This window comes from Carcharhinus amblyrhynchos, chromosome 15, assembly GCF_965287045.1.
Source record: "Carcharhinus amblyrhynchos chromosome 15, sCarAmb.v2.hapA, whole genome shotgun sequence".
NCBI classification, from domain to species: domain Eukaryota; kingdom Metazoa; phylum Chordata; class Chondrichthyes; order Carcharhiniformes; family Carcharhinidae; genus Carcharhinus; species Carcharhinus amblyrhynchos.
In genome coordinates, this window is record NC_137338.1 from 33,044,360 (window position 1) to 33,116,448 (window position 72,089).

Here is a 72,089-nt window from a genome sequence, read left to right on the forward strand (position 1 = left end):
AGGTGCGGCGCCCAAAACTGCACACAGTACTCCAGCTGCGGCCTCACCAATGCCCTATACAGCTGCAGCAAGACCTCCCTACTTTTATATTCAATCCCCCTCGCTATGAAGGCCAGCATCCCATTCGCCTTCCTGACCACCTGCAAGCTGGGTTTTTGCAACTCATGCACAAGGACCCCGAGGTCCCTCTGCACCGTCGCCTGCTGCAGTTTTTCGCCCCGTAAGTAATAGTCCTTCCTACCATTCTTCCTACCAAAGTGGACCACCTCACACTTGCCAACATTAAATTCCATTTGCCATTTCCTGGCCCATTCGCCCAGCATATCTAGATCCTTCTGCAGACTCTCCACACCCTCCGCACAATTTGCCGTTCCCCCAATCTTGGTGTCATCAGCAAATTTCGACACCCTACACTCAGTTCCCTCCTCCAGATCATCTATATAAATGGTAAAAAGCTGAGGCCCCAGCACCGACCCCTGGGGCACTCCACTAGTCACCATCCGCCAATCCGAATAGCACCCGTTGACCCCCACTCTCTGCCTCCTATTTGACAACCAATCCTCTATCCACGCTAACACCCTACCCCCAACTCCATGTCCCTCGACCTTCTGCAATAACCTCTTGTGAGGTACTTTGTCAAACGCCTTCTGAAAATCTAGAAAGACCACATCCACCGGCTCTCCTCTATCCACCGCCCTAGATACATCCTCATAGAACTCCAGTAAATTTGTCAGACACGACTTCCCTTTAATGAAACCGTGCTGCGACTGCTCTATCAAGCAATTCCCTTCAAGATGCCTCGCAATTTCCTCCTTAATGACAGATTCTAACATTTTACCTACCACAGACGTTAAACTAACCGGCCTATAATTCCCCGCCTTTTGCCTGGCACCCTTCTTAAACAACGGCGTAACATTAGCTGTTTTCCAATCATCCGGCACTTCTCCGGAATCCAGCGACGTCTGGAAAATAACCACCAAGGCATCCACTATCACCTCCGCCATTTCTTTCAGAACCCTCGGATGCATTCCATCCGGTCCTGTGGACTTGTCCACAATCAGCCCCTCCAGTCTGTCGAGCACCGCCTCTCTAGTAACAGTAATGTCATTAAGACCCTCCAGTCCTACCACCTTTCCATCGCTAACACCTGGCAAATTATTCACGTCCTCCTCCGTGAAGACAGAAACAAAAAAGTTATTCAATACCTTAGCCATATCCTCATCCCCTACCACTAGGTCCCCTTTCTCATCCTCTAAAGGACCAACATTCATCCTAGCCAGCCTCTTCCTTTTTATATATTTATAAAAACTCTTGCTATCCTTTTTTATATTAAGCGCTAGCCCAGCTTCATAGTTTCTCCTACCCTTCTTTATCAACTTCTTTGTCAATCTTTGTTGACATTTAAACCTCTCCCAATCCTCTTCTCGCCCACTACTCTTAGCTACTCTAAATTCCTCCGCTTTTAATTGAACACTTTCCTTCACCTCCTTCGTTATCCACGGCTTATTACCTCTCCTCCTACTATCCTTTTTGACCATTGGAATAAATTTCCGCTGAGCACCAAGAAAGATCTCCTTAAAGATCCACTGCTCCTCAACAGACCCTCCCTCCAACGCGCTCCCCCAGTCCACATTCGCCAATTCTTCTCTCATCCTACCGTACTCCCCTCTATTCAAACAGAGGACGCGTGTCCGGGAACCCACTTTCTCCTCCTCCATCTGCACCAGAAACTCCACCATACAATGATCATTCTCCCCAAGAGGATCCTTCACCACAAGGTCCCTAATTCTACCCGCCTCATTACATAGCACCAGATCCAAGATAGCTCGCTCCCTCATCGGCTCCAACACACACTGTTCGAGGAAACTATCCCGGCAGCATTCCAAGAACTCTTCCTCGAGCCCCCCACGTCCAACATGGGTCGACCAATCAATATGCAGATTGAAATCCCCCATAACTATGGCCGTCCCATTCCTGCACGCCGCACTTATTTGCACGTTAACAGACCGCCCCACCTCCAGATCATTATTCGGAGGCCTATAGACCACACCCACCAGCGTCTTCCTCCCTTTGCTGTTCCTAATCTCCACCCACAACGATTCCACCCTCTGCTCCTTGGCTCCAATATCATCCCTTGCTACCACCGTGATGCTATCCTTAATCAGCAGAGCTACGCTCCCCCCTTTTCCCTCCTGCCTATCCTTCCTAAACACTTGATAGCCCTGTACATTCAGCTCCCAGTCCCTGTCACCCTGCAGCCACGTCTCTGTAATGGCCACCAGATCGTATCCATTTGTGTCGATCTGCGCCACCAGCTCATCCACTTTATTCCGAATGCTTCGTGCATTCAGATATAGCCACAGTATTTGTAATAACCAGTCCAAATAGGATTCCGTTCAATGGTAACTGCTGGTCAATAGGGAATTCAGCGATGGTAATGCCATTAATTAGATTCTTGCTTGTTGGTGATGGTCATTACTTGGTATTTGTGTGTTGCAAATGTTACTTGCCACATATTATCTCAAGCCAGAATGTTGTTTAGGGCTTGCTGTTTATGTGGAGGCTGCTTCAACATTTGAGGAGTTATGACTAGTAATGAACACTGTGCTATCACTGAGGAACTCCAGCAACAATGGCCTGGAAATTGAGCTAACTGGACTCCAACAACCACCACCATCTTCCTTTGTGCTAACGGATGACTTCAAACAGTGGAAAGCTTACCCCCAATTCCCACTGATCAATTTTACACTGACTCCTTGATGCCACACCTGGTCAAATGCTGCTTTGACACAGAGGGCAGTCTCTAGAGTTCAGCTCTTTTATCTACATTTGGATCAAAGCTGTCATGAAGTGGAGACACTTTGGCAAAACCCAAATTAGGCACCAGTGAGCAGATCATTACTGAGTAAGTACTGCCACATTACATAGTTGATGACACCTTCCACTGCTTTGCTGATGATTGTGAGTAGACTGATGGAGTGGCAATTGTATGGTTTGGGTTTGTGTTGTTTTTTGTGGATGAGACATAATGGGACAATTTTCCACATGGCAGTGTTGTAGTTGTACAGGAACAACCTGACTGGGGATGTGGCAAGTTCTGGTGCACAAATCTGGAGTATTATTGGCAGAAAATTGGGCAGTATTGTCAGAAAATTTGCAGTATCCAGCACCTTCTGCCATTTATTGACCAGGTCAGGTCAGCCCAGCCACCAACAAGTCCAGGCAGCGGGCAATCGAGGGGGTCGTCCATCCTGTCTGCCTCTCTACCGCAACTATATTCGTGGCCAGGTGTCCTTAGAAAGGGAGCATGCTGTGTCCACGGGCACAGTTGACAACTTCCGTGCCCACTGGGCACCACAGGGGCTGGGATGTATTATTGATCCCTGATAATCACGTTTTAGTTTGAGGTTTTAAGTTTCCTTTCTACTTTACTTTTTGGTTTGGGCAGGTCCCCCCTTTTTGGGGAGCTGTCCCTTTTAATTTGAGTTAGTTTATTTGATTAGTATTTGAAAAGAAATACCTTCAGTCATTTCTTAACATCATGTGGACCAAATCGAATTAGCTGAAGACTAGCATCTGTAATGGTAAGGACCTCTGGTGGAGGCCGAGGTGAAACATATATTTGCAAATACTTCAGTCTTACCTTTTATACTGGATGTGCTGGGCTTCCCATTCATTAGGATGTGACAGGACTGCAAGGCTTTGATCTGATTTGTGGCTGTGGGATCACAGAGCTCCGTCTTCGAGGTCCCTCTGAAATGGCTCAGCAAGCCACTCTGTTGACTGGGACTGAACCAGGTTGTGACTGAACCAACAAATGGGAAAAATATTGATCTAGGGGATTTTCACAGGAACTTCATTGCACTGTTACTGTAAGCCTACTTGTGACACCAATAAATAAACTTTAAAACTTTTTATCTTCACTAATCTGCCTGCTGCAGATGCATTTGCCCATGACAGTATTGGTAGAGGTAACCACTGCACAGTCTTCGAGGAGAAGAGGTTCTGTCTTCACATTGAGGAACACTCTCCATTCCACTGTGTGGCAATTCCACTGCACTAAATGGGATAAACTTTAAACAAATCTCGCAACTCAAGAGGTGAACTTACTGAAGAAGGAGACTCCACAAATATTTCCATTCTCAATTATGATGGAACCCAGCATATTGGTGCAAAAGATATGGCTGAATTATTTGCCACAATCTTCACCCAGAAGTGCCAATTGGATGATCCACCTCGACTTTCTCCTGAGGTTCCCAGTATCACAGATGCCAACCTTCAGTCAATTTCATTTACTTCACGTGATATCAAGAAACAACTGAAGGTACTGGATACTGCAAATATTCCTGACAATATTCCAGCAATAGTACTCAAGACTTGTGCTCCAGAAATTGCCATGCCCCTTGATGCTGTTTCAGTGCAGCTATAACGCTGGCATTACCTGATAATGTGGAAAATTGCCCAGGTACATACTATATACAATAGGCGGAACAAATAGAACCCAGCCAATTACTGCTTCATCAGTCCACTTAACTGAGGATCAAGAGAAATGGTTGATGGAAGAGGCCATCAACAGTGCTATCAAGCAGCACTTACTTAAGAATAACCTGCTCACAATAGTGCATTTGGGTTCTGCCAGGGTCACTGAACTCCTGACCTCATTATAGTCTTGATTTAAACATGGACAAAAGAAATGAGAGCAACCATCTTTGACATCAAGGCAGCTTTTGACTGAGTGTGGCCTCAAGAAGCACTAGCAAGCTGAAGTCAATAAGAAAAAGGGGGAAAACTCTCCATTGTTTGGAGTCATACCTGCCAAAAAGGAAGATGTTTGTGGTTGGAGGTTAATCATCTCAGTTCCAAGACATCACCGCAGGAGTACCTCAGGGTAGTGCCCTAGGCCCAACATCTTTCACTGCTTCACAATGACCTTGATTCCAACATAAGGTTAGAAATGGAATGGTCCCTGATCATTGCACAATACTTTGCACGATTTGCAATTCCTCAGAGACTGAAGCAGCCTATGTCCAAATTCAGAAAGACCTGGACAAAATCCAGGCTTAGGCTGACAAGTGGCAAGTAACATTCACATCATACAACTGCCAGGCTATCAACATCTCCAACAAGCGAGAGTTTAACCATCGCCCCATAACATTTAATGGCATTACTATCACTGAATCCCCACTATCAGCATCTTGGTGGTTACCATTAACTGGAAACTGAACTGGACTAACCATATAAATACTGTTTTTACAAGAGTGGGTTAGAGGCTAGGACTTCTGCAGCAAGTAACTCAGTTCCTGACTCCCCAAAGCCTGCCCACCATCTACAAGGCGCAAGTCAGTAGTGTAATGGAATATTCTCCCCTTGCCTGGATGAGTGTAGCTCCAACAACAGTCAAGAAACTTGACACCATCCAGGACAAAGCAGCTCAGTTGATTGGCATCCCATCCCCAAACATTAACTCCCTCCACTATCAAACCAATGGCAGCAGTGTGTGCACGGTGGCACAGTTGTTAGCACTGCTGCCTCACAGCGACAGGGACCCAAGCTCGATTCCCAGCTTGGGCCACTGTCTGTGTGGAGTTTGCACATTCTCCCCATGTCAGCGTGGAGTTTGCACATTCTCCCCATGTCTGCGTAGGTTTCCTCTGGGTGCTCTGGTTTCCTCCCACAGTCCAAACATGAGCAGGTTAAGTGAATTGGTTATGCCAAATTCTCCCTCAGTGTACCTGAACAGGCACCGGAGTGTGGCGACTAGGGGATTTTCACAGTAACTTCATTACAGAAGGGGGGAGGTGGTTCCAGACTTGAAAGGTTGGCTCTCTTCTCTCTCCACAGATGCTGTCAGATCTGCTGAGTTTCTCCAGTATTTTCTGTATTTGTTTGATTCTAGTATCCACCATCATTTTTGTCTTTATTTAACATAACAATGGGAAAAGGGTCTGCTGCAACACAAAAAAAGTTCTTAATTGCACTTTGCAGCTTTTTAAAAAATATTTGTTCATGGGATGTAGGTGTCACTGGGTTGGCCAGCATTATTGCCCTCCCTGAGGGTATTTAAGAGTTAATCACATTGCTATGCGTCTGGAGTCACATGCAGGCCAGACTGGGTAAGGGCGATGGATTTCCATCCCTAAAGGACATTAGTGAACCAGATGGGTTTTTACGACAATCAACAATTGTTTCATGGTCATCATTGGACTTTTAATTCTACATTTTTATTGAACTCAAATTTCACCATCTGCCATGTTGGGATTCAAATCCCGGTCCCCAGAGCATTACCCTGGGTGCCGGAGTGTGGCGACTGGGCGATTTTCACAGTAACTTAATTGCGGTGTGAATGTAAGCCTACTTCTGACTAATGGATAACCTTCACTGGATTACTAGTCCAGCATCTCCCCACCTACACCTCCCCCCCCCACCCAACTCCCACCACCAATTTTATCAAGAATGTTGTTGGATTCGCCGTAAATTTTCTCAGAAGTCTGCTGGAAGTGACTTCAACTGGAAGAGGAGGTAATTCCAATGGAGTTGGGGTGAGGGGAGAAAGAGGAAGCCGAGGGGTTGAGTACAATGTTACAGCCAGTGCATTGGACACAATGGTTCGTTCCCGTTCTTGCAGTGAAGTATTAGGTGTGGAATTGCTGCTGTTTGCTTGTAGCGACAGCAGAGGGGGCTTTGCCACCAGCTTCAGACCCACAAGGTTTGGCTGCCAGCCCGCGGGTCTGACGATTCCGTCTCCATGGAAATAAAATTTACGTACGGATCACGGAGAGGGTTTGGGAGCCGTGATCCCATTTATACAGACTGACTCGGAGAGACGGATCATATTTATTAGCTGGAGCGAGAGACGCGAGGAAGAGGCTGACACCAGATCCTGACGAAGTGACCCAAGAAGGGATCTCACGGGGAACTGAATCCAGGACAATTTTTTTTGTTAAATTGAGACGAACATCATGTTTTATTTCACTTGCAAAGCTTTGGCCGCGACTTTCTAAAACAGCCAAGAAGTTTTGGTCAACAATTCCATTGCACTATTTGTAGGGGTGAGTAACACTGGAAAAGCTAGTTGCATCTCCGTGAGTGAGATGTCACATTTCACTGCAGGCAGCGCTACTCTTAACCTGCTGATTCAGCGAATACTATTTTTAAACAGTGACAGATAAGGGCAATAGTACCTAATTTATGCATGGGGAGCCCGTATCTATATATATATATGATGAATATGCTTAAATAAGGTAAGGTACATTAACAACATCCAGTTAGAATTACTAACTATACTGTTTTATTGCGTTGCGGTTTTGGAAAGCACGTGTGTGTCTTTTAAAAGGAGTTTGCAGCTATTATAGCTCGATACAATCACCAGATGTCTCGAAGCTAAAATATAAGTTATGGCATTGGGAGGAAACGAAAAGATAAAGACAGATTCAGTTGCAGCGCCTGTCATTTTACTTGGATACATTATGTGAAAGGTATATATTATTAACATTATCATCTACTGGTAAGGAAAGCGGCTTTAATCCGAAGCGAAAGTTTTGTGCTTATTAAACTGAATTATGTAAAGCTGATATCAAATTGTAGGGAGTGTTTTGAAAGCGTGTTTTACAAAGATGTGAAGTAGTGCGCTCTTAACAAGATACTAAGCCGATTAGACAGTGTGTACAGATATCAGGGTTATCAGTGTATGGAGACATACAGCACTGGACCTGAGGGCGAACGCAGTTCGTTAAAACTTAAACGCCGCTTTCAAGCATTTATGATGTGCCAACTGGCCTCTGGTGACAGATTTACTTCAAAGAACACATCGTTCCGCAAAATATTGACAACGAAATCAAAATGAAAGAACAAGTCGGAGCTCTGTTCCTGCTTTTGTACCTTGAGCTGTCTCCGTTTAAAATAGTACATGACGCGTGTGTGATATGGGAATGTAACAGTAATCTCATGCAGCAATCCTGGAGTTAGTTTGGTTCTTGTACGAAGGTGATAAGGGAACTTGGACTCGTGTGTGCACAAAGCGCGTCGGGAGGACTGAAGAGCAAATAATAATAAATTATAAACTCACTGTGCAAAGGGAGTGGGGACTGGTTAGACTCTATATTTCGGTTCAGCGCTCATTGTGAATGATGTACGGGTGTGTGTGTGCTTATATCTTCGAGGAATTGTCACCCAATAATTATGGTGCCTCGCCTGCTCCTTTAAAAACTACCTCCCTCTGTGCAAAAAAATCCAGAAATCGGCGTACAATTACGTCAAATAGTAAAATCGAGGAAAATGTAAATCTTCAATCCCTATCAAAGGGGCTCTGTAGTCTTGATAATTCTCTTGAGACACACGAAGACTGAATGTACTTTTGTGGGATCTGTGTGTACAGTATTAAATGTAAAAAAGATATTTGAAAAAGGCAAGGTTCTTTACAAATCTGATTAGCGAGGCGAGAACATTCTGTAACGGTAGATGGTGTTGGGACGGCTAAAAAAAACTTTTTAAAAAATCTTGAGATAGAGGAGGGTGAGCGCAGCCTGGTGGGGACAGAGAGTACTACAAAGAATAGGAAATATTTTCTCGACCAGGAAGCAGGTACAGCCTGTGTTCAACACAGACCGTGGCCAACTTTACACCATCAGCTAGTCCCTCATCTACATCGACCAGTCATTTTAAAAAAACAGACACGGTGGGAAAATACATGGAGAGTCGCTGAGCTGTTTTACAATAGTGAAGACCCAACTGTCTTGGGACACTGAAGGCATGTGCATATTTGAAAAGGTAGCCTACTGTACCGGAGGAAACAATCCTTTGTTTTATAACGTTCCCCGCAAAGCACCTAGAGACGTTTCAGCACTTTGAAGGCGCTATATAAATGTAAGTTGTTTCTGACAAAAGTCCACCTGGTCTTTCATAATTCATCCAGAGAGACGATTATAGCGTATCTTAGATTCCTATTTCACTGGTGATTTGATTAACTGCGTCCAATACACTTTTCTGGAGTTAGATTAATAATAACAAATTCAATCTCTGTACGAAGAATAATTTCCTGATTTCACACCTAAAATTGCATTTGATGGGCCTGTACCTGTTTACTCCCACATGCAAATGTGAAGTGATTTTCGGATCAGCGTTTTTATAATAAGCATTACAATTTTATAATTCAATGCGATCGCATTTAAGGCCTCGATTTTAGGTGGAAAAGCCTCGATTTCTTCTCGAACTCACATCCCCGCATTGTGGCTCAGGCTGGTAGTTCAGCCCTGCACTGTCTCAGGGTCGGATTATCTTCATTGTGGGTCAGATCTGGTTACAGCACTAAAGCTGGGGTTTAAGATACTGTTGGACCTATTCTGATCCCCGCATTGTCCTAGATTATGTTGATTGCTGTTGACTTGTTTAACGTGGAGCCTATTAACACTCGAAAGCTCTTTCAGCTTCACCCTTGGATACCTGGACACCTTTCCAGGCACGAATCATGCGTGCCAGCTATCCTCCCCGCCTGTCCTTCTTTGCACAATCTCTACATCACTTTTCAATCGGTCATTAGATGCTACCCACCTCGGTATGTTGGCCGTAAAAACATATGCAGTAGGAGAAGGAGCAGGCCATTCGGCCCTTCGCGCCAGTTCCACCATTCTATATGATCATGGCCAATCCTCTATTTCAACGCCATACTCCCTTTCTCCCATGCTCCTTCATGCCTTTCTCGTCTGGAAATACATCTATTTCTTAGATAAATTCAGCTTATCTCTAAACAGCCTCTGCGAATCCTTTTTTAGCCTGCTTCCGCTTTTTTTAATTTCTTAAATGCAGGTTCCTTGTGCAAATGAGATAATAATTGTGGTTTCCACTAGCATTGTAACGTTCTGGCCAGTCAGCTAAGCAGCAACGACGAGGCCAGTTGATTTACAGACGGATCTGGATGAAGCTGGCTGCTTCAGTCATCTCTCGCTCTGAAGCGCACTACCTGGCATTTCCTTCAAAGAGGTGGACTAACATCTCCACACTCAGTAGCTCGTTGTCTTCCATTCCAGCCAATTTCTTGTCCATTCCAAGGGGGTTACCCCCGCTCAGTCCCAGTTTGTTTTACCTTTCTGCATGGAAGTTTAGTTTGGAAATCAAGGGGTCATCGTCCGTGTGGGCAGTATTGGACAATGACAGGCTCTTCCCCCTCCCAAACTCATCTCGATTGGAGACAAGAGTCACTCAGTTCCATCATTCCAAATTTTCAACTAACTTCCCAGAATCCAATCTAACATTGGCAGTGTAAATTGAGAGCTGGAGCCGGAAAGGGCATTTCCCTTCAATAAATAAACGGGTGGGCATTGCAACTGGCTGGATTTGGACAGTGGGGCTGACCCATTGAAATGCTTGAATTTATGTCCTGGTCCAGGTTTGTGGAGGGCGGGACTGGGGTTTTCCATTCCTACTGTGTCCTTGGAGGATAACATTAACCGCAATTCTGAATAAATCTCCCGTTTTTCCTTTTTCCCCCTTTCGCACAAATGTGGACAAGTCCGGCTCTCTCCTAGCTCTGGTTGGTCATTTCCCGTCATAAACTTTGGTCTGATTTATTTTCAGTTCAGGTACAGCACTGTCCTTCGAATGAGGTCTGGAAGTTATTTTGGAACTAAACCGTGTCGAAAACACACTTTAAAAACGCTCTATTGGGTGTTGAAACAAATCAATCCTTCAATTTCACTAACTACGCGTGGGTAATTCCGATCAAGGGGAGAAAAAGTTAGTCCCATGTTTTCCCTTCCCTTTCCCCCTCCCCATTTCTTTCTTCTTTCCCTCTCCCCTTCATGGCTTATACACATATACATCCAGGTCCCTCTGCTCCGCCTTATAAGAGTGGCACAGTGGTTAACACTGCTGCCTCACAGTGCTTGAGATCCGGTTCAATTCCGGCCTTGGGTCAATGTCTGCACACTCTCCCCGTGCCTGCAAGGGTTTCCTCCAGGTGCTCCGGTTTCCTCCCATAGTCAAAGAGACATACGGGTTAGGTGCATTGGCCATGCTAAATTCTCCTTTAGTGTACCCAAACAGGTGCCAGAATGGCGACTGGGGGATTTTCACAGTAACTTCATTGTACGTAAGAACATAAGAAATAGGAGCAGGAGTAGGCCATCTAGCCTGCCCCGCCATTCAATAGGATCATGGCTGATCTGTCGTGGCTCAGTTCCACTTTCCCGCCTTCTCCCCATAACCCTTAATCCCCTTGCCTATCAAAAACCTATCTACCCACGTCTTAAATATATTTAGCGAGGCAGCCTCCACCACTTCAACGGGCAGAGAATTCCAGAGATTCACCACCCTTTGCGTGAAGAAGTTCCTCCTCAACTCCGTTCTAAACTGCTCCCCCCCCGCTTATCTTGAGGCTGTGCCCTCTAGTCCTACTGTCCTTTCTGAGCGGGAAGAGCCTCTCCACCTCTATCCTATCCATCCCATTCATCATCTTATATGTCTCAATGAGATCTCCCCTCATTCTTCTAAACTCTAACGAGTACAAGCCTAGTTTATTCAGCCTCTCCTCATAGTTCAACCCCCTCAACTCCGGTATCAGCCTAGTAAACCTCCTCTGCACTCCCTCCAAGGCCAAAATATCCTTGCATAAGTGCGGCGACCAAAACTGCACACAGTACTCCAGCTGTGGCCTCACCAGTGCCCTGTACAGTTGCAGCAAGACCTCCCTACTTTTATATTCAATCCCCCTCGCTACGAAGGCCAGCATCCCATTCGCCTTCCTGACCACCTGCTGCACCTGCAGGCTGGGTTTTTGCGACTCATGCACAAGGACCCCGAGGTCCCTCTGCACCGTAGCATGCTGCAGTTTTTCGCCATGCAAGTCATAGTCCTTCCTACCAAAGTGGACAACTTCACACTTGCCAACATTAAATTCCATTTGCCATTTCCTGGCCCATTCGCCCAGCCTATCTAGATCCCTCTGCAGACTTTCCATACCCTCCGCACAATTTGTCATTCCACCAATCTTGGTGTCATCAGCAAATTTCGACACCATACACACGGTTCCCTCCTCCAGATCATCTATATAAATGGTAAATAGCTGAGGCCCCAGCACCGACCCCTGGGGCACTCCACTAGTCACCAACCGCCAATCCGAATAGCACCCATTGACCCCCACTCTCTGCCTCCTATTTGACAGCCAATCCTCTATCCACGCTAACACCCTACCCCCAACTTCATGCCCCCTAACCTTCTGTAACAGCCTCTTGTGCGGAACCTTATCAAACGCCTTCTGAAAATCAAGAAACACATCTTCTCTATCCACCGCCCTAGACACATCCTCATAGAATTCCAATAAATTCGTCAGACACGACTTCCCCTTAACGAAACCGTGCTGCGTCTGCTCTATCAAACAATTCTCCTCAAGATGCCTCGCTACTTTCTCCTTGATTACGGATTCAAGCATTTTACCTACAACAGACGTTAAACTAACCGGCCTATAATTTCCTGCCTTTTGCCTGCTACCCTTCTTAAACAACGGCGTAACATTAGCCGTTTTCCAATCTTCTGGCACTTCCCCAGAATCCAGCGAGGTTTGGAAAATAATCATCAAGACATCCACTATCACCTCCGCCATTTCTTTCAGAACCCTTGGATGCATTCCATCTGGTCCTGGGGACTTGTCCACAATCAGTCCCTCCAGTCTGTCGAGCACTGCCTCTCTAGTAACAATAATGTCATTCAGGGCCTCCACTCCTACCATCTTTCCATCGCTAACACCTGGCAAAGTATTCACGTCCTCCTCCGTGAAGACCAAAACAAAAAAGTTATTCAAGGCCTCAGCCATTTCCCCATCCCCTACCACTAAGTCCCCCCTCTCATCCTCTAAGGGTCCAACGTTCACCCTAGTCAGCCTCTTCCTTTTTATATATTTATAAAAACTCTTACTATCCTTCTTTATATTTAGCGCTAGCCCAGCTTCATAGTTTATCCTACCCTTCTTTATCAACTTCTTCATCATTCTTTGTTGATATTTAAACCTCTCCCAATCCTCTTGTCGCCCACTACCCTTAGCTACTCTAAACGCATCCGCTTTTAATTTAATACTCTCCTTTAGTGTTAATATAAGCCTACTTGAGAGGCTAACAAATAAACTTTATGTTGTCTGCCTATGTTCTTCCTACCAAAATGCATCACCTCACACTTCTCCACACTGAACTTCATCTGCCACCTATCTGCCTACTTTACCAAATTGTTTATGCCCTTTTGAAGGGTTATATATCATCCTCCTCACAGTTTACAGTACTTCCAAGTTTTCTGTCATCTGTAAATTTTGAATTTGTTCCCTGCACACCAAGGTCTTAAGGTGAGCTAATTTTGTGTTTTCTGGATGAGAACCAAAGTTTCATTTTAAACGCAATGAGCTATCTGGCTGAATCTCCCCCAATATGTTATAGAGTCATACAGCATGGAAACAAGTCCTTTGGCCCAACTGGTTCTAAATATTATCTGAGCAAGTTATTCAAAAAGACAGGCATATTGGTACATTAAATTGATCAATAAAATATAAAAACAAAACACTGGGGAAATTCACCAGGTCTGACAGCATTTGAGCTCTGACGAAGGACCATCTTGACTCAAAACATTGGCTCTATTCTCTCTCCACAGATGCTGTCAGACCTCCAGTATTTTCTGTTTTTGTTTTGGATTCCAACATCTGCAGCATTTTGCCTTGATCAATAAAATCTATTTATATTGTATGTTAAACCTCTTTGTGATCAACGCATTCTCATGTCATTAATGTTTTAATGAAGTAAGTTGTGTAATTATGAATTCTAACTGATCATAGGGTAGTATTGACCTGTTCTCATATAAAGAGTTGCCAAAACGGCAGAATGGCCCTGGAATCAAATAAAAGCAAAATCCTGTGGATGCCGGGAATCTGGAATAATTCCTGGAGTATCCAGGATTTAAAGATCATTATCCTGGGCATCGCAGGAGAAGAACATTAGGAGAGATTTAAAGATGTATTTTCATTTCCTTGGACTACTGTGTTCATCGTAAATGTTTGAGCTTGAAAAGGATGGTTCAATAATCAACTTATTTAGTGATACTTTCCAAGTGATTTGGGAAGATGGACATGTCAGCCATCAGTGGTATAGTAGGAGGCAAGAGGCTATGTGATTAAAACGTCCTGGGATACATTAAAAGTTGGCAACCCTACCACTTCACACAAAGATACACAACAGTGCACACACAGAATTAGAAGCATTCCTGCACCCATGTAAATGGAATTATAGTTTGTATTGTCATTGCAATATCTTTGTTAACAAGTCTTCAGCAGTATATCAGGGTTGAGTCAGAGCAGGGAGACTGATAGCTCTGACATCCCTCAGAGACACAGAGGGATCTGAAGCTGATAGTTTTTAAATAGAGTTGGTCAGAGGCCTCGGTGAAATTGATTTGTTTGCTTTCCACAAGTGAGCAGCTTGACAATGACTTGCTTCTAAATCCTTATTTAATCAATTTGCTTTTTATAAAAAGGTACATTTATGTTTCCTACTTAGCTGAAATAATCAGCAAATACATCATCCTTCTCTTCCCCTACCAGCATTCCAAAGGGACTGCTCAGCAGAATGCTCTAATCGTCTCTCAATCACAATACCTCATTTTCATCCCCAGGTAAGGTCCCACGCAATCTTAAGAGATGTAACATCTGCCCACTTACCTCCTCTCTCCATTATGTCCAAAGCCACAAACATTCCTTCCAAGTGAAGCAGCAATTTATTCATATTGGGTTTTCCTGGTGAATTACTGGATTTTTTTTGCGCTGATCATCAAGTCAATGTTACCACATGCATTGAAGTATTAGTCTATTCTTCATTCGGGCTGAAATTTTACTGCCCTGCTCGCCCCAGGAATCAGAGTGGGCAAGGGACAGACAATGGGAATGACTGCTGACCTCAGGCAGGACTTTATGGCATTGGGGCAAACGAGGCCACAAAATCCTGCCCTAGATGTCCAACTTTGAATAAACAGCAAACAGGAAATAGTGAAGCATGTCCTTTGACACCTTGGTCTTCATCTGGGACATCTCAGATTGAGCAATTTCCAGATCATGGTGATATCTGATTTTGATGCCAGATTCACCATCATGGAAGTCATTGGAGAACATGGCAGAGAAGGCATGTTAAAAAGGGTTGGCACTAGCACAGAGGCCAGCTTAACTCCATTAATAACCAGAAATGGGTCAGAAGACTAATCACCATCAGGACATGTGCAAACATGCTGCCATGGAATTGTTGTGACAAATGGCAGCTGAGTTTCTCCATTACCTTCCAAAGGTCCTCCTCAAGGCTGAAAATGTCGAAGGACACAGTCAGGTTAACAAACATGATGTAGCAGTCCGTATTCTGTTCTTCGCATTTCCACTAGAGCAGTCTCCCTGCAAAAAACATATCAGTGGTTCCTGTATCTTTTCTGAAACCTCTGGCAGCAAATCCTGGGTGACAGTTGCATTAAGTGATTCAGAAGGATTCTGACAACTAATTCCACAGCAGAGATTTCGCTACATTTGTCACAAGATTGGTGAACTTCTTTCCACTTGTACTGGTGGACAGTGGAGGCATCCTTATATTCTTGTAGGACGGTTCCTTGGTCCCACATACATTAAAGGAGTTCAGTGACCTTCTTGACCAACCATTGACCTCTGGCCTTGTAGATTTCAGCTGGGTAGCATCAACTCCTGGACTTTGACAATAGTTTTTGTTGTTTCTAAAAGCGTGAAGGTTGGGGGAGGGTGGGGGGCATCAAGAGAACAGTTGAAGGCAACTTGTAGCAGCCCAGTGATCGCTTCTTCTTTGATGAATGAAAGCAAACTGAGGATGCGGTTAAGTGCTGTGCTTTATTTATAGAATTTGGGCTTTCTCTGCTAGTAGTGTTGACCTGTTGACACTATAAATTGGTGATGAACTAGTAGATTTCTCCTAGAACAATTTCAGTGAAATATAGAATATTTTCCAGTCTTTATGGTCAGCATCTGACCGTAAGTCTTTTTGATTCAACCAAATATCTATTTCTCAAAGCATGCGCTGGAGGATCCTGTGGATGTTTCAGCAGGCATGCTGCTTTGGCAATGTTGCTCCTCCACCAGTTTCTTGATGCCTATCAGGTTTAGGGTCAAGATCTTCTACAGAAAGAGTGCACTATATTCCTACATCACCCAGTCATCTCCAACGCAGTCAGTGTCTATTTTAACTATCCACAGATGACGCTCAAGTTTCTGAGATTCCTTTATGAATGTCTTTTTGACTTCGAGACGTTCTTGGACCTTCATACCCTGGGAGAGTCAAAGGGGAAATTGATTTTGATATTTAGCTTTGAAATAAAAGGCTGATGGTTAGTCAGCTGTCAGCGTTTGCACATGGCTTTTGTTACATTCACAGCCTGCCTGTTCCTGGGCCTAATGATGACATAGTCAATTAAATGCCAATGTGTGGAATGGGGATGCGTACAAGGCATCTTGTTGTGAGTAGTGAGACAGGAAACCGACTAGGAGCTCATGCTCAGCAGGAGTACAACTGTCAGCATAACTTTTTCCCATGCCTGTGATCTGCACTAACTCTTGGATTGACATCTCCATTAATGACTTTAACACCATAGCAAACAATGAGTGGAGGTCAGCAAGAATTTATTCTTAACTTGGTCAGGATTGGTCATGGTAAGAGCATTCAAGCTGATGAAAATACCTTGCCATGTAGGCAGATGATCATCAACACCCTTGGGAAGGCAAGGCAATTTACTAACAAGATGACAGCAACGTCTACACCAGCATTGCTCTGCTCTTCTTTACCTCAGCCATTTTCCAAATGCACATCTAACCTACAATGAGTTATTTGAAATGGACCCTCCTCAGGCAGACAAGTCTCACTGGAGACAGTGTTCCAAACAGACATTGTATATAGCTAGCTCTCAATCAAGAAGAGCAGCTCTTTTCAGGTCTGTCGGCTATGACGTTGCCATGGGGATGTGCAATCTCTATAACCTTTGTTTTTGGAGATTGAGTTACCACAGTGGTCAGATCACCGTCAGCTGCAGTCTGCTGGCCAGAGTAGAGGAAGCAGACACTGTTTAGGGCACCTTTGTTAGCTCCTTCCACGTACGAGGGAGGTAAACTGTATGGTCCTGAAAAGAGCCGCTCAGTTGCTCAGGGGGCTGCTGAGTTCCACTTCTGCTTCCTCCAGTGAAAAATGATCCCTATAGCCTGAGTCACCTGTGTGCAGATTCATGGCTACATCTCCCAGTACACCCACAGCTGCTACTTACATCACTCACCCACTGCCACAGATTGACAAATAGAGGACAGCTGATAGAAAGATGATGAACATGATCTGTGCATGAATTGAAACACATAATCATTTGGCCCATCGACAACAATCCCACCCAGGCTCTTTACTTGTAACCCCATGTTTTTACCCTGCTAATCCCCCTGACACTAAAGGGCAAATTAGCATGGCAAATCAATCTAACCCACAATCTCATTCTCTGTTCCTAGTCTATCTTGGTCCAATAACAAGATGTGTCCATGTGGCAGAAGATAGATCTGGATTTGACGAATTTATTGGATTTCTATGAGGATGTGACTGGTGTGGTAGACAGAGGGGAACCGGTGGATGTGGTGTTTTTAAGATTTTCAAAAGGCGTTTGATAAGGTGCCTCATAAAAGGTTGCTACAGAAGGTTAGGGTGCACAGAGTTGGGCGTAAGGTGTTAGCATGGATAGAGGATTGGTTGTCTAATAGGAAGCAGAGTGTTGGTATCAATGGGTGCTATTCTGATTGGCGATTGGTGACTAGTGGAGTGCCGCAGGGATCGGTGCTGGGGCCTCAACTATATACCATTTATATAGATGATCTGGAGGAGGGGGCTGAGTGTAGGGTGATGAAATTTGCTGATGACACAAAGATGAGTGGAAAAGCAAATTGCGTGGAGGGTGTGGAAAGTCTGCAGGGGGATCTGGATAGGCTAAGCAAGTGGGCAAGGACCTGGCAGATGGAGTATAATGTTAGCAAGTGTGAGGTTATCCACTTTGGCAGAAATAATAGTAGGAGGGATTACTATTTAAAGGGCGAAAAGCTGCAGCATGCTACGGTGCAGAGGGACCTGGGGGTCCTTGTGCATGAGTCGCAAAAAGCCAGTCTGCAGGTGCAGCAGGTGATCAAGAAGACGAATGGAATGCTGGCCTTTATAGCGAGGGGGATAGAATATAAAAGTATTCTATCCCCCTCGCTATAAAGGCCAGCATTCCATTCGCCGCCTTGATCACCTGCTGCACCTGCAGACTGGCTTTTTGCGACTCATGCACAAGGACCCCCATGGTCTTGCTGCAATTGTACAGGGTACTGGTGAGGCCGCAGCTGGAGTACTGTGTGCAGTTTTGGTCGCCGCACTTGCGCAAGGATATATTGGCCTTGCAGAGGAGGTTCACTAGGCTGATACCGGAGATGAGAGGGTTGGACTATGAAGAGAGACTAAATAGACTGGGTCTGTACTCGTTGGAGTTTAGAAGGATGAGGGGGGATCTTATAGAGATGTATAAGATAATGAAAGGGATGGATAGGGTCGAGGTAGAGAGATTCTTCCTGCTTAGAAAGGATAGCAGGACTAGAGGGCACAGCCTCAAGAAGGGGGGGGTGGCGGCTACAGTTTAGAACGGAGTTGAGGAGGAACTTCTTCACTCAAAGGGTGGTGAATCTCTGGAATCCTCTGCCCGTTGAAGTGGTGGAGGCTACCTTGCTAAATATATTTAAGTCACAGGTAGATAGGTTTCTGGTAGACAAGGGAATTAAGGGTTACGGGGAGAAAGCGGGAAATTGAAACTGATCCACTTCAGATCAGCCATGATCTTATTGAATGGCGGGGCAGGCTCGAAGGGCTAGGTGGCCTATTCCTGCTCCTATTTCTTATGTTCTTATACGCAGTGGGTGCCCAAGATGTCTTCTATGTCTTGTCCTGCTCCAGACTTTGTGACATGGTGCTAAACCACCTTCAAGAGCGTTGGACCAAGAACAGTCTCATCCACCCAGTCCACTGAAATCAGTTTCTGCGTGCAGAGATAGACAATCCCTCAGTTGTCAAGGGTAGGAGCCCTGGTAGCTACCCCTCACATGGTTTGCCCTATTGGAGTGCAGCCACTGTTGCATGTTAACAGTTACCTGTCAGATGCATGGAGTGAGAACATAAAGAAATGGGAGGCCATATGGCTCCAACATACAGTATGTTGGATCCTCTACTGCCTCAACTCCATTTTCTGCCCTATCCCCACATACCCACCATACCATCCAAGAGAATCAAGGGATGACAGTTTAATCTATTTTTTTAAAAAGGGAACTATAAGGATTTTAACAGCATCAGAGCAGATAGGGTTGAAGGTCAGCAGTAGTGTTGCTTGGTTGGGGGGGGGGGGGGGGCACGCGGGTGGCATGGTAAATAACGGTCTTTGTAATGAATGAAGTGTGGGATTAAAAGCTCAGCTCAAAGTCAAACAGAATACCAAGATTGTGACTGATCTGATTCAGCCTGACAGATTGGCTGGGTGGAGTGGAATTTAATCAATAGCCATTCTGGGACTAGTATAATATTTCTGGGAACTACTTGATCTACAACTCAAGAAACCTTTAGCACATTCTGATATTTGTATTCAATTGCAGGAAGTCTAGCATTTGCTTTAAAAAAAATGGAGAAAAAGGCTGGTAGCAATAATGTATTGTCTACAGATCTATTTAATCTGATTTGTCAATATACGAATGGCATCTAACAATAGCGTGCCAGGTTTTATTTTCTTTAACATGAATCCTTATCCTTTTGTGGTACTCCATGTCATTGTGGGCGTTGATCACATAACAAATTACACACAATTTTGCAGTTCCATTTAGTTAGGCTACAAGGATAATTGACATGGAAAATACAAATAATTGCATTCTGATGGACATTAAATATTCCATGGCCCTAATCAAAGGGAGCCTTATTCAAAGTTCTCAGTGTCTGCACTGACTTACTTCCTGCAAACAATCCCACCAAAAAAGAAATTAACTGGTCAATCATCCATTTCAGGTTTTTTTGGGGGACGTTGCTGCCACATTTAGCTACCTAACAGTGACTGCATGTCGAAAGTAGTGTATTGGTTACAAAGTGCTTTGAGGTCTCCTGAGGACTTGACATGGCATCATGCAAAAACAAGCTCTTTCTGTCTTAGATTTCCTTAGATAACCTCACAAGAGGTTATTGCAGAAGGTCAGGGGACATGGAGTTGGGGGTAGGGTGTTAGCGTGGATAGAGGATTGGTTGTCAAATAGGAGGCAGAGAGTGGGGGTCAATGGGTGCTATTCGGATTGGCGGTTGGTGACTAGTGGGGTGCCCCAGGGGTCGGTGCTGGGGCCTCAGCTATTTACCATTTATATAGATGATCTGGAGGAGGGAACCGAGTGCAGGGTGTCGAAATTTGCTGATGACACCAAGACTGGGGGAAAGGCAAATTGTGCAGAGGGTGTGGAGAGTCTGCAGAAGGATCTAGATAGGCTGGGCGAATGGGCCAGGAAATGGCAAATGGAATTTAATGTTGGCAAGTGTGAGGTGGTCCACTTTGGTAGGAAGAATGGTAGGAAGGACTATTACTTACGTGGCGAAAAACTGCAGCAGGCGACGGTGCAGAGGGACCTCGGGGTCCTTGTGCATGAGTCGCAAAAACCCAGCTTGCAGGTGCAGCAGGTGGTCAGGAAGGCGAATGGGATGCTGGCCTTCATAGCGAGGGGGATTGAATATAAAAGTAGGGAGGTCTTGCTGCAGCTGTATAGGGCATTGGTGAGGCCGCAGCTGGAGTACTGTGTGCAGTTTTGGGCGCCGCACCTGCGCAAGGATATTTTGGCCCTGGAGGGAGTGCAGAGGAGGTTTACTAGGCTGATACCGGAGTTGAGGGGGTTGAGCTATGAGGAGAGGCTGAATAAACTAGGCTTGTACTCGCTAGAGTTTAGAAGAATGAGGGGCGATCTCATTGAGACGTATAAGATGATGAATGGGATGGATAGGATAGAGGTGGAGAGACTCTTCCCGCTCAAAAAAGACAGTAGGACTAGGGGGCACAGCCTCAAGATAAAGGGGAGGCGGTTTAGAACGGAGTTGAGGAGGAACTTCTTCACTCAAAGGGTGGTGAATCTCTGGAATTCTCTGCCCGTTGAAGTGGTGGAGGCTGCCTCGCTAAATATTTTTAAGAAGCGGGTTGATGGGTTTTTGATAAGAGAGGGGATTAAGGGTTATGGGGAGAGGGCGGGAAAGTGGAGCTGAGCCACAACAGATCAGCCATGATCTTATTGAATGGCGGGGCAGGCTCAAAGGGCTAGATGGCCTACTCCTGCTCCTATTTCTTATGTTCTTATGTTCTTAGATTTCATCTTCATGCAATGTTGTTAACCAGGACTGTTTTGTATCATCAGCAAACCTAGAATTTCTGTTTTTTTTTAATCCCCTTCATTTAGATCATTTGTTGTGGATTGTAGGAAGTGGAGATCTAAGGTTTGATTCCAGACTGAAGCAAGCTGTGACCAGCCACAAGTTATAAGCACACACTCACGTAAAGGTATGTGGTCAGTTAGATATACATGTAAGCAGCCATCTTTCAGATCAGATAAACTGAAGCCCCATCTGCTTTCTCTGGGTGGATGCAAAGGTCACATGGCACTATTTGAAGAAGGGCAGGGTTGCTCTGAGTTTCTTGGCTGACATTTACCCCCAACCTCCGCCTAGCAGGTGACATGGCCATTTATTTAATTGCTATTTGTGGGACATTACTGTGCACAAATTGGCTGTATCCTATTTCTTAGAGTTTCCTATAAAGCAACAGCAAATACTTCAAGAAGCATTTCCTTGATTTTAAAACTTTCAGGAATGACCTGACATTGTGAAAGGTGCCACCAAAATTTAAATATTTCCTTTCTCATCTTTGTGATTGCGCACATTGAAATCCCATCTGCGCACAATAAATCTACTTTCACATTGCTGGTGAGAATAATTCAGTGTACAGTCTCCATGCAACTACTGAAACTGGATTCCTGCAAGCAATGCATGTGACTGGCTACACAAATGATTGCAGTTATTGGATCATCCGCTATGTGCATTTATACAATGCTGCATTATGAAACCATTACAAGGGAATTACACTCCATCTGGGACAGCAAGTTTACTGGAGCTAAGCAAACTAGGAGCTGCAAGGACAATCCATTAAAATAAGTCCTCTTAGCTGCCAGTCTTAAACCTGTTGGACTTTAATCTTGTGTCATGAGACTTCTTACTGTGCCTACCCCAGTCCAATGCCGGCATCTCCACTTGAGTCTTAAAGCTGGTACTTTAGTTTAGGGTTGTTCTGAGCTACATAGGTCTCAGGCAGTGTATCCCAGATCCTAACTGCTGGCTGCTTTAGAAAGTTTGCATCTTAAAGATCTGCATATTTGGAAATAATGTCATGAAGAATACAAACACACCTTAAGTCACAAAGTGTTAACTTTCAGTCCATCCACTCACTACATCACGGTATCGCTTCTCAATTAGGAATTCAATTTGAATCATGTTATTCACACTTTTGTCGCTTCTCTTCTTTTCCCTTCCAAGTTTATTCCCTCTCCACTGAAAAGCACTGTCACCTGGAGCCGTTATTTGTATGAGGTTTCAGATATCTATAGGCATTTTACATTTAGTGCTTCTGTAGTTCAGCTCCCGGCAAATCTACAACTGTGTACCAACTCCTTGAAATCACATGGGAAACAAGTTCCATTAGCCCTGAAAATTTGAATGGCCTACTCCTGTCCTACATTTGGTATTCCTAATAGTCATAATGCTGGAAGAAAACTAAATCTTTTCAAAATATATCTGAGTACTGCCATGGCTTTAAAAAAAATGCCCTGCAAAGATGCTTGGTTCTTTGCTAATGATTGTTTGTGCAACTGTGTAGCCTAGCCAGGCCATTTACTGAATAGCAAGAATCAGTCCTGTAGTAGTGGTAGTGATAGTAGCACATTTGGAAAATCATAATCAAGCAAATTCAGCATGGCTTCATGAAAGGCAATTCATATCTGACTAATTTATTAGAGTTTTTTTTGAGGAAGTCTCAACCAGAGTGGATAGAGGGGAACAAGTAGATGTGTTATATTTCAACTTCCAGAAGGCGTTTGACAAGGTATTCCACAAAAGATTGAGATACAAGAGCCCATGATGTTGGAGGTAGTATATTGGCATGGATAGAGAATTGACTAATGGGCATGTGGGGATAAGGGTTTCTATTTCAGGTTGGCGACCTGTAACCAGTGGGATTTCATAGGCATCAATGATGGGATCGCAACTGTTTACAATATATTGCAGTGACCTGGAGGAAGGAAGAGAACGTAGTCAAATTTGTAGATGACAACAAGAATATGTGGAAAAGCAAGTTGCGAGAGGGATACGAACAGTTTACAAAGAGATATTGCTAGATTAAGCAAGTAGCCACTTATGGTCTTATGATTTTTTTCATCTTACTATTTGCCACATCTGCAAGTTTGGTACCATGAGCAACACTTGAAATTTTATTTTGTATTTAACTAACCCAATCACTTATACAATATTAAAAAGAACAGTGGTCCTATCGGAATCCCTACCTCCCAATCTTTTGTCCTCAGCTAATGTTTCTGAAGTGTTCCCCACTGACTGTTCTGTAATTTAGTCCTGCACTGTTTTTTTGAACAGTGTAACATCTCTAGTCCTCTTGCACTCAACTGTATACTGCATAAATAGCTGATCCACAGTGAGTGGTCCTGTTGAAATGCTACTTCATAAAACTTCAGAATAACTCTCAATATCACAAATAAATAAATCAGCATCTTATTGAATGGTGGAGCAGGCTAGATGGGCCAAACAGCCCATCTAGCCTGGGTCTTCCCATTTCTTATGGTCTTATAGAAACACAGTTAGGATTGGTAGGTTTGTTTCCTGAAGGATATTATTGAGACAGTTGTATTTCTAATATTACTCTAACAGTGTCATAGGATCCCCACAGTACTGAAGGCGGCCATTTGGCCCATCAAATCTCTGACAAAGCATCTTACCAAAGCTCACCCCTGCAACCCTCATGCATTTACCCTACTAATCACCCCAGACTACACATCTTGGGATGGCAAGGGGTAATTTAGCATGGCCAATCAACCTAACTTGCGCATCTTTGCAGTGTGGGAAGAAAGCCACGCAGACATGGGGAGAATGTGCAAATTCCGCTCAGACATTCACCCAAGGCCAGAATTGAACCCAGGTCCCTAGCACTAAGAGCCAGCAGGGCTAACAATTGTGCAGTTTTCTGGTGCCAGTTTTACAATGACCAAAGATGTTCAATTTAATTTCACTGAGGGTACTAGTCCAGTGCCATAAACACTGCACAACCATACTCATGCACTTTGTGTGTGCCATATCACACCTGTTTATTGAAAGAAAGATAGATAGTTTATTAATTTGTCACAAGTAAGGCTTACATTAACACTGCAATGAAATTACTGTGAAATTCCCCCAATCACCACACTCCAGTGCCTGTTCGGATCAGTGCACTGAATCAGCACATCTTTCAGACTGTGGGAGGAAACCAGAGTACCCAGAGGAAACCGATGCAAACACAGGGAGAACGTGCAAACTCCACACAGACAGTGTGAATCAAGCTGGGAATCAAAGCTGGGTCCCTGGCACTGTGAATATGAAGATAGATGACTTTATGAAAATGAAATTGAAATCGTGAGTCAGAGATTTTGGCCGAAATCTTACCACCTTGCCCCCTCCAGCCCCTCCCCCTAGAATCGGGGCAGGCAAGGTTCCCAGAACAGAAATCTCCATTGGCCTCAGGCAGGATTTTAAGATCTCAACCAAATGAGGCCTTAAATCCTGCCTGATATATCTAAATATGACTAACTACAATCTATCATGCTTAACTCATGAAGCAATGTAAAACCTGCATTAACTGAAATGAATAAAAGATTTCATTAGGAGCTTATCCAGTTGTAGGGAGAAACCACTTAACTTTCATACAAGGAAATCACTTGGAATGGAGAGATTGTGTGTTGGATAAGAGTAGTTTACCTGAAATAAATCAAGCTGGGACTGATTACATTGCTCACTTGTGCTATCTACATATTACACTGAGTGATTTATGCCAATGTTTCCTGACATGTATTCCATTTATAGGAGAAAGTTAAAGAACACAATGAAATAAAGCATTTGAGGGCCGTAGAGAGAAAGTCAATCTGGTGGACAGAGAGAGTTGACAATTCACAGAAAGGCTAAGCAAAGGGGACAGGAAGAATTGAGGAGATTGTTGCAGAAAGAGAGACATAAATTTGTTGTCTTACTTTTGTTAATAAGCAAAGTCACCAAAAGCAATTAACAGTCTAAAAACGCATCAACCAAGTAAATAATCTCTAGGGCAGTGCTGACCTAATAAACAACTTCGCAAGAGAGATTAACTCATGGATTACAAAGTCAAGAGTACATTATGGTCAGCCTCACCAGTATTAATCACTTATATCACACAAATATTTATGTTACATTCCATCTCTAATGCTTACAAGCACCCAAGCAGCTTATGAAAAGTGGAAAAAGTATAATAATCGCTGTTTTTGTAGCTGATGAACTCAGTTGAAACTGGTTTATGATGTCGCTGTGATGTCATAGCTGTGGAAAATTTTTATTCCTCCTGTTAACTTTGTTTGAGTGTTACAGCCAGGGTAACATTAATCATCCAGGGATGGAGTTCCCAACTCTTTAAGATGTATGAGAGCTATGGGTGCCTCAATGGCCACAGTTCTCACTTCTCCACGCAGTAATGTAATCATTTATCGAAACAGGTCAGTTTGAGATCCATTCTTCTCCAGCAGTAATTGATTTTTTTTTAAAATACTACTTAAAGATTCCTTTATTATAGATATAAAATAGCAACATTAGAAATACATTTTTTTTAAATGGGGCATTTTTATATAGTCATTGATTCACCTATATTTTTTCAAAGGACATAACCAAAATAATGTTTTAACATTGATTTACATGCTGGTAGTGTCTTGCAAACAAAAATGTGACCTTTGAGGGACAAAAGAGGATGATACCTGCTTGGAGACAAAGGGCAACATTAGAATACTTGATGATTATTTTGTGTCAGTGTTTACTGAGGAAGAGGATGCTGATATAATAGCAGTAGAAATAGAGATAGTAAAGGGGTAAAAATTGAGAATGTATCGGAAAAGCTGGCAATGCTTAGAGTAGGTAAGTTGCCTAGTCTGGACAGCTATGAGAAATGATTGTGGAGATAGCGGAAGGGCTTGCCATAATCTTCCAATCTTCACTAGATAGATGGGAAATGCTGGGGATGGAATATTCCAAATATCAACTATAGCTGCTCATTGCTCTTTCTAACCACCAATCAGGTGGTTAGAAATAGTAGGTATTTGGAGAGGTTGCATTCATTAAGGAGAATCATCCAGATTTGTGAAAGGAAGATCAGAATTGAATAACTTCATTGAATTTATTGATGAAATAAACAAAGAAGGGAATGCACTGGATGTTATCTATATAGATTTTAAGAAAGTGTTTGTCAAACCACCATGTAACGGGCTGGTTAACAAAATCAAGGCTCATGGAATGGGAGGATCTGTGTCAGCTTGGATGAGAAATTTGTTTAAGGACAGAAAGCAGTGAGTTAGGGTACGTGGTTGTTTTCAGATAGTGGTGTTCCCAGGAGTCAGTTCTAGGACCATTGCTTTCTTTGAAATGTATAAATGACTTAGAAATTGGATTAAAGTTTCAAAATTTGCCTAGGAAAACAAACTTAGCGGAGTGATAAACAGTGAGGATGATACCAATCAACTGCAACAGGACAGCGATAGGCTGGCAGAATGGCAGAAAGAATTTAATACAGAGGAATGTGAGATGATACATTTTTTCAGAAGGACTAGGATGATAAAACAGAAAGGTAATGACAGTTCTGAAGACTGTGTAGGGACTAAAGGATCTGTGTGTTCATGTGCATAGACTTTTAGAGATGGCTGGACTTACTGAAAAAGTGATCAGCAAAGCATGGAATCTTGGGCAGTATTATTATATGCATCCAGGACAAAAGCTGGAAGTTATGCTGAATTTTTATAATGTTCTGATATAGAGTTTTGTTTCCAGTTCTGGTCCCCAGACTTTGGGAAGAATGTGAAAGACCTTGAGAGAGTGCAGAGGAGATTTGCCAGAATACATCAGGGATGAGGGGATTTAGCTACAACAGTAGGTTGGAGAAGCAGAGGTTGTTCTCCTAGAGGTTGAGGGGAAATTTGGTAGAGGTATACAAGGTTATGGTTGGTTTAGATAAGGTGGACAAGTTAGCTGACTAGGGGATGACAATTTAAGCCTTTAGATGAGAGATAAATGGGGAATGCGAGGAAGAACCTTTGCATACAATGAATGGAAATGACCTGGAACTCACTGCTCATGATCAATTGGATGGGCAGTTGAAGCAATAAATGTGAAGGGCTATTGGGATAAAATGGGAAAATGGGACTGACTATTCTGCAGAGAGCTGACATTGGCCTGATGTACCGTGGGCGGCATGGTAGCACAGTGGTTAGCACTGCTGCTTCACAGCTCCAGGGTCCTGGGTTCGATTCCCAGCTTGGGTCACTGTCTGTATAGCGTTGGCACGTTCTCCCCTTGTCTGCTCTGGTTTCCTCCCACAGTCCAAAAATGTGCAGGTTAGGTTGATTGGCTATGCTAAGAAATTGCTCCTTAGTGTCCAGGAATGCGTAGGTTAGAGGGATTAGTGGGTAAAATATGTAGGGATTTGGGAATAGGGCCTGGGTGGGATTGTGTTTGGTGCAGACTCAATGGGCCAAAGGGCCTTTTTCTGCACTGTAGGGTTCTATGATTCTACGAAATGGTATCCTTCTGCATTGTAATGACTCTTCAGCTGAAGTAGGTGAGCCATACAGGAGTCCAATTTTCAATTCCTAATGTTTGCTTGATTGGCTGATTGTCACAGGGATGAGAACAGGGGAATACTAACATTGAAAATCTTGTTTACATGGCCCTACTTTACCATTTTGATTCTCAATGCTGGGCGGATATGAAACTGGGAGTGTTTCAGACCCAATTTTTAGACCCGTTTCTCAGGCACCCCCATACGCACTCTCCCTGCAAAAATGTCAGTGATTCTGAATTGTGCTGCGCAAATCTGCAGGCAGTGCTTAGCGCTCCAAAAACCCTGCAGCTCTGATCAGTGCCTGCAACTGTGCATGCACAGAAAAAAATGATAGAATGTTGCTCCCCTGCCACATCCCTCCTGGGCTGGATAATGCCTCCCACTAGCTCCACACAGACATTACCGCGCCGCCCCCCCAATACATTACTGATCCCCGATCCCCCAAACCTCCCGCCACACAGACCGATCGCGGGTCCCTCCCCCTTACTCTCCACAGATCTCAGACAGAGTGACAGTGGACACGCCCCCACCCCCACCCCCACCCACTGATCTCAAGCAGAGAGCAGTTGGACACCCCCCCCCTTCCCTCCTCACTGATCTCAGGCAGAGTGGCAGTGGACACCCTCTCCTTACTGATTTTAATTTGGTGTAACGAACTTCAGGGCATTCTTGGGTCATGCAAGATGTTACATAAGTGCAGGTCCTTTCTTTTATAACAAACAGTGGAATGTGCCTCATAGATCAATGAGAATTGATGTGACTAGTAAAAGTACTTAATCTCTGTCTGGCCCCTGAGCAACATAGGTCAACTGAATCACTGATATGCTGCTGTATTCAGCATGCTACTGCAAGTTATTGGCAGAGGGAATCCCATATGAATATGCTCTGGTACACACTTGGCATCATGAACCCTGTTGAATAATTCATTCTGATCTGTCACTGGCTTGGTATTGCACCATTTGGATATTTTTTGTAGAACACATTGTGCAGGTACTACAGCTGATTTGACTGATACCAGGCAGTGAAGACAAGTTGAACTTGTGCCCAAAGGGAATTACCCCTCAGAACATCAATATGATTTACATGACATTTAAAAAGGAGAATTAGGTCCCCTATCTCTTTTAATATCTTTCAGAAAAAAGATGTAATATTGGTTAAATACAGAGAAACCCTGGGCCAGCAGTCTGATTTGCTTAGCAGAGAACAAACCTGCTATGTGTTGTAAATACCTTTTAGAATGATTTTCCAGCCAGAGTTCATTTATTCTGTTGTAAGTAAATTAATTAACATTCCACAATTGTTGGGGAGAAGCAATATTAAAGGGCCTCAGTGTCTTGTTCCCCAGGTCCAGTATTGTTTATCTGAAACCTCTTGTCCAATTGTACTTTGATATTCAGATATTTTAGTTTTCATGTATGGTAGGCCAAGACTTATGTTACAATAAACTAAGGCCTAAACTTATACTGCAGGAAATTAAGTCTAGGCTAGCGATAGTCTACAAATATTGGATTATTTCTCCTTTTGCCAACTCTCTTGTACCCTACTTTTTACAGTTAGTACTTATTACATCTGTAATAATATAAAATTAATTGCATAGTGATTCAGAGAAAAGACTGGGCTTTGAATGTATTTAGTTAAAGGATATTTGACCTGTACCTATCATAAAAGATAGCAATTTCTTATTTCTTAAAATTTCCATTTCTTAAAATAACTATTAAAATGAATAACAAGGAAGACTTGCACTATTTTTTTGGTCAAGTAGAAAGTTAAAATTCATTACTTCAAAATTAAATGCCAGGCCAATGTCTGTGCCATGGGATTGGTAAATGTTATACACTCATGAAGGTGGTGTCAGCTCAACAGGGGTCTGAAGATCAACTTTTTCTCCAAAAGGAGTTGTTATTTCCCCAAATAGCAAGTTACTCCTCACCTTAGCTGGTTGCAGTGGGTTTAACAGTGAGCTTGTGGTTGATGCTTTTTCTAATGACCTACAAAGGAGACAGTGGATTGCCCCGTGCCATCAACTGAATGAGTTTTTTTTAAATTGGCCCTTTTTTAAAGGGGTACACAACAAGCAAAATGGCAGCCATAAACAAAGGAAGGAAGAAAATTTCCAAAACCAAACAATCAGTATTGCTCCCATTGCCTACTAAACACTTCAGCCTCTCTCTCTTGGGGTCATTTGGGTGCGGAAAAGCTGGTGAAGGAGAAGCAGACAACAGGAGAATCACTCCCATCAACCACACTTCCTACCCCTCATCCCCATCCCTAACTTGCTCTTCTTGACTTGCCTCCCACCCCAAACGCCGGGTGGCCAAAGATCATGGGAATTTTGGATTGAGATAGAGCCAAAGCAGATAGCATGGTTAAATGATTGAAAAATAGGTTGTGACCTTATACAGTCAACAAAAAAAATAAAATACAGGCTCATCTAGGGTCAGACGAGTGATCTCTGGAGTACAGCCTGACACGATAAATGGGATGGGAAGGGAGGGTAAAACTTTGTACAAATATCTTTTTAAAATCAACGTGCTTTTAATAGGGAGTACAATTAAACATTCGCAAAGACAAACTTATTTTTGATGAATATGAACCTTACAGTATTTTTGTTGCAAATCACTTGATACATTTCAATGCCTTTTATTGCATTTTCTAATTTATTGGACAAAGTGTCTCTTTAAATACCATTCTTCTTATTACATACTCACCATAACAAGATGGACTTGGATAACGACCTGAATAATAGCACTTCCCTTAGTTATCAGTGTAATACTAACCCAAAGCTAAAGACTCCCAGAATTTCGAAGCCACCTCTATCATTTCAACCTCTCCCAACAGCACGTGAACGGGCAGCAAATCAGGAGGGCCGTTCGGATTAATCCCGATTAACTGGATCCTTTGCAACGAAATAGTGCGAAAAAAAAGCGCGTGAATAGCTTTAGTTCCAGACACACAAAATACACACAACAAGAGCAGAACCACTTTCTGTTGAGGATGGCTCTTGCTAATCTACACCGCAGGTGTGTTTTAAGCGGTGGAGAGGTACATCAATAGGTTGTCTGTGAAAAGGTGTGAAATCTATAAATTGCAGTCAGGCAGGGAGGTCAGCTACTCAATGGACTTGTAGCATTTGATCTGTGTGCGCTGAAATGTAGGTCCTGCTAGCATTTAATCTCCGATTTGCTTCTGTTGCTCCAGTTAAATACACTTAGTAGGAGCTGAAATCGTATTGTTTTTTCATCTCTTCTACCCATCGTGGAGTTTTTGCAAGACATTCTTTCAATTATTCCGTTGTCTTTTAGTTGACTAATCTTACTTGGGTAATAGAGTAGTCTAAGTAACTTTTAAAGGCGCAACATTAATAGATTGTGTTTTCAATTTAATGTCTAGATTTTTGCATTATCGACCATGTGTTCTTTAAAAAAAGTATTTTTTTTTCTTTCCCCCTCCCCACCCCCCCAAAAAAAACAATGTGTTTTGTTCCTTTGGAAAGTAAAAGTTAAATTAATTGGTTTTAGATGTTTGTTTCAACATTATTTCTTTGGGGGGAGTTATTGGATATACTTTCATTTAAAACATTGAATGAATTAGATTGTAGCATCCCTATAACTGTGTAATGTGCTAGTTAAACATTTTTAATGAAGCTGCATATGAATATCAGTTGCTTAACTGTTGTTTAGCTCTCCAACTTACTGGTGAATGGATTAGCAATGTGGGCAACGCAGCTAAATTGTGTCTGTGTGAAATCACTAATTTAGATGACTGCTTGGGGTTTCAGGATTTCAAATTCACTTTGGTGCATAAAGCACTTTAGGTTATTTAAATCTAACATTTAGGAAGGAGCTGGCTATTTTGCCAATAACATACTTTTGAATCATTTCTGAATTGCTTGGATGAGCCCCACAGTTTTTTTAGAAGAATGTCATTGTAGCCAACAAATCATGCATCTAAGTTAGTGTAAGAACGTGAAAGTTAAATGCTGTTTAGATGTTGCATGCTAAGTTGACATTTGGTTTAGTTATTTCTGAATGCTTAATATAGAGGCATGTGCTGCAATATTGATTATGTAAATAATTGGGTTTTGCAAAACTAGCAATTAGTATTTTAGGAGTTTAATGAAACTCAGTAGAGGCTTTGTAAAACATAGTTGTTTGTCTTGTTAATCCTCTTCAGATATGAAAGTTGTGGGCCTGGAAGATGGCTATTCTAACACCATTGTTCAAAAAGGGTTTATTAGTCTTTAATATCCATTGTGGGCTAACTTATAACCCATGATCCAAAATCAAATAGTAAGCATTTATAAATGTAAGGGGTAATCAAAGACAGCTAAAATAGACTGTTAAAAGGCAAGTAATATTTGATAGCTGAGAGCTTTTGACAGGATAGGTAAAATGGTGGATGTGTTGAGGGTAAAAATGTTCAAAGTGCCCTTCTGCACACAGCACTCTGTTGAATAAGGAAGCTCTGATGCAAAGAAGTGCCCTCATTTGGAAAACGCAAGAAAGAAGCTTTTTTTTGATTTGTAAATCTGGAGAGAGTGTCAGTTGATGTGGATTTCTGGAAGATGTTCCATAACATTTAACAAGAAACTTTGTTAGGAAATTTGGGTGTATGGTACAATGACTGAACTTGCATGGTCAGTAAGGCAGATAGCAGGTAGCTGAGCTTTAGATTGGAGAGGGATTACAATTGATGTTTTCCCAAGTTCCAGAATTGGTCTACTTTTTTTACTCTAGGAGTGGATGTAGATGAACATAAAAAGGAAAAAAAATTGTCAACGAATCAAAATTTGCTGACTGCATCATAGCAGGTGGCTTGGCAAACAGTGAAAAAGGGTGTGAAAGATTTTAGAAATAACAAAGGCAAGCTAGTAGATGCATTTGAGTTCATTTTGGATGAAGATTGGAGCTTTACAGTTAATGGCAAGATGCTGAGTTAGAAAGCTGAGCAGTGGCCAACAGCCCCAATACATAATATCCTAAAATTGGGACCGTGGGTAGATGAAGCTTTTAATTTTTAATCAAAGCAGCATTTTTTTAATGACTAGAGATACCTACTATAAAGAAAATAAATTTAATCTTGTCTTTGGTTAGATTATAATTAGAATAATGTAAATTTTTGAGATTTTCTTAAAATTATTCTTAATGTAGGTTTACCAATATTATCAATGATGTTAGGAGTGGAAATGGTTGCGATGAAAGACATGTCATACTTGAATTGTTTTCACTGAAGCAATGAACACAAACAGGAAATGTAGAATTTAAAGACTAATGTAAAGTTTGGGCATGATGTTGGGAAGTCACTAAGGGGTCATCAATTTAAAACTCTACATGCAATGGGGTTAGAGTTGGCTTGGAACAAGGGATTTTTTTTGCCAAGTAGTTAATTCAAGGATCACGCATTTTTCAGGGAAAGCTGGAAAAATATATGAAGCAGAGATGGGTACTGGGCTGCTGGAAGAGAGTTAACAGAGTAATTAGTCTGGGAAAGCACCAACAAATTCTGAAGTATTTATCAAGTTCAATCTGTTCAATTTCTTTTTTCAAAAAAAGCTAAAAGTTTTACTAAAATATATTCAGAAAATCGCTAGGCATCTGTGAAAACAGATGCAAAATATGCTAGTACCGCCAAAGGTTCACTTGGCTCAGTGGCTATTAGCCAGAGCAATTTGACCTAATCTAACTGCACTGATCTGCATGGTTCAGTTGTAAGACTGTAATATCTGGGAAATGGGCTTCTACAACGAATCAACTTCAGGAGTTCTGAGTTGCATTCAAAGTGCTTTTGTCTGTCAGTAATCTCTGATCGTTCATTGCTGTTTGTGGGTGCCTGCTTTGCTTACGTTAGCTGCCTCACTTTCTACATTATGATATTGACTATTCTTCAAAAGTAATTCTTTGTAGAGTGCATCATATGTCCTGAAGTTGTGAAAATTCCAATCTATATGTTAATTGTTTTCAGTTCAATTCTTTATGTTTGCTTGATACCATAAATTTACAGGATATATTGTCTTGCTGAAGAGCATTTTGTGAAATTCATTGAGGATGATTGTGGTCTGTTCAACAAACTATACTTTCACATATGCCATCGCATTTATTTTGCAGCAAGATTTTTTGACCTGCTGTAGAAGAACTATTGTCAAGCTAACCTGTCATGAACTTGAGTGACCTTATTAGCTGTTTGCTGTGTCCATACTATGCAATGTAATAAATTAACTTTACCTTGTAAACATGAGAATTAGCTGATTTGGCAACAGTTAAGTAGACTGATTCCAGTGGCTGGTTCCCATTTAATCTCGGTGCAACAGTCTTGTTGAAAACCTGAGATGGTTTTTATTACCCCTTTATGATTTTGTTATACCATGCCAAAAGTGAAGTTTTCATCTGTTATATACTGTAATGTTATTTATGGGCAGCAAATGCAGAAGTGAACTTTTTAGCTTAAATTTCCTCCCTTTAACTTGTAGTTTCAAGACTTAATGCCAGACAAACTGTTTTAACATTTAGCGACCCTTTTTCAATCTTCAGAGGTGAATTTTGGGACATTTCCCCTCCTGCTTTAGCAACATCCCTTCCAAAATGGTTATTATTTTAAGTGTGAAAGTAGATATGGTGTAATGTATTTATTTCTGTTTTTTTCAGCTGATTGAAGTCCAAAGACGCAATATGGCAGAAAGTAAAGCCACTAGTGTGCTGAGCTGGGATCAAGTGAGCAGTTTGAATGATGTCCTTACTGAGGTTGTCCTTATTCATGGTCGTGGAAATTTTCCAACATTAGAGGTCAGACTGAAAGATGTGGTTAAGACTGTAAGGACCAGGCTCTTTGAAAGTGGAATTCTAGTACGAGATGTCCGTCTTAATGGGTCAGCAGCCAGCCATGTCCTAGTAAAGAATAATGGCTTAAACTACAAAGATTTGGACTTGATATTTGGGGTTGACCTACCAGGGGAAACGGAATTCCAGTTGGTAAAAGATGTGGTGCTGGGTTGTCTGTTAGAGTTTCTTCCAGAAGGAGTCAACAAGGAAAAAATCACACCCCTTACACTCAAGGAGGTCTATGTGCAAAAAATGGTGAAAGTATGCACAGATACAGATCGTTGGAGCTTGATCTCCCTCTCCAACAATAACGGAAAGAATGTGGAACTAAAATTTGTGGACTCCCTGCGCCGGCAGTTTGAGTTCAGTGTTGACTCCTTCCAGATCATCTTGGATTCGCTCTTATTTTATTATGACTACTCTGAGAACCCAATGAGTGAGCATTTCCACCCAACAGTGATCGGGGAAAGTGTATATGGGGACTTTGAGGAAGCATTAGGTCACCTCAGGAATACGTTAATAGCAACCAAGACTCCAGAGGAAATCCGCGGAGGAGGACTGTTGAAATATTGCAATCTTCTGGTGAGAGAATTCAAGCCAGCCAGTGAAGAAGTAATCAAATCCTTAGAGCGGTACATGTGCTCCCGTTTCTTCATCGACTTCCCAGATATCGCTGAACAGCAGAGAAAGTTGGAAGTCTACCTCCAGAACCACTTCATTGGGGAGGAGAAAAGCAAATATGATTACCTGATGATCTTGAGAAATGTTGTGAATGAGAGCACTGTTTGCCTAATGGGACATGAAAGACGCCAAACTCTCAACCTAATTAGCCTCTTGGCCCTCAGGGTGCTGGCAGAGCAAAACATCATCCCCAATGTCACCAATGTCACTTGCTATTATCAGCCTGCTCCATATGTCAGTGATGCAAACTTTAGCAACTACTATGTAGCGCACACTGCCACCTCATACCAACAATCGTATCCTACTTGGCTTCCCTGCAACTAATAAGTAATGCTATGTTCACAGTTGACTTGTGTGCAGACTGACGCAGCTCAGCTCATCTCAATGACTTCCTTCATTCACATTGGCTGAGAAGGGAGAAAACCCTATGGTTGTTGTACATGTTGCATGTATTAAACTGCAATGAGAATACAAGGATAATACGCACACATTAATTTTTGCTATAGGAAAATATCCAAAAGAAGTCACTATGATGGGTGGAAGATAAATTTAGGAAGGGAGACTCAACACTAGCAAGAGTCCTGATAGTACACTGTGTCATTGTTCTGGAAATGTAACTTTCACTTTCTATAAAGGGATATCTATCCTCGCACTGCATACTAGGAAGTAATTTGTTAATTTTAGAGTGAAAATGCAAATACAAGTTTACAAAATAATTTGGCATTAAAGAAATAAACAATTATCCAATGGTGACAGTTGCAAATGCAATGTAGGGGATGCACAGTGATTGTTTTAACTCTTTTTGAACATGAGACCACAAACCTAGACACCTGTAGTTTATAGCTCCCATTTCAGTTAAAATGGTAAGTAGTTCCTGTTGTGATTTACTGGGGGCTGGGCAGTGGTGGTGGGCAGGATGAAGAAAGAGATTTGATGTATAAGCTGCAAAGGTCCAGTGCACAACTACAAATCAAACTGTATAGATAGGCAAGCTGTTATTGCGGTTGACTCATTATTTGTATGTAACTGTGATGGGCCATCAGTGTATGAGAAATGAGAATGAGCAATCTGAACTTTCTACCTCTTGAATGAATGGCCATTAATTGACATTCGAAGATAAATAAAACTACTTTGTTGCAAAAAACATTTTAGAGGAAAAAAATTGCGAACTCTTGCATTCCCTTTTATTTTGTATAAAATCTAATCCTGCTTGAGCTGAGAGAGAACTTAAAGACTTGTTATACTCTCTTCCAAGGTAGCTCATGTTAACAAATTCTGTGCAGCCTATTCCAGAATGAGCTGCAATGTTGAATTACTTTGGTGCAGAAAATTATGTTAATTTTGTTGCTTCTGCATCTTACCAGTGGAGGACAAATGGTCTTTTTTGTGTCTGCTTGGATCAGCCTTTTAAACATAAACCACATTCCCAGACAATGGAAGTTTCAGTATGCTGAAATCATTGTGCTGTTTAAAACCCAGCTTTGCTGGGCTAGAGAAAGATACCAAGTCTAAATTATAAGATCTTAATCTGTGTCCTTTACCACACCAGTACACAAACTGGAGTAAGAATAGATAAAAATGTAGTTTGAACTTTCTGGATTCTAAAGTCAGCCATTGTGTGGCAAGCTTGGCTGTCATAAACGTGGTCCTTGGTCCAAAACAAAAATGTGGATTTTGTGGAGTTCCAGGCACAGAGGAGTTTCCTGTAACAGATTTTACAATCTTGTTGAGCTAGTGCCTAAAACTAGCTCAATTATGTCAAATGTTCTTTGTCATGGGTGAGTTCAGGTATTAAAAGTACATTCAAGAAGGGATGATGTAACTTGATGGAAATTTTATTCACATTTTGCTCTGGACCAGATATGCATTTTTGTTCAGATGGATTGCAATTTGTGATTTTGTTAGCACTCTGCCATTGCAACAGAATGATGAACATTTCCTGAAACTTTCAAATGGGCATGGAACTTGTTTGTCCTATTTGGCTTAAATCCTATAGGGAAGGAAGGGTAAAAATTGAATACATTCAGTAGAATTACAGTAATAAAACACACTAAAGTTACTCCACTCAGCACATTAGAATGTATCTTAACACCAGAAAAGAGAACTATTCCACTCTTTAAATAATGGGGACAGGAGTGGGAGGGTGGGGAAACACAGTGTACTATTGGTGAGGCCATTTCCTTTAGAGATTTCATTACACTAAGTGTTAATGAATGTAGTCAGTGCAGGATGAGTACTGGTCCAGCACACGTTGCAAGTTCAGTGTGAACATAGTATTGCTGTTCTTTAAAGTGCATGGGGACAATTGAAAATTGTAACCACAATAAATTGTATGCTGAATTTCAAAACACCAGCTCTGGAATATATGGAACAGAAAATAGCAGACTATAAACTTTGCAAGTGTAAAGGGTTTGCATATATTTTTGATGTTTATTATCTCCTACTGATTGAACACTTGTGTTTTTCATCAAAGAATACTGGGGGGAGAGGGTGTGCAGAATAGAACTTGGGTATATTTTATAAAATAAAAAAAAAGCTAGCTAGCCTGGGCTGTTCAGATAAGAGCCCTAGATTAAATTGTAAAATTACTTGTTGCAAAAATGACATTCAATACACCATCAGTTGCTGCCTGATGGTTCAGATGAGTTTAACAGTGAATCCTGATTAGAATTATGTGCTTGAAAGGAAACCTACTGCCTAGGGAGTCTAGAAACTTTTTTTCTGCAAGGAAAATGGAGCAATCTGAGTTTTAAGCAGTTAGATAGATCTTTCCTGTTGCACTGGGGACTCTCTCCATATACAGTGAATTAATTTCTGTTGCAGTGTGACTCTTCTACAGGGAGTGGCAGCCTTCTGATACCTTGCACAATTCAGTGAGCTTGTTTATATTCTGAATGGTATTATTGAACTGTTCAACCGGGGAATAGGCCATCACTGCTGACTTTGGTCCCTGCCTCAAATTGGCACCCAAATATGCACTTTCTGGGAGAGTCACTGGGTTAGTGTCCTGAAATGGGAATGTTGCATTTTATAAACCAGGGTTCAGGACAGTGGGGAGGAAATTGAGGTCAACTAATGAGGTGCTAACACAACAGAGGCAGCCAGCCAATTGAATCTGGGACATTCCTGATCTGTATGACTTGTTGCTTTTATCACATGGTGAGCTTACCCACTGAACCAACAGGGAAGTCGAGAGAGTATTTTGTTAATTTTTTTTCAGGGAATCGCCCCCCTCCCCCTCAAGTGTGCTCCATCTTGAAAGTGCTTGCTACTGCATATTAATATTGCAAAATGTAGCTAAATCAAATACTCAAAAGTAATGCTTAGTTCAGGATTGTGTAAGTACTGGATGAGTGTATGATGCATTGGAATTCTCTCTTGCCAGTGTGTTTTTTGTATCCTGAATTCAGTTTTTTTTCTGTTGACCAGAGGCAGGAGGGGAAACTAAACTAAACTGACTTTTTTTTCTTTCTGTTTGTGGGGTGGAGTAATAAAGTATGAAGATGATTGGGACTGAATTCTACTCCTGCGAGAATTGAATTGTATTTTTATTTTCAGATTAACTCAGCTGCTACTGGCAGTATTTGTATATGAAAAATATTTTTGTTTCCAGATTGTGCTGCTGTACATGCTTTGTACAAGTGAGAGAACCTGTAGACCTTTGGTCCCTATTTGACAATAAAGACTACCCAATAAAAGGTCAACTCAACTGAATGTTTTTTAACAAATTTGCTGATTGTTCTCCAAAAATCGAGCAACTTCTGGTATCTGTGCCAAATCAAACTCTGCAGGACATGTAGAATGGACAGTTGAATAGCTGCACAGGCCTGCTTGTTATAGTCATGCAGAATTATATCTTCACTGGAAAATTTACTTTATTTCTAAAGCTTCATCCAAGTGTGTGAAGGATATTGTGTATTTTTAACAATATAGATTATTTTCTTTCAATTATCTAGGTTCAAAGATTTGGAAATCCTCTCCCATACTTTTTCTGCCTCGTCCCAAAGATGCTCTTTAGACATTGTTCTGTGCCTTTAGTTATCTAATTCACAGATAGGAAGTTAGAAGCCAGTTGTTTAAATACCTTGATGCTTTTCACTTTATTCATTACAGCATAATGTTTTGCATCTAGGTTAATAGAGAAGTAAACCTGAAGTTATTGAACCAGTCTCTAGTACTGTTGTTGATGTCAGATTGGTCTTGAGAGGTAATCTTCAAGCTAGGTCTTTCCCTTTGATAAATGTTGGTTAGCTAGATGAAAATGTTACTGCAATCCATTCTCAATTCAAGAACAAAGTGGTTGCAAAAATGGTCTGAGTTATAACTGAAGTGCTGTGGGTTCATAGGTTGAGATTTGTCCTTTTTCATAACCACCTTGTAAATTCTAGTGAATACAGGCTGAGAGGACCTCAATCTCCTACAACAATTAATCTTGTGAACCTTTGCTGCACTCCCTCTAAGTGCAAGCACACTGTCTGAGGGATACAAACAAATTGAAAAATTAATAATGGTATAATATGCTGGGTATTAAGATAAATGCCTAACCCCTTTTGAATCTGATTACCTCAAGTTGAGTAATGTTGCTAGCAAATGGGCCTGGATTGTCGTCTTAATGTCCTGACTCTTTTTTTTAAAAAAAAATCCTTGTTTTTAAATCCATTCATTGCTTCATGTTGCCAATCTGGCATCTCCAGCCTTAATTTCAGATTTCTGCATGTACCTAATTCTAGACTCAGTCTGAATTTAGTCACTTCGCAAGTGATGGCCATAACTTAGCTACCTAAACCCAAATGTAATGCCCTCTCATGCCACCCCCCCCTTGTCTCCAGCTTAATGATCAAATGTGAGTTACAGCAAAAGATACCAAGTCACGAGATATTAAGGCAGATGGTCAAAACAAAAGTAATACTTAGGTAGGGTGGCACTGTAGTTAGCACAGCTGGCTCTCAATGCCAGGGATCCAGATTCAATTCCAGCTTTGAGTCACTGTGTGGTATTTGCATGTTCTCTCCTTGTCTGCATGGGTTTCTGCTAGGTACTTCACTTTCCTCCCACAGTCCAAAGATGTGTGGGTTAGATGGGTCAATTTAGAATGGCCAGAATGCCAGAAAGCTAAATTTATGGGGTTATGAGAATAGGACCTGGGTGGGATTGTGGTCAGTGCAGATTCAATGGGGTGCGTGGGCCCCTTCTGCACTGAGGTTCTGTGATTCTATTTCAGCTGAAAGGAGAAAGAACAGCCCAAGATTTGGATATGGAATTCCAGAATTAGGGTCTCGGCAACTGAAAGTGCAGTCACCAATGGTGGGCTGATTACGAACGAACATGTGAATTATGAGTACAAATAGGCCAGTCAACCCACTGAGCCTGCAACATCACTCAAGTAGGTCATGGGTGATCTGATTGTAATCTCAACCCCATATACCTGCCATCACACAATAACCTTTCACCTGTCCCTTGTTAATCAAGAAGCTATCTACTCAGCCTTAAAAATTTCAAAGACCCTACTTCCATTGCCTTTTGAGAGAGTGTTCCAGAGACTCATGACCCTCAAAAAACATTTTTCACCTGTGTGTGAAATGAGTAACCCTTATTTTTAAACAGTGACCCTCATTCTAGATTCTCCAACAAGAGGAAACTTCCTCTCCACATCCACTCTGTCAAGACCCCTCAGCATCTTAAGGGTTTCAAGCTGCCTCTTTCTGTTTTAATTTCTCATGGATACAAACCTAACCTCTCCAGCCTTTCCTGTCATGACAACTTGCCCACTCCCGCTTTTAGTCTAATAAACATTCTCTGAACTGCTTCTAATGCATTTACATCTTTCCTTAAATAGGGAGACAATACTCCAGATGTAGTCTCACCATTGTCCTGTATAACTGAAGCATAACCTCCCATTTGAGAACATTGTTATCTTTCATAATGATCATAATTCCTTGCATATTAGCCTTCTGTGATTCATGCACTAGGACATATAGATCCCACAGAGTTTTGCAATCTCTTACCATTTAGATCAGATTAGACCATTTTTCATCCCAAAATGAACAATTTGACCTTTTTGCCACATTATACTCCATTTGTCAGAGTTTTTCCACTCACTTATGTCCCTCTTCACAATTTTCTTTCCTACCCATCTTTGCCATTAGCAAATATAATAATTGCATCTTCAGTCCCTTCATCATTTATATAAATTGTCACAGGATGAGGCTCCAGCACTGATCTCTGTGGCATACCACTTGTCACATCCTGCCAACCTGAAGAAGACCCATTTATACTAACTTTGGCTTGTTAACAGGAAACAATCTTGAATCCATGTCAATGTTATCCTCTGCACCATTTTATTTTGCATACTAACCTTTGACATGGCACCTTATCAAAAGCCTTCTAGAAATCTAAGTACAATACAACAATTGGTTCCCCCTTTATCAGCAGCGTGTGTGCCTCCTTCAAAGAACTGATTAAAATTGGGCTTGTTTATGTGGCCAGAATAATGCAGATGAAGGTTATAGGGTTGGAGGTTAGGGAGGGATGCAAAGCCATGGAGGAATTTGAAGAATCAAAATTTTAAAATAGTGATGTTTACTGAGCAGGACTCAAATTTAGATCAGTGAGTGATAGGTGCATGAAACTTGGTATAAGGCAGCAGAGTTTAGGATGACCAGTCTAGAGAGTAGAATGTGCAAAGCTGGGAGAAGTGCATTGAATAGTCAAGATCAGAGGTGAAAAGACACGGGGAAGAGCTGAGATGAAGGTGAAAATAGATTGCCATGTTGATAGCCCAGATGTGTTGGCAGAATATCACATCAGTGTCTAAAATTACAGTAAGGTTTGGAATTTTGTTTTGGCCTCAGTTGCCGGCAGAAAGAGGGAGTTGGTGGTGATGGAATAGTGTGTAAAGGCTGCTGGACCCTGAACAGTGGAACTATTAAGCAGACCTGCTCAGCAATGCCACTCCTAACACTGCAGCTATGAAGACAGTACTTTCACAGCCACAGCCAAAGCCAGCCAGGCAGGCAAACCCCAGCAATTTGGGTTGGGATGGCAGATGCATGGCACAGACTGCACTGTTACTATATGGCAGGCTTTACTAGTGACAGACTCTTTCATGAGGTCCCTTAGAGACAGGTAGGTTTCATCAGATGATCTCACCATGCAGCAGTGGGGCCTCAATCAATGTGGGTGAAAAGCAAAGGTTACTTGAGAGGTTCAGTTGTGCTCTGGGTGGGTGGCTAATCTGCCAGATTTCCCACCACTGTCAAAATGGCACAGTGGCAAGAAGAGGTCAGCTATGCCCTGACTTCTATCTGTGCCAGCCTGTTACCAAGGAACTGACTAAAATTACAGTTTATGACTTTGGTCTTCCCAATATTTAGTTAAAGGAAACCTCTGCTCATCCAGCATTAATTGTCATTCAAATAGTCTGACAATTTATAGCCATTTGATGGTTGATGAGGCAGTAAGGTAAAGCTGGTTACAGAAGACTGCACATAGAAACTGAAATTAAAAATAGGAAAATGCTGGATAAACTCAGCAGGAGGTCTGGCAGTACCTTTGGAGGGAAACAGAGTTAACGTTTCGAGTCTTAATGACCCTTCTGCCGGACTGACACAGTTTTTAGATGATGTGGCTGATGTAAATGAGAGGGAGAAAATGGGGTCAAGGATAGGACTCTGAAGAATGTCAGATAGAATGGTGCACGAGTGAAAACAATACCGGTGATTTTTCTGTCTTTGACAGATGAACTAAGAATGGAGCTCCACTACTGCAGTCTCACCCAGTCAGATGGAAAGGCTGGTGTCAATTGTACCGAGTGCTGCCAATGGGCCTTAAGGATAAGGAGTGATAGTTTTCCTTTGTCACAGTGACTAAGGATGTTTGTGACTTTGAGAACTTATTACCATTGTGGCATGGATGGATGTTGAATTTGAATGCTCCTGCAATGCACTCTGGAATGTTTTATTATGTTAAAGGTGCTATCTAAATACAGGTTTTTGTTATTTTGTCAATTCTACATAATAGAAATAAATGGTTCTAAGTATTTGAGCAAAGATATTCAGTTACTTAACAAACTGAAAAGTAGAGTTTAGTAAGAGTGCATAGGGTTTTTTGTCACGTACAGTCATGTTTTGCCGATAAGCATATCGGCAAATTTAAAAGTGTAAGGCCAAAAAATCACTCATTTACGGTTTTCACAGCAGTGGAGAGTTGTGAAGTTCAATCCCACAGAACCAGTTTTCATTTTGCACAAAACCTTTTAATAAAAATATAGGTCAATTTCAATGAACATGATTCCAACATATAAATGACATAGATGCCTTTGAAGAAAACAGTGAGTCTTCTGACTCATGAGCAATACCTCTGGAGATCTACTTCTGTCATTGTGGCAGCAGACAACCTTCCACCTAACAAAACATAACTAAGTTTATTTTTCTAAAATCTTTTATCATTCTGGGAGACAGATTATTTGAACTGTTTCTTGAAAATTGAAATTGAAGCAGATGGTGTTTCTTGCAGAAGGTTAATGTTAACTGATTCCTTTTAAGATTAAGGAAAAAACAGATGCACCCTTTTATATCCTGAAATAGGCGCTGAAAATTTCAGGATTTAGAATGTTGGGGTAATGTAATGTTTGGAGCTTGAGGCATGTAGTGAAGTAAGCATGGGACTTTATGAATGATTGGTGCTGCCAAACTTCGAATACTGGTAACCACAGTGTAAAGAAGATATTGCGGCCAAAGAATTGTATTATGAGGGGAGGTTATTACATTGGACATTTCTTACTGGGAACTTACAGGTTGACTTATATGATTATTTATTTTGGGATTCTAAAGAAGCTAATGTAAACCGCACAACTGTTCCATCTTGTTCAGGATAATAGCATTCAGATACAGGAGTGGCTGGCACAGTAGTTTGCACTGCTGCCTCACAAGGTCCCGGGTTTGATTCCCAGCTTGGGTCACCATCTGTGCGGAGTCTTCACGTTCTCTCCGTATCTGCGTGGATTTCCTCTGGGGGCTCCAGTTTCCTCCCACTGTCTAAATGACTTGCTGGCTAGCTACATTGGCTATGCTAAATTCTCCCTCAGTGTATCCAAACAGGCGCTGGATTGTGGCAACTAGGGGATTTTCACAGTAAGAACATAAGAACATAAGAAATAGGAGCAGGAGTAGGCCATCTAGCCCTTCGAGCCTGCCCCGCCATTCAATAAGATCATGGCTGATCTGTAGTGGCTCAGTTCCACTTTCCCGCCCTCTCCCCATAACCCTTAATCCCCTCTCTTATCAAGAACCCATCAACCCGCTTCTTAAAAATATTTAGCGAGGCAGCCTCCACCACTTCAACGGGCAGAGAATTCCAGAGATTCACCACCCTTTGAGTGAAGAAGTTCCTCCTCAACTCCGTTCTAAACCGCCTCCCCTTTATCTTGAGGCTGTGCCCCCTAGTCCTACTGTCTTTTTTGAGCGGGAAGAGTCTCTCCACCTCTATCCTATCCATCCCATTCATCATCTTATACGTCTCAATGAGATCTCCCCTCATTCTTCTAAACTCTAACGAGTACAAGCCTAGTTTATTCAGCCTCTCCTCATAGCTCAATCCCCTCAACTCCGGTATCAGCCTAGTAAACCTCCTCTGCACTCCCTCCAAGGCCAAAATATCCTTGCGCAGGTGCAGCGCCCAAAACTGCACACAGTACTCCAGCTGCGGCCTCACCAATGCCCTATACAGCTGCAGCAAGACCTCCCTACTTCACTGTAGTGTTAATGTAAGCCTCCTTGTGACACTAATAAATAAACTTAGTATTGGAGTGAGACTTTTCATTTGAAAGTGTGATATGTTCCATAGCCTCCCTAATGATTTTTACCTGGATTTAATTTCCTTTTTTGATGTGTAGTACAAGAAGTGTCACTTACCTCCTGCCAGCAATATTTAAATGAGGCCATAATGACTCCCATGTTTGTAACATCATAGACACAATTTCTTTCTTACTTTTGAATGTTAAACTTGTGATATCCTGACATCATTGCATATGCTAGTCCAAGCAAGTAATTAACAGCTTGCATTTATATAGCACTTTTAACCTAATGAAAAATCCCAAGTCCAAAGATGTGCAGGTTAGGTTGATTGGCCATGCTAAGAAATTGTCTCCTAGTATTTAGGGGTGTGTAGGTTAGAGGAATTAGTGGGTGTAATATATAGGGATATGGGGGTAGGGCCTGATTGTGTTCGGTGCAGACTCGATGGGCTGAAGGGCCTCTTTCTGCACTGTAGGGCTCTATGTTGTTTCATTATCCTCTTTGTACCCACCATATGAAATAGATGCATCTGATTGTTGCCAATATTTCAGTTTTATTTGCTGTTTCTTTGTTAGTGAGTTTTTGAAGCTTCTAAATAGCTAAAATGATTTGCAAGGTTGACTTTCCGGACAGCTAAACTATCTTTTCGCATCCCCGTGTCCCAAACATCCTCACTCTACTAATCCTGGCTGGATGAAACCCAAGAGATGACAGAAGAAAGTACCAGCTGTTTAACTGGACAGATCAGGAGAGCCTCCTCAAGCAAATTTTCTCCTGAATTCTACCCATCTGTCCTTGAAAGGTAACCAACTATTTCCTCAACTATTCCTCAAAATCACATTTTAATAATAATCTATTGCATTCACTCAATACTCTTAGAGTGCAGCTTTAACTCTGGCTTCTTGTGCATTTCTAATTGTGATTGCTCCACCATTGGGGGCTGTGCCTCAAGTTTTACAATTCACTCCCTGTACCTCTCTACCTCACCTTTTTCCTTTAATACTTTCCTTAAAACGTTTCTCTGTCTTTGGGCATCTGACCTAATATCTACATACATGGCTTGCTGTCATATGTTTTATGATTCTCCTGTAAAATGCCTTGGGATTTTTCATTAGGTTATAAGTGCTATATAAATGCAAGTTGTTAATTACTTGCTTGGACTAGCATCTGCAATGATGTCAGGATATTACAAGTTTAACATTCAAAAGTAAGTACGTCTACTTAGGGACATATATAGTGGTGACACAACAGCATAGTGGTTAGCATTGCTGCCTCACAGCGCCAGGGACCTGGGTTTTATTCCTGGCTTGGGTCACTGTCTGTGCGGAGTCTGCACATTCTTCCCATGTCTGTGTGAGTTTCCTCCAGGTGCTCTGGTTGCCTCCCACAGTCTGAAAGACATGCTGGTTAGGTGTATTGACCATACTAAATTCTCCCTCCATGCACCCAAACAGACACCAGAGTGCAGCGACTAGGGGATTTTTCCACAGTAACTTCATTGCAGTGTTAATGTAAGCTTACATGTGACACTAATAAATAAATAAACTTTTAAACTTCATTGCCAAAAGACTTTTTATGATGAAATTCCATTTTTTAAATCCATTTGCAGGATGTGGGTGTTGCTGGTTAGGCCAGTATTTATTGCCCTTCCCTAAGTACTGTTGAGAATCATAGATAGTATCATAAAAACCCTACAGTACAGTAAAAGGACATTTAGCCCATTGAGTCTGCACTGACCACAATGCCACCCAGGCCCTACCCCCATATCCCTATATATTTACCCTCTAATCCCTAATCACTAAGGTGGCAGTGAGCCTCTGTTTTGAACAGCATGCGGTGTAACTATACCCACAGTACTGTTAGGGAGAACATTCCAGGACTTTGACCCAGTGACGATGATAGAACAGTGATGTGGCTCCGAGTCAGGATGTTGCGTGGCTTGGAGGGGAATTTGCCGGTACTACTCCTGCTGCACCTGTCCTTTTAAGCCTTAGAGGTTATGGGTTTGGAAGGTGCTATCAAAGGTTCCTTGGTGAATTGCATGTGATATGATGGTAAGATTGCCAGAAAATATGAAAAGATATCCTAAGGTTTACTAGTAAAGTAGTACCACTGAGGCTGTGTTTGTATGATTATTGAATATTTTATGTTCCATTACAGCAGGTAGAGTGGTGAAGTGGCAGCAGGAACCAATGTCATCAATCTTTATCTGAATGTCGACAGCACTTGCGATTGCCAACCCCGTTTGCTTATAGTAAATTGTAAGTGGGCGCGCAAACGCAACAGAAATTGCCTCACTGATCATGGAAATTGTGATAAGTCCTATGCTGCAAACAGCAAGTGGGTGGAAAATTCCTGTCTATCTCACTCCCACCAGTTGAGTGCAAGAAAAAAACAACCAAGGGGTTTTTTTTTCCATGAAGTGCAGGTCTATCTAGCTGATAATGGCAAAAACAAGTTATCTCCTGAATGAGAATCTTCACGTGACATGTGCTATTCTCAATAGCCATCAAAATCTGGGTGACTTTCAATTTGCAAAAACTGGGCAAGAACCTGAATACATTTACAATGGGCAGTTTTGCTGTACGTTGAGAAGGAGGTGGCTGTATTTAGAAATTCATTAAACACAAATTATTTAAACTGAGGATGAAAGATGCTTTTAGACTTGAATCTGTGAAATACACCTCCAGGGTTAGTTGATGAGGCAGAAATAATCAATTTTGAAGCTTTAGATGTAAAAAGAATATGGAGGTAGGGCTAATGAATATGATTAGGACTTTATGTAGAAAGTAAATGGGTTGAATATCCTGTTTCTGTATTGCAGCTTGTATGAATATAAATGAAAGAACTTGTGTTTCTTTAGGACATTTCAAGAACTCAGGATACACTGATGCACTTTACAGTACATTAAGTACTTTTAAATGCAGTGACTGCTGTGAAAGTGGCAGCTAATTCACATCTCATCCCTTGGAAAGCATACTTCTTCAGGTATATGAATGAACAAAACACCTGTGGCCAAATGCAATGTTCAATATATCAATCGAAAATCCGCAGAGTGTCAGCCATGCAATAATGAGGATCAATACGTTGGGCATTAAATTTGTTTGCCTACTGAGAAATGATGAGTCCAAAGATGTGCAGGTTAGGTGGATTGGCCATGCTAAATTGCCCCTTAAGTGTCCAAAGATATGTAGCTTGGGTGGGTTAGCCATGGTAAATACTCAGGTTTACAGGGATAGGGTGGAGGGGAGGAACTGGCAGAAGGCAGAGGGTGGGGATTAAGGGATCCTTTTCAGGATGGCAGCCAGTGACTAGTGGTGTGCCTCAGGAGTCAGTGTTGGGAGAGAACTGAAGGCATTGTTGCTAAGTTTGCAGATGAAACAAAGATGTGGAGAGGGACAGGTAGTATTAAGAAAGCAGGAGGTGCTGCAGAGGGATTTGGACAGGCTAGGAGAGTGGTCAAAGAAGTGGCAGATGGAATACAATGTGGAAAAATGTGACGCTATGCATTTTGGAAGAAGGAATGGAGGCATAGACTATTTTCTAAATGGGAGAATGCTTAGGAAATCAGAAACACAAAAGGACTGAGGAGTCATTGTTCAAGGTTCTCTTGAGGTTAACGTGCAGATTCATTTGGCAGTTAGGCAGGCAAATGCAATGTTAGCATTCACGTCGAGAGGGTTAGAGCAGGGATATACTTCTGATGCTATATAAGGCTCTGGTTGGACCCCATTTGGAGTATTGTGAGCATTTTAGGTTCCATAACTAAGGAAGGAAGTGCTGGCCTTGGAAAAGGCCCAGAGGAATTTCACAAGAATGATCCCTTGAATGAAGAGCTTGTCGTATGAGGAACGGTTGAGGACTCTGGGCCTTCACTGTTGGAGTTTAGAAGGATGAGGCAGGATCTTATTGAAACTTACAGGATACTGTGAAGCCTGGATAGTGTGGATGTGGAGAGGATGTTTCCACCAGTAGGAAAAACTAGAACCAGAGGGCACAACTCAAGCTAAAGGGATAATCAATTAAAACGCAAATAAGGGGGAATTTCTTCAACCAATGAATGGTGAATTTGTGGAGCTCTTTGCTGCAGAAGGCTGTGGAGGCCAGGCCAATGAGTACCTTTAAGACAGAGATAGATAGGTTCTTGGTTAATAAGAGGATCAGGGGTAATGGAGAAAAGGCAGGAGAACGGGGATGAGAAAAAAAATTAGCCATGATTGAATTCTGGACCAGACTCGGAGGGCCTAATAGCCTAATTCTGCTCCTATGTCTTATGGTCTTATGAATGCACTTTCAGGCAGTTAGCACAGACTTGATGGCCTCTTTCTGCACTGTAGGGATTCTATGGTACTGTGGTATAATAACAAATGATTAGTGTCAAATTAGTGGAGAGTTTTGGTTCTATAGGGCTGAAAAACAAGACAGCTGGGGATGGGGTGGGGGGGGTGTGGTGGTTGTAGCTACACTTAAGATTCTGGACACAATTCTTATTGAGGCACTGGAAGTCAGTATGGTTTAGTTTAATTTATTAGGGTCACAAGTACAAAGAACACAAAGAACAACACAGCACGGGAAACAGGCCCTTCGGCCCAACGAGCCCGCGCTGCTATCTTAACAGTGTTTTTCCTCCTCCACCCTTGACCCATGCCTATGCTTATGGTACCCCCATTGGAAACCAGATTAAGGGGAGAATAATTTAGGGACAATTTGTTACACCAATCAGCCTAAGAGCACATCTTTGGGCTGTGGGAGAAAACCGGAGCACCCGGAGGAAACCCATGCAACCACAGGGAGAATGCGCAAACTCCCACAGACACTGGCCCAAATCCATATATCTGCACAGCAATCAGTGATAGTCACTGAGCTGTCATGGTGCCCATCTGCTGGTCCAGTTTTAAGCATACACAAATGACACAAAGTACTAGGCTACTCTCGAAACACCCAAGAGCAGCCCACGCATGACCCACCGTGTGTATGCCCCTCGTTAGATAACAAGGTGGATCTATGCACCTGCGGAGTAAAAGAGAAAAACATCAACACATGTAACAGTTGATTTCCAGGAATGTCCCGAGGCTCTGATCCTTATTTAAAACAGTCTCCTATAACCCTCCATCCCTATTTCGCTCATGTGTCTATCTAAGTAAACCTTAAACAAGTCCAGCGTGCCTGCCTCCACCACCTTACTTGGTAGTGTATTCCATATCCCCATGACTCTCTGAAAAACCTCCCTCTAGCATCCAACTTATACCTTTCCCCCCTCACCTTAAGCCCATGGCCCCTCGTGATATTTGTCTCCAATCTAGGAAAAAGCCTGCCACTGTTTACTCTATGTATACCCTTCATTATCTTAAACGCCTCTATTAGATCCCCCCTCAATCTCTGTCTTTCTAAGGAAGACAGCCCCAATTTACCAAACCTTTCCTCATAACCCAGTCCTTCCATACCAGGCAGCATCCTGGTAAACCTCTTCTGCACTCTCTCCAGGGTCTCCACGTCCTTCCGGTAGTAAGGCGACCACAACTGGACGCAGTACTCCAAATGCGGTCTAACTAATGTTCTGTACAACTGCAGCATTAGACGCCAGCTCTTGTACTCTATACCCCTTCCTATAAAGGCTAGCATACCATAACCTTTCTTCGCAGCCTCCTCTACCTGTGTTGCCACCTTCAAAGACTTGTGCACTTGCACTCCCAGGTCCCTATGCATTTCTATACTCTTAATAGGTCTACCCTTTATCATGTAACTCCCCTCTACATTATTCTTTGCATTTATCAGGATTAAATTCCATCTGCCATTTATCTGCCCAATATACCAGCCTGTCTATATCCTGCTATGTTGCCTGACACTCCTCCTCACTGTCCGCCAATCCTGCCATCTTTGTGTCAACTGCAAACTTGCTGATCACAAACGTACGCCCTCTTCCAAGTCATTTATATATATATATATATATTACAAATAGAAGAGGTCCCAGTACTGAGCCCTGTGGCACATCACTGGTGACAGACTTCCAGCTAGAAAAGGACCCTTCCACTACTACTCTCTGTCTCCTGTTACCTAGTAAAAAGTCTGACAACACCAGGTTTTAGTCCAACCTATTTATTTGATAATATACTCACAAGCTTTCGGGGTTAGCCCCTTCGTCAGGTGAATGGAGAGTTCTGGCCTCAGACAGAGCATATAAAGCACAGACAGTTTAGAGATTACTGATTAGAATGCGAATCAGTAATCTCTAAACTGCCTGTGCTTTATATGCTCTGTCTGAGGCCAGAATTCTCCATTCACCTGACGAAGGGGCTAACCCCAAAAGCTTGTGAGTATATTGTCAAATAAATAGGTTGGACTAAAACCTGGTGTTGTCAGACTTTTTACTGTGTTTACGCCAGTCCAACGCTGGCATTCCCACATCCTGTTACCTAGCCAGTTTTCAATCCATCTAGATACCTGTCCCTGTATCCCATGAGCCTTAACCTTTTCAACTAACCTACCATGAGGGACTTTGTCAAATGCCTTACTGAAATCCATATGGATGACATCATCAAGTAGGCTTACATTAACACTGCAAAGAAGTTACTGTGAAAATCCCCGAGTTGCTACACTCTGGCGCCTGTTCGGTTACACTGAGGGAGAATTTAACATGGTCAATGCACCTAAGCAGCATTTCTTTTGGATTGTGGGAGCATCCAGAAGAAACCCACAGAGACACAGGGAGGGCACGCAGACTCTGCACAGGTGTGACCCAAGCCGGGAATTGAACCTGGGTCCCTATGCTGTGCATTCGTCAGTGACGAGAGATTATAGGTATGTTGAACTGCAGGTTGTGTAGTACAGAAGCAGCTGAGTATTGAACAATTTGGTATTTGGGAGTAGACAGACTGGGATGTTAGCCAGGAACCTAAAAGTGTGCACAGGGCTGGAGTTCCAATGGAGTGAAGAGTGAGGTGTGGTTAACTTTGTGGGCTAGGGAAAGAGATCAGTAATGTGAGAAACTGAGGCCTCACTATATTCTCATGGCTATGTCTAAAATTAAAATAAACTGAACAAAGATCCTTCAAATGGCCAAAGCTTTGTTTGTCTGACTCCTGAACTAGAGGAGCTACCTAGTAGTATTGTGGAAACTTGCGGATCATTATCTTTGGGGAGCCATCAATGACCCTCTGTGGGCTGCTAAGGTCAAATTCAAAGGGAGCTATACAAAAACCATCTGCATTTCATAACCCAGGCTGGCCAACAGGAATCTGCTTGTCTGCCCAGACAAAGGGTCCCATAACCTTCCTTTCAATTCTCAATGATTAAGACATGTAACAATCTTGGGGACCCAGGTAAGACATGCGCATCCTTGGTCAAAGACCGTGTGGAGAAGTGGCAGTCATGTGACATGGATTTCTGGTGTGTGGAACAAATAATATTGTTTTGCTGAATTTGTTTAACTTCTGACTTGTAGGCCACACTGAAAGAACTCTGGCCCCATCTACCCAGCTTCTGCTGGAAACCTGTATCATTGCCTAGAAGTCTGATTCAGATCTGCATGCCTATCTCATTGTGTAAAGAAAACACCAGTGGAAAAGTGAATTATCCAACACTGGTTTTCAACCCACTGACGTCTATGGACAAATACTTCACTGAATTTTGATTCTGGCATCTGGAACCCATGTAAAACAATATTTATTTTCTCTCTACTGTAAATCTTCATTTTCTCTATCCCCCTTTTTTTGTATCTGAATGCAAGAGGGACTTTGTAAATTCGCTTTCATCTTTTTCCATGTGTGCAGATAAATTGACCTGAGTTCATCAGTTTGCTACAGGGTTATTAATAGAAAATTGAATCACACCAAAATTGAGAATTTGGAAAATACACCATGGCTTTTATAGAAGGAAACAAATCAAAATGCCTTTCTGTTTATGGATGGGGGTGGTGAGAGAGGAAATGGTGCTGATTAAATTAACTCCTTCCTGCCCTTAATAGGAGAAACAGATGAATGGATGGTCACTACACTGATGACAAAGAAATATGATGGAAGCAATTCCTCCAGCATTGCTTCAGCAGTGCACCGGGCAGAGAGACGCCAGTAGAGGTCATTTCAAGGGCTCCCCATCGGTCATCACAGCCTCCGCGCGTCTCAGGGAACAAGATTTTCGGGCTCAACGGTTCTATGCCGAAAACCGGCGCAGAGCTGAGTTAAATATTAAAATACAAATTTAAATCCCATTAGTGGGCCCGGGACTGAAGTCTCTAGGCCCTCTACCATCTCCTCGTGTCTCCCCTCTTTTAGGAATGGTTCACAGCTCCATACTAATGGGGGACTGGCAGTTGACCCCACTGGAGTGAAGGAAGACCATCAAAGTCCCCTCAGGAGGTCCCTAGGTGGTACCAGCCTGGCCCCTGGCAATGTCCAAGGGGCAGCTTGGCATTGTCCACTGGGCAATGCCGGGAGGGTGGGGCCTGAGGGACAGGGCCTATTGGGCATAGGCCTATGGGGGAACGGGGAGCCCCACTGCTGCTCTGCACTTAGGATCGGTGGATTGCGAGCAGACGGAAGGAAGAGGATGATCGAGGGCTGGCCAACCGGGTGGGGGTGATAGGAGTTAGGACTGCTGGGGCTGGGGGAGGAGGGCAGGAGAGATTGGGAACAAGGAGAAACATCGGGCTGGCTCAGAGAGGTCTGGGAGGCCAGTGATTGGAGAGCGGGGGTTGGGTCAGTAAGCCAGCAATGGAGGGCTGGGACTCTGGCAGTGCTGATCTCTGTTCTGATAGATCGCGGCTTGTGCAGTGGCCCACTCAGCACTATGCTACTAGCCTCTCCAGCAGGGGTAGGCCCCGTCCCTGGATTTTCAGCATGAATCTGTCTGAGACACATTGCAGTGCACAGAGTATGGGAGATTCATTTTGAAAATCACACTTAAAAAAACAGTAGTTACTCCAATTTTTAAGCAAATTCGGCACTTAGAATGTTTTAGAGAGAATCGCTTCCGAAGTCTTTTTAAAGTATTGGCCATTAAGATGCACTGGGCATAGGATAGTGTTTTCAATAACTTTTTAAGGATATGGAAAAGTTATGGATAATTAAATCAGATACTGGGCTATTCAGAGTTTGAAAGTGATTACAGATGACTGGGGAAATTTTATCTGATGCCAATGGTGTGGTAAGTGGAGTTTAGGGGATATTAAAAATCAAGTCTGCTGCAGGTATTCACTTGAATTTAATGCTATCATTCCCTTAAGCCATCTTGTTTCCTGTATTTTGTTAACAATATGGATCATGAATTCCTATTTCCGAGTCTGCTAGTAATCCATTAGAGAAAGATGTATAGTGCTAGAAGCACGATGAACGGCTAATGTTAGGCCAATATTTAGCAGGGGCAATAAAGCATGTCCAGGGAGCTTTACATGGTTGGAAAAATTATGGGAATTCCTACTAATGGAGTGAATAGAAGAACATCTTGAAACCCAAAATATAATGGATAGTAGGCATGGGTTTCAAAAGGGAAAGCCTTACTTGATCAACATCAGTTTTTTACATGAGGTACCCAAATCAGTAGATGTAATTCTTCCAGAATTTCAAAAGGCCTTCAATAAGTTGCAACTTAATAAGATCCAAGAATGCAGAGTCAGAGGATAAGTAGCAGACTGGATAGTTAGCTAGCTGGCTACAAGATGGAATGCAGAGTGTATTGGTCAAGGGTAGTAAATTATAGAGGCGGTAAATGAGGAGTAGTGCCCTGCAAGGATCCAGGGCTGAAACCACTATTGTTCACAATTTCTATTAATGATTTAGAGCTTGAAATCAAGAAAACAATTTCTATATTTACCAATAACAAGAAAATTAAAAGATAACCAATACTGAGCACTGGAACAAATTGTACAAGTCTATTTGCAAACTTGTAGAATGGGCAGATTGCAGGCAAATAAATTTTGACACGAGTATCACATTTTGATAAGAAAAATGAAGAGATTGTAAATTACTCAGAAAATAAGAATCAAAGCAAGGTACAAAAGCAAGGGGATTTGAGAGCACAAATACACAAATCACTGGAAGCAGCAATGAGAGTTTAACAACAAAAATCAAGCACTTGGGGTTATTTCCAGAACGACAGTATTAAGAAGTATTTATGCTAAACTTTTGCTGAACCTTGTTCACACCACATTTACGAGTACAGCTTATAATTCTGGTTGACACATAATAAAAAAGATAGAGGCATTGGAGAGAACGTTAAAAAAGATGATACCAGAAATGTGGCGGAGATGGCGGGGGGTGCTGCTGAAGGGGGTGCGGGCATTCCTATCTATAGTGGATGAACAGACTGTCTTTTTCCTCTTGAAAAGGAAAGGCTGGGGTGTGACCTAATTGAGTCCTTCAAACTTATGAAAAGTTTTGATGCAGGAAATGTTTTTACTTGTGAGGAAGAGCAAAACCAGAGTGTTATATAATGTAATCCTATGCAATCTTTCTGTTGGCAGCTAGCATTTTGTTTGGAATTGATTTATTAAAAAAAAGTCTAATAAAATGAATTTCAATATCTCAGTTCACGACTCATGTAACTGTTTTGATTTTTTTTGGTCAGCTTGAATTGTTAATCATAAACAGTAAGTTTTTTTGTTAATATCCATTGGAAAAAAATCTTTACTTGTGTGTTCATTACACAAGATGACTTCAAGGGTGCATGAATACTTTCTCATCTTTATCTTTTAGCAGAAAAAAAAATTCTTGTGCTGTGCCCTGTCCAATAATCACTAATGTTATGAATTTAGAATCTAAGGTCACACACCTTGTTGACTAGAAATCCAGAACACTGGATTTCAGAAAATGGTGAAACTTGAGTTAAATTTGGTTATTGACAATTTTTTATTTGCAACATTGAAAATTGATTTTCTGCACAATTAAATTGCTACCCTTTAAAGTGAAAGCTAAAATGCTAATCTTACCTTATTTAGCAATCTAGAGTCCGGAATGCGCCACAGTGATGAATGGAATTTCCTCCAGCCATGAAACGTTTAATCTGTCTGTGTATTAACTTCATCTCTTAACTCTGCACTTCCTTAAAAAAAATGTGAGTTCCAGTTCAGCTGCAGCAAACACTCAGAATGATTGTCTCATTTGGTAAAAGTTTGCAGTCAGTCTCGCATCAGACTGGAATTATCAAATAACAGAAATATTAGTTCAACTTTTTTTTATGGGACCCAAAGCAATAGGGAGATAGAAGAGAAAGTTAAGGACAGCACAGAAGTTAAAGAGAGCACATTAAATAGTAAAGCGGTGGCAATAATATCAGGTAAACGCAGGACAGAGAACAAGAGAAATACAGATTAAACTGCATTTATTTCAATGCAAGAGACCTGACGGGCAAGGCAGATAAACTCAGGGGAAGGATGGGTACATGGGACTAGGATATTATAGCAATTACTGAAACATGGCTAAGGGAGGGACAGGACCAGCAGCTTAATGTTCCAGGGTGCAGATGCTACAGGAGATAAGAGAAGAGGGTGTGTTGCACTTTTGATGAGGGAAAACATTACCTCAGTACTGAGAGGGGGTATATCCGAGGGTTTGGCCACTGAGTATATGTGGGTAGAATGAGAAATAAGAAGGAGGAAATCACGTTGATAGGGTTTTACGATAGGCCCACAAATAGTCAGTGGGAAATTGAGAAGCAAATATTACAGACGAGATTACAGATAACTCCAAGAAAAATAGGTTGGTAACAGTAGGGGATTTTAATTTTCCTAACATTGACTGATTTCAACAGCCATAGTATTAGAGGCTTGAATGGAGAGAAACTTGTTGAGTATATTCAGGAGGAATTTCTCATTCGGTATGTGGATGGCCCAACCAGAGACGGAGCAAAACTTGACCTCCTTTTGGGAAATAAGGAAGGACAGGTTATAGAGGTATCAATGAGAGATCACTTTGGGACCACAGACCATAATTTTAAGATAGCTATGGAGAATGATAGGTCTGGCCCAAAAGATAAAGTATAAATTGGAGCAAGGCCAGTTTTGCTGGTATCAGGCAGGAACTTTCAACAGTTAACTGGAGGAGTCTGTGGGAAGGCAAAGGGTTGCTTGGTAAGTGGGAAGCTTTCAAAAATATGTTGACCAGGGTTTAGGGTAAGCGCATTCCTCTTAGAGTGAAGGGCAAGGCTGCTGGAAGTAGGGAACCTTGGATGGCTCGGGATATTGAGGCCCTGGTCAAGAAGAAGAAGACAAATGACATGCATTGGCAGCTGGGATCAAATGAATCCCTTGAAGGCTATGGGGGTGTAAGAGTAGAGTTAAGAGAGAAATCAGGAAGGCAAAAAAGGACACAAGATTGTTTTGGCAGATAAAGCAAAGGAGAATCCAAAGAGCTTCTATAAATACATAAAGGGCAAAAGAGTAACTAGGGGAGAGCGTAGGGCCTCTTAAGGATCAACAAGGCCATCTATGTGCAGATCCACAAAAGATGGGTGAGATCCTAAATGAATATTTCTCATCGGTATTTACTATTGAGAAAAGCATGGATGTTAGGGAACTTGGGGAAATAAATAGTGATGTCTTGAGGAGTGTACATATTACAGAGAAAGAAATGCTGGAAGTCTTAAAGCACATCAAGGTAGATAAACCCCTGGGACCTGACGAAGTGTATCCTAGGACATTGTGAGAGGTCAGTGAGGAAATTATGAGTCCTCTAGCAGAAATATTTGAATCATCGATAGTCACAGGTGAGATGCCTGAAGATTGGAGGGTGGCAAATGTTTTGCCTTTGTTTAAAAAGGGCTGCAGGGAAAAGCTTGGGAACTGTAAGCCAGTGAGCCTCATATCTGTGGTGGGTAAATTGTTCAAAGGTATTTTGAGAGACAGGCTCTACAGGCATTTAGAGATATAAGTCCTGATTAGGGACAGTTGGCATGAATTTGTGACTGGAAAATTATTTCTCACAAATTTGATTGAGTTTTTTGAAGGGGTAACCAAGAAAGTAAATGAGGGCAGTGCAGCTGATGTTGTTTACATGGACTTTAGCAACGTCTTTGACAAGGTATCGCATGGTAGGTTGTTGCACAAGGTTAAATCTCAGGGGACCGAGGGTGAGATTGCTAAATGGATACAAAATTGGCTTGATGACAGAAGCCAGAGAGTCGTTGTAAAGGGTTGTTTTTCAAACTGGAGGCTTGTGACCAGCAGTGTGCCTCAGGGATCGATGCTGGGTCCATTGTTATTTGTCATTTATATTAAAGATTATATTGATTGAGAATTTAGGATGCATTGTTAGTAAGTTTGCAGATGACACCAAGATTGGTGGCGTAGTGGACAGTAAAGAAAATTATCTCCAATTGCAATGGGATCTTGATCAATTGGGCCAGTGGGCTGATAAATGGCAGATGTAGTTTAATTTAGATAAATGCGAGGTCATGCATTTTGGTAGATTGAACCAGGTCAGTTAATGGTAGGGCATTGGGGAAAGTTATAGAACAAAGAGATATGGGGTACACATTCATAGCTCACTGAAAGTGGAGTCACAGGTGGACAGAGTAGTGAAGAAGGCATTTAGTATGCTCGGTTTCTTTGGTCAGAACATTGAATACAGGAACTGGGACGTCTTGTTGAAGTTATACAAGACATTGGTAAGGTCACGCTTGGAATACTGTGTGCAATTCTGGTCACCCTATTATAGAAAGGATATTATTAATGTAGAAAGAGTGCAGGAAAAAATTATTAGGATACTACCAGGACTTTATGGATTGAATTATAAGGAGAGGCTAGATAGTCTGGGACTTTTTCCTCTGGAGTACAGGAGGCTGAAGGGTGATCTTATAGAAGTCTATAAAATAATGAGGGGCATAGATCAGCTTGTCAATATCCTTTCCCAAAGATAAGGGGTTTAAGGTGAAAGGGGAAAGCTACAAAAGGGTCCAGAGGGAAAGCTACAAAAGGGTCTTTTAGAAAACAATCAGGCAGTTACGTAGGTAAGATGGCTATGGAGGAATATGAACCAAACACGGGCAATTGGGACTAGCTTAGAGGTTTAAAAAAAAGGGCAGCATGGACAAGTTGGGGCAAAGGCCTGTTTCCATGCTGTAAACCTCTATGACTCTGTGACCCTACAGTTCATGATACAGGGCGGAATCTTATAAGGATTTGGTAGCTCCAGTGCTCCTGCCAATGCCATCAGCTTGATTTCTTACTTAATTGTATGCCTCATTAATAAAAATGTTTTTGCGGATGAGAATCACGCTGTGCTCACTGCATGCTCCCTCTGATTTGCCCACCTTGCCACAACTTAATCCTGCAATCACTGGGATACTCCATATAAATGGCTTCCCAGTGCTTGTTCCAGATCTGCCCCAGGGGATGGCAGCCAAGGTGTCTGCACCTTGCTTTTCAGGGGGAATCTTGACCAGATTGCTGGATGGTGGAGGCAAAGGCGGGATGCACTCTTCTCCTTCTCCAGAAGAAGGCCTTTCAGCAATGCCTGGGATGCAGTTCCCTTGTGAGTGCCAGCTCACTCCAAAGTAGGACGGTACAGCAGTGTTGGAAGAAGATGAACGATCTTCTTCAGCCAGCCAGGGTAAATGAACCACTTTATATGGAGTATCCCAGTGATTGCAGGATTAAGTTGTGGCAAGGTGGGCAAATCAGAGGGATCATGCAGTGAGCACAGCGTGATTCTCGTCCGCAAAAACATTTTTATTAATGAGGCATACAATTAAGTAAGAAATCAAGCTGATGGCATTGGCAGGAGCACTGGAGCTACCAAATCCTTGTAAGATTCCGTCCTGTATCACGAATTGTAGGGTCACAAAGTCATAGAGGTTTACAGCATGGAAACAGGCCTTTGCCCCAACTTGTCCATGCTGCCCTTTTTTTAAACCTCTAAGCTAGTCTGTTAGGATCCCCTCATACACCCCTCCCATCTCTGACTCCATTTCTCACCCAGCCTCCTAGGGGGTTGCCAACACCGTGCATGAGGCCCTCCTCCCAATTCTCCTACTCACTATGCGCCTCCCAGTAGCTGTTATGCTCTGCAAACTCCAGCTCCTACTCAAGGCCCATGCCTGTCACACCTCATCGCCATGTTAAATTCTTGACTCCCACCTACACTCTTCGTCTCATTGCAGGGCAAACTCAGCCACAACTGTGAGCGGACACAGCAAGCTGGAGTAATACCAGAGCTCAGAACTTGCATGCCCTTTGAGGAGCGAGTACTCGAGTAGATCAGAGAGGAGGAAGAGCACACCTGTGCTGATGGTGAAGTAGGAACAGCAGATAAACATTAGAATCGTCAATTGTCAATCCTCAAGTCTCAAGTGAGCAATCAATGTCCCCTCCATCCTTTGTAATTCATTAATACCACATCCTTTCTCTTGCAAGCAAAGCAGCCGAGGAGACCAGACCGTCCTCGTGGCCCTGGACCCACCAGACTCAAGCAGATCCAAAGAAGACTTCTCAAACTCCACCATGGAAGATGCATGAGATCTGTCACCTGCATCAACACTAGCACAGATACTCACATCTTCGTGGTGTCACTCACTGTTGAGCACCTCATTGCTAAAGATCCACAGCAGATGGAGGCAGACTCAGAGGGATGCCAGGATTCTGCTGGGCCCCTGCCCAATGATGTGCTCCTGGGTCTGATTGTCCCATCGCTGATGGAACTGCAAAGCCAGAGTTGTGAGCATCAGGAAGGATGACAGAGCCCATCTCGGACTGCAAGGCCGACTAGAGAATCCCATCGCCTTCTGTCTGAAGAAATGGTGCTGTCACTTCAGCACAATGAGGCTAACACTGTGAGTGTAGTATCCGCAGTGGAGACCTTGGTGCACGACATGCATTCCGTGACAGGAGGTGGCTTCAGCAATATTTTACCTCATGACATTCAAGACTGAAGGAGGAGTTCCATGGTGCAGAGTTTCAACTGCATGGTGTGGGCACTGGTGAGGATCCACAAGTGCCACACCAGAGGAGGGTGGGACTTCTGGATCTCATTCCAGCTGCCCCTCTATTCCATGGAGGAATACTAGGGCCATTGGGCACCTGAAGGGATGAGGATTGTCTGGGGCACACCCTGTGGTATTCCACCTGGGGGACCTCGGCAGTGACCAATCCATCTAACGGGGAGGGCTTAACATGGGTTATTCCCACTCATTCCCAAAATGAGATGCTGTAAAGGCCTCTCTTATTGGCGGCCCCTTCTGGTCCAGTTCATAGCCCTGCCTTCCTCCTCCTTCTCCTTTCACCTTCATCATGCCTCCTCTACAACCTCCTCATCTGAGAAGATGTGGCATGTCCATCTCCTCCTGTTCCAGGTAGTACCCCTCTGCAGTGCTAAGTTATGGAGCATGCAGAAGACCATAATAATGCAGGAGACCCTCTGGGGGCTATATTGTAGGACACCCCCTCCTGCAACTGGTCCAGGCACTGGAACCAAACTTTCAGCAGTCCAATAGCCCACTCCACCAGCAAGCACATTGAAGCGTAAGCCTCACTGTATCAAATTTCTGCTGGTGTTTGTGGCTTCTGCACCAGCATCATCAGCCATTTTCTGAGTAAGTACCCCTTATCTCTGAGGAACCATTCTCCAGCCATCGTTCTCCCTCAAAGGCGACTAGTATTTGTGAGCGACCCAATTATAATTGCCATGGGTGTTCCCAGGAAATGGGCACACACCTACATGATGCACACTGTGTGGTCAGAGTGAGGTTCCAAACGTTCTGTGGCTTGTTCTATGTCACTCCACCCGTGGGCCTGGTCCAAAGTTGCAAAACACCACTTTTTGGACTTTCCTGTTTTTCAAAACTCTCCGGATTTTGGCCATGCCGTGCATAGTCATGCACAGAGAGCCTGGGCTCAAGATTCTTCCCACAGTCTGAGTAGAGTTTTTGTGGTGATTTAAAGCCTTGGGTTTTAAAATAAGTATCTGAAGAGATTGCAGATGCTTTTGACCTTCTAGAATTCTCCAGATTCTAGACCCACTCCTATGGATTAGAAGGTGGCATTTGTAACCTTGTTGTTTAAGAAAGGAGGGTGAGAGAGAATGGGAACGATGAGCCAGTTAGCCTGACATTAATGTTAAGGAAAATACTTTGGCAGCAAGGAGAGAAAAGCAGATTTATTTTTCCATATGATGGAAGAGCAGTAAGCGTTATTTGGAGGGATTTGGGTGTCCTTTTACTTCTATTACAGAAAGTTGGCATGCAGGTACAGCAAGCAATTAGGAAGGCAAATGCGATTCTGACCTTATAACAACGGGCCTGGTCCATCAATTACAACACAGAAACACATTCAACACAAGCCGTCCGTGCCAGCTTTTGTGCTCCACATGAGACTCCCCCATCTTTCTTCATTTGAATCTATCAGTGTAACCCTCTCTCCCTTCTCCTTCATGCTTGTCTGGCCTCCCTTTAAATGCATCTCTACTTTTTTCAACTCCCTGTAATAGTGGATGGGATTTTCTGGCTGCGCTCAGCCCAAAGCTGGAAAATCCTGCCCAAGATCAACGGACCTTTGCATGGTCTGTGACCCGCCCGGTACGGTTCCCGTGGCAGACCGGATGGGAAAATTGCGCCCAGTGAGTCCAAATTCTCACCATTTCTTGGGTAAAGAAGTTTCTTCTGAATTCCCTAGTGACAACCCTAAATTGATGAGTTCTAGTTATATTCTTCCCCACGAGAGGAAATATTTGGCTATGCATCCGCTCTGAATCTGTATACACTGTGTTAAAACCTTTCATAATTTTTAAAGACCTCTATTAGGCCACATCTTGACATCCTTTTGACAAGAGAATTGAGAGACATGGGGCAGAATTTTACGGCCTCACTTGGGCGAGACTGGAAATCCCCGCCCCAGGTCAATGGAGATTTTTGTTGTCGGACACTCGCCTGCGTCAATTCTGTGGCAGCCGAGGTGGTGGAGTTCTGGCCAGAATGTCCATCCTTTCCTCATTCTTTTTCTTGCATTTCTGGTACAACTCTTGTAAAAGGCCAAAGCCACATGACTGCAGGTGAAAAGAAATCATGGGTGGTATTGAGTAAGTGGCTATTTGTGTCAATCGAGTAATTTTAACTAATAAGTAGGATAAAGTTAAAAGTAGGTTTTAAATATATAACCTAGGTTGACACTTCAGTGCGGCAGTGAGGAAGTGCTACTTTTGTCTCCCTCCTGAGTGAAATATTAAACTGTGATTCTGCTAGGTTGAGGTAAAAGATCATACAACAGTTTTGGAAGAAGAGCAAGGAATATTCTATCCATCAGCCAATATCAGCAAAAACAGAAAAATTCTACATGTGGCTGTTTACGAGACTTGTGGTGCTCAATTTGGTTGCTGCATTTACAACAGAGTACATTTTTTAAGTTATTAATTGGTTGTAAAGCATTCGTGGATATCCCAAGGACATGAGTGACAAAACAGAAATCTTAATTCTTTGCCTTTCCCCCTCATCGTTCTCTCCACAAGCACCCCTCCCCCTTTGCACCCCTCCCCCTTTACCCCCCTCCCTGGCACTCTTCCACTTCTGCTACAATGGACTGAATGGCCTGTTAATGGTGACAACAGTTTGGAAGCACAGGCACAGCATAAAGTCAGTTCAGGAGGGAAGGTGCAAAAGTAGATGAGATCAGATGAAAAACAAGACCAGAAAAACAATAACTATCAGGACCTGAGCAGAGAGAGAAAGAGAAAAGGTGAATTAACACTGAAATTTGACTTAAGGAAGTACTATCACTGTTTTATAACTGAATGTACGTTTACATTCAGTTTAAAATAATCATCTGGTCACATCCTGATAGCACACCAAGTGATCATGAAAACAAAAGTGTCCAGTTGTGTACCCATTATAATTGCTGTATCACTCCTTAGGTTTAACATGATGCTTGTTTCATAATGCTTAGCATAAATGGGTTTTGTCACATGTAAAGACTAAGAGGGTCCCAGCATGACCCCAGGGTTATTTTGATGCAACTCATATTCATGAATTAGAAGAAACTTCCTTTCCATGTGGTTAACAGCATGAATAAAGAGACTGAAAATCTTGCCTTCCTTCTGTATTGTAACATTTTAATGTTTCTACGTTAGTTGAAACTAACTGTGATTGTACTCTCTGTAAAGCAGATCATCCTAATTCAAAAGTTTGAGGATATTGCGAAAGTGCGGCTGACGGTTGAAACATGAACTATTCAGTCAGCTTGGGGGAATGTAAAATAGATATTTGTGCTAGACACTCTCAGTGCTGATCCCATTGTGTGACATCAAGTTTCCATTACTTTCTCCACAACACTTAGTTTCCTCAATGGATTCAGGTTAGCCAATCACTGAGCAAACTCCCGCCAGTTGTGAAGGAGCCAAAAACATTGAAGGTAGAAAGGATATTTTAAAGTAAAAAAGAGGATGAATGAAGTTATTGTGAGCTGTACTCACTGACGTTTTGAAGTATTTTGCTATCACATAATCAACATGTGATATGCGAGTGTGGGTTTCCTTTGGGAGCTCTGGTTTCCTCCCACAGACCAAAGATGGGCAGGTTAAGTGGATTCACTATGCTAAATTGCCCCTTAGTGTCAGCAGAACTCGTTAGGGTAACTGCATGGGGTTATGGGGATAGGACCTGGGTGGATTGTTGTTGGGGCAGACTCGATGTGCCAAACGGCCTCTTTCTGCATTGTAGGATTCTACGACAACATCTTTATTATAAAGTTGCAGCAGAAATCCACTTTCATGAATTGTTTATTTTGCTTATAACAGAAATTTATTTACTCTATGTAAGAAATGACTGGCCTTAACTGAACTAACTTGTAATATCCTGTACTACCAGGAGTGAAAGCTACATTTTGTAGCATACATTATACAGTAACTTCTGTATAGTTGCAGCTATGACATCCACACAATTTATATTACTTTATCCTTTGTGCTGTGAAAATTATTTAATAATTTATGTTGTACCACTTTCGATCTCCCTAACTCTGCTTGGAGTTTTAATATTTTATGATTTTTGTATTGCAGATTGTTAATCATTTCTAGTTCCTCCCACATTACTACCATTATATCTGGCAATTGGGGGTTGTCACTCATACTTTGTTGTATTCAACACTTTGTATTTATTCAGATGTCAAGTGAACTTCTAAAGTCTAGGCATAGCTAGATAAACCCACTCTTCCATTATTACAAATATGTACTTTAAGTACAAGAACAGTATCAGTAACAATAGCTTCTGCTTCCATTTTTTTCCACTTTTCCTGCAGAGACCGAAATGTACAGGTGACACTTTTTATGGCTCTTTGTTCTGCCTTTTTGGGAGAGTGTTATCAGGTTATTTATTTAATCTTGAGAATGATATTGAAACTGATGGATTTAACAAGAAGAACTGTTTTTCTGCAAGTTTAGCTGAAGGAGTAGCCTTGAGGGTGCAAGCAACTGGAAGAGCTCTCCTGACCTTGATATGAGCTTCCACTACAGAACTGAAATGTTGGATAACTTTTGCCTGTGATGCAATGGGAGGTGAAGCATTGGCTATCAAATGCTGCGTTACAGCTGGCTCCCAAGAACTGAAGCTAGCCACCACTTCCATGCTAGTTGGATGGACTCCAAGCTCTGTGTGGAATCCTGTGAGAAAACTGAAGCAAAATTGGGGGTAGGCTTCTCTTCTTTTTGACAATGACAACAGGTTCTCTGCTGGACAGGGACACTTTTTACTCTAGACTTTGTCAGCCTTGGTTCAAACATGAGCAAGAGAGTTGAATTCCAGAGGTAAGGTGGCCTTGGCATCCAGGCAGCATATGGCCAAATGTGACATTAATGAGCTTCAATTAAAGTCAATGGAAATCAGGAGGAAAGGTCCAATCATCTTCAGCTACTTCATAAATGACCTTTCCTCCATCATAAGGTCAGAGGTGGACATGTTCAATGATGTTTGCAGTAGATAACTGTCTTTTAGCACTATATTCAATTCCTCAGACAATGCAGCAAGGTTTCAACAACATTCAGCCTGACAAGTGGTAAGTAACAGTCATGTCACATAAGTGCCAGGCAATGACCATCCCCAAAAGGAATCTAAGCATTTTCCACTGATGTTAAACAACATTGCCATCACTGATTACCCCCACCATCAAAATTCTAGGGTTACCACTGACCAGAAACTTAACTGGGCCTGCTGTGCTATATAAATACAGAGAACAGGCAAAGGATGAGTAACTTGGCTCCTGACTTCCTAAAACCTGTTTGCCACCTACAATGCAAAATTTTGGAATGTTTCTTGGATGAGTGCCACTCCAACAATCCAAGCAGCCCATTTAATCAGCATGCCTTCCACCACTGGTGCACAGTGGCAGCAGTGTGTACCGTGTAAAAGATGCCCTGTGTTAACTTGTCAGAGCTCCGCCAATGGCACTCCAACACCTAGAAGGATGAGGGTAGCAGGTGTATGCTAACACCACCATCTGCAAGATGGTCTTCAAGTCACACAGTATCCTGAGTTGGAACTGTATAGCCATTCCTTTGCAATTGCTGGGTCAAAATTCTGGAACTCTCTCTCAAACAGTAGTGCAGCAGAAAATGGCTCACCACCTTCTCAAGGGCAATTAGGATGAATAGTAAATGTTGACCTTGCCAGTGATGCTCTACTCCCATTAAAGAATTTTTTAAAAATCTCGATGGATCAACTGGTGTTTTATTGCCTATTTTATGTGTTCGTTTTGTTCCGATTAGCCCCAGAATCAGCCCCTGGAAAAAAATACAAATCCCCTTCAAGGGCCTCTTTTTAGAAAACACACATAAAAAGCAGTATCAGAAAGAACATTCTCAAGCCATTCATATCTGAAACGGATGTCGACAATGACAGGTTTCTGGAACTGTGATGTTATTTGCTGAACAAATGATATTGGCAATGGTAAAAGCAGACTGCATTGTAAAAGTGAGGGGGAGGAGGATCACATTGTGATTGGGACTCAATAGATTGAAAAAAAAACAGCGGGGAAATTGTCAATCAAATTCTCATTTGCAGAGTTTACCAAGTTGTGTATTATTGTCAGTTTGCATTGATTTTTCAACGAATAGTCCAGTACTTTTCACACCAAAGGACGGAACAGATTTGAGTTTAGAGAATGGAAAGAATGCTGTTTGTTTACATTCTAATTTCTCAGCAAAGAATGATAGCTTTTTGAGTGGTTAATTGGAGAAAGAGAACAAAAAATATTTTCAGGAGCCAAAAACATTTTAGAAGTCATTTTTTGAAGTCATGTAGAACTTCTTCATGCTGCTAAGGTACTATCAACTTCATTAGTTACATCTTAATTTAGTGCAGTGTGTCCCTACGGGTAAAATAATAGTCATCCACTCATCATAAATAGCTGGACTTGAGCACCAGAAACAGACTGCTTCAAATGGATGGCCTCAGTGAACAGGAAGTGCAAACTTAATATCAATGAATGCAAGTTGTTGCCTCGTAACCCTTTAAAGGTGCTTCACAATCGTTTTAACTTAGAGTTATGGCAGTTTATAAGTATTAGGATTGGCAGGGAATAGAAGAACAGAAGGAAAAAAGACTTACTTTTTTTGTTGTCTAACTTGTTTCTATCATCTTTTTAATTACATCTCCTTAAGATCAGAGAGAGTCAACAAAACATAGCCACAAAATTCCCGGGGCCCTGATGCATTGGTAAATGAAGTGAGGTGAGTTAAAACTTCCATCTTTTCAAATCCTAGGAGGCTGACCCTGGAAGAAATTCCTGAACCAATTAATTCTTATAATGCTTGCTGGAACAAGGCCAGGAGCCACTTAACAGTATGAATTTCTCTAGTAGCAGTGATGATTTTGTTTCATAATTTCACTGAAAGGACATAGTATAGAAATGATGGGGAAATGGGCAAATAAGGCATACCAATCCAGTCAGGATTTTGTTCCCCTTCTCCTTGTACTGCTGGGTTCCCTCTTAGAATCATAGAATCATGGAATCCCTACAGTACAGAAGGAGGCCATTTGGCTCATTGAGCCTGCACCGACCATAACTCCACATAATTACCCTGCTAACCCCCACAAAATTAGAAACAACTTAACATGGTCAATCAACCTAACCTGCACTTCTTTGATGGCAGTGATTGTGCTGGAGACCACCATACACATTTGATGAGCACCAATTAAAGAAAATGGGCTGGCGCAGATGGAAGTTCTGTTCCATTAGAAATCTGATGCAAAGGAAAGAATCCCATGGTTTTGATGGTGCATTGGCTCAATTCTTCTGATATCAAGACCATTGGAGATTGGACATAAATTGGGAACTCCTCTGTTTCCTGGGACCCTTTGCTCCAAAGCTGAGCCTGAAGATTTGGGTCAGATCAGCAGGCCACACCTGATACTTACCCCAAGAAATGTTACCATGGTTATTCCCTGGTCTAAATGTGATTAACCAGCATAACTGAATGGAGTACCTGAATAGACACAAACCTAACCCACACCCATCCGATTATCTCTCCGCTACCTGATGATGACCTAACCGCCCTTCAATCTCTCTCATTCACAAACGCATCCTCTCAGCAACTCACTCACTAACCCACTCATCCTCTCACTTACCCACTGAACAATGGAATTTAAAAAACTTATCCAAGTATGGCAGCTACTGTTGTGAAAAGGGGAAAGGTCTTGTTTCCATCATCCCTCTTTTCTCGCACCCAGTGGTCCTTCCCAGAGACATATATGTTGATCCATCAATGCTTCAGTTGAGATTGGAAGTCAACCTGATTGAATTAGTTCAAACATGTTAGTGCTATCCTCAGTGGTGTAGTAATAGCCTGCATCCTGATGCTTGGGCCCAAAATCCCTGGAGCTGGAGGTGGGACCAATATACAAATTTGGACAGAACCTGGGCTACACTGGAGTTTGTCCCCCATTTGCTTTGGCATTTTATTTTCTTTTACGAGTGAGGAGGGGAGGTGTGGCTATTGGCCAATATGTTGGCTAAGGGGTTATTATAGAACATAGAACATTACAGCGCAGTACAGGCCCTTCAGCCCTCAATGTTGTGCCGACCTGTGACACCAATCTAAAGCCCATCTAACCTACGCTACTCCAATATCATCCATACGTTTATCCAATGACCATTTAAATGCTCTTAATGTTGGTGAGTCCACTACTGTTGCAGGCAGGGCATTCCACGCTCTTACTATTCTCTGAGTAAAGAACCTACCTCTGACATCTGTCGCATATCTATCATCCCTCAATTTAAAGCTATGTCCCCTTGTGCTAGCTATTTCCATCCGACGAAAAAGGCTCTCACTGTCCACCCTATCTAATCCTCTGATCATCTTATATGCCTCTAATAAGTCAGCTCTTAACCTTCTTCTCTCTAATGAAAACAGCCTCAAGTCCCTCAGCCTTTCCTCAGGAGACCTTCTCACCATACTAGGCAACATCCTGGTAAATCTCCTCTGCACCCTTTCCAATGCGTCCATATCCTTCCTATAATGTGGCAACCAGAACTGTATGCAATAGTCCGTGATTTAGCGATTTAGATCAGAAGTTAGCTAGCTGTAAGAGGACAGAGGGTGATGGTTGATGGGAATGATCATCCTACAGTTCAGTTACTAGTGGTGTACCGCAAGGATCTGTTTTGGGGCCACTGCTGTTTGTCATTTTTATAACTGATCTGGATGAGGTCGTAGAAGGATGGATTAGTAAATTTGCGGATGACACTAAAGTCAGTGGAGTTGTGGACAGTTGCAGGTTGCAGAGGGACATAGATAAGTTGTAGAGCTGAGCTGAGAGGTGGCAAATGGAGTTTAATGCAGAAAAGTGTGAAGTGATTCACTTTGGAAGGAGTAACAGGAATACGCAGTACTGGACTAACAGTAAGTTATTTGGTAGTGTCCATAAGCAGAGAGATCTTGATGTCCATGTGCATAAATCCCTGAAAGTTGGCACCCACGTTGATAGGGTTATTAAGAAGGCGTATGGTGTGTTAGCTTTTGTTAGTAGAGGGATTGAGTTTCGGAGCCATGAGGTCATGTTGCAGTTGTACAAAACTCTGGTTATTCTGGATGATCTTCAGGTCTTCCCTGGAAATTCCAATTTTACACTCTGAAGCATCTCAGAAAAACCTGCATCAAGCTGAGGAACTAGTGGAAGTAACTCTTGAGGTCTTCTGAAATTCCTAAAACTTTAACAAATTGAAAGAATTAATTTTGACGTTGGTGGCGGGGGAGGGGTGTGTGTGGAGCGGTTAGGAGCAGTGGGGGAGGAGTCAGAGGTCGGTGGTAGACGATGATGCAGTTCTGGGCTGGTGATCTTGCCTGGAGGCCTAATAGCTTCTCTTGGAGCTGAATATTGAAGAAATATTCCTCTCCTTAGGCTTCAGTTCCATTGTGGAAGTATGCAAAGCACTCAACTGGGTTTGTGTTCGGTCTGATGTCAATAATTATACCTGGGATCACCAAATATCTCAAATTATGAAAAACCTAATTGACAAATTATGCTGTTGCGTTTATGAAGGTTATGTTGAAAGAGTTCACACTGCGGGAGACAGAGTTGCTGATGCAAGGCCAGGTTTCCATAGTGACATCTGCTTCAGAGCCAACCAATTGTTGATGTGTGTGCCAGAAGCCTGCTAGCAGTTGCTCAAAAAAAAACCCATTAACTGCCCTTTAATGTTCCTCTCCTACTTCATTCCCTGCCCAGATCTCAAGACCTGTATTTGGAGTTTGCATTAGATGCCAAAGCCCTTCGCTGTATAGGAACATAGGAGAATCTCAATGACTGGAGAAAGCAGCTGTGATCGGATTGAAACTGGAAGAGGGATACCTCTCAGCCTGAAGAGTTGTAGAACATTGCAGGGAAGTATGACTGTGAGTTGAAACATCAAACTAATCACCAATTTCCATTTTGCTATAGAGTGGGGGAATTCCCTAGCACCTCACTGACACTACACAGCACCGTGTGATTTGACTGGCCTTAGTGAGGATCAGTTTCTGTCACTGTTACGCTTGAGGTGACAATTATGATGAACTTTCATTTCTGTTTTTTTTAAATCTGATACAGTTCAGTCAGTTGGTGAGAAATGAGAGGAAAGACATGACAGAATAGTTTCCCCAGGAGCTGATACTGAAATAGTGGAGTTGCATTTTTTTCCAAAGGTTCAGTAATAATACATTTTTTTGTAATCATTTAAAGTGTTCCAAGATCCTAATCGTAAATGTCACATTCAGAAACTTGCAAATCCGTGAGTAATTAAATCATTTGATCCGTTTGTTTAATGTTTAAATCCTGCTAATTGGCTCTCTCACTGGATTGTATTTTACCAACCCTTTGATATGGGCTGGGCAAGAGGAAGGCAGCAAAATAGTATGAGAAGGGATAGGGTGGTGTGCCATGTGTACTCCTGCCACCATGTCATTTTGGCAGAAGAGGGGGGAAAATGGCAGTAGTGCTGCTGGCCTCATGTACAATTTAAGGGCAACCTAAGCAGTCAATTAAGGGCAACTTCCCACCTCCACAGGGCAGCACGGTAGTACAGTGGTTAACACTGCTGCTTCATAGTGCCAGGGACCCGGGTTTGATACCCAGCTTGGTTCACTGTCTGCGTGGGTTTTCTCTGGTCCTCCGGTTTCCTCCCACATTCTAAAAGACGTGCTGGTTAGGTGCATTGACCTGAACAGGTGCCGAACTGTGGCGACTAGGGGAATTTCGCAGTAACTTCATTGCAGTGTTAATGTAAGCCTTGTGATTAATAAATAAACTCTTCCTTTACTTTATTTACCAGCAACATGGGGGAATACTGTCACATGGAGAGACTATCCAATGAAATCTGGCAGCCTCCCATCCTGCTCCAGGGTGGTTTGGGCTGTCCTTTCTGGGCACTCTTTGGCAAAAGGGTACCTTGATG

At 42.4% G+C, this 72,089-nt stretch overlaps 1 protein-coding gene across 4 annotated transcripts; it reads left to right on the forward strand.

Annotated features, from left to right (window-relative positions):
• Window positions 1-6,779: 6,779 nt before the first annotated feature.
• Window positions 6,780-39,180, forward strand: tent5c (terminal nucleotidyltransferase 5C). 4 transcript variants are annotated; one of them, XM_080203759.1, is made up of 3 exons: window positions 6,780-7,049; window positions 21,485-21,585; window positions 34,608-39,180. In XM_080203759.1, the coding sequence occupies exon 3, from the start codon at window positions 34,632-34,634 to the stop codon at window positions 35,784-35,786; it is 1,155 nt and encodes a 384-aa protein (XP_080059885.1). In that variant the 5' UTR covers window positions 6,780-7,049; window positions 21,485-21,585; window positions 34,608-34,631; the 3' UTR covers window positions 35,787-39,180. The 4 variants fall into 4 exon arrangements, with proteins under 4 accessions (XP_080059885.1, XP_080059887.1, XP_080059888.1 ...); XM_080203760.1 differs by lacking the exon at window positions 6,780-7,049 and adding an exon at window positions 8,519-8,862; XM_080203761.1 differs by lacking the exon at window positions 21,485-21,585.
• Window positions 39,181-72,089: the final 32,909 nt, after the last annotated feature.

What these genes read in the sequence shown, in the direction of transcription:
- tent5c (XM_080203759.1), top strand. Translation starts at nt 34,632, where the DNA reads ATGGCAGAAAGTAAAGCCACTAGTGTGCTGAGCTGGGATCAAGTGAGC.